This window comes from Helianthus annuus, chromosome 6 (genome assembly GCF_002127325.2).
Source record: "Helianthus annuus cultivar XRQ/B chromosome 6, HanXRQr2.0-SUNRISE, whole genome shotgun sequence".
NCBI classification, from domain to species: Eukaryota; Viridiplantae; Streptophyta; class Magnoliopsida; order Asterales; family Asteraceae; genus Helianthus; species Helianthus annuus.
The window spans coordinates 141,950,390-142,022,478 of record NC_035438.2 but is presented as its reverse complement, the minus strand read 5'-3'; the positions used below and the strand labels follow the sequence as shown (position 1 = coordinate 142,022,478).

General features: G+C 40.0%; 2 protein-coding genes across 4 annotated transcripts; one reads left to right on the top strand and one right to left on the bottom strand.

Annotated features, from left to right (window-relative positions):
* Positions 1 to 21,370: 21,370 nt before the first annotated feature.
* Positions 21,371 to 39,240, top strand: LOC110865926 (NPC intracellular cholesterol transporter 1). Of its 2 annotated transcripts, XM_022115267.2 has the most exons (38): positions 21,371 to 21,508; positions 24,046 to 24,122; positions 24,241 to 24,340; positions 24,460 to 24,567; positions 24,687 to 24,803; positions 25,716 to 25,866; positions 25,947 to 26,194; positions 26,268 to 26,456; positions 26,539 to 26,615; positions 26,706 to 26,823; positions 27,427 to 27,510; positions 27,590 to 27,685; positions 27,782 to 27,883; positions 27,988 to 28,056; positions 28,542 to 28,637; positions 28,721 to 28,828; positions 29,513 to 29,626; positions 31,166 to 31,249; positions 31,358 to 31,486; positions 31,574 to 31,916; positions 32,742 to 32,785; positions 32,873 to 32,956; positions 33,053 to 33,121; positions 34,656 to 34,732; positions 34,874 to 34,943; positions 35,046 to 35,195; positions 35,281 to 35,346; positions 35,953 to 36,097; positions 37,312 to 37,376; positions 37,455 to 37,520; positions 37,907 to 38,000; positions 38,084 to 38,120; positions 38,187 to 38,244; positions 38,318 to 38,428; positions 38,501 to 38,568; positions 38,670 to 38,736; positions 38,822 to 38,890; positions 38,977 to 39,240. In XM_022115267.2, the coding sequence occupies exons 1-38, from the start codon at positions 21,485 to 21,487 to the stop codon at positions 39,058 to 39,060; spliced, it is 3,858 nt and encodes a 1,285-aa protein (XP_021970959.1). In that variant the 5' UTR covers positions 21,371 to 21,484; the 3' UTR covers positions 39,061 to 39,240. The 2 variants fall into 2 exon arrangements, with proteins under 2 accessions (XP_021970959.1, XP_035830629.1); XM_035974736.1 differs by lacking the exon at positions 21,371 to 21,508 and having other exon boundaries at positions 24,050 to 24,146.
* On the bottom strand, positions 39,110 to 43,537 carry LOC110865927 (protein NLP5). Of its 2 annotated transcripts, XM_022115268.2 has the most exons (5): positions 43,404 to 43,500; positions 42,687 to 42,877; positions 41,249 to 42,156; positions 40,317 to 41,160; positions 39,110 to 40,035 (listed from the first exon to the last, which is right to left on the bottom strand). In XM_022115268.2, exons 3-5 carry the CDS (start codon positions 42,077 to 42,079, stop codon positions 39,230 to 39,232), a joined length of 2,481 nt encoding a protein of 826 aa, XP_021970960.1. In that variant the 5' UTR covers positions 42,080 to 42,156; positions 42,687 to 42,877; positions 43,404 to 43,500; the 3' UTR covers positions 39,110 to 39,229. The 2 variants fall into 2 exon arrangements, with proteins under 2 accessions (XP_021970960.1, XP_021970961.1); XM_022115269.2 differs by lacking the exon at positions 42,687 to 42,877 and having other exon boundaries at positions 43,404 to 43,537.
* Positions 43,538 to 72,089: the final 28,552 nt, after the last annotated feature.

Genomic DNA, 72,089 nt, shown 5'->3' with positions numbered 1-72,089 from the left:
ACTTACAAAGTTCGGACTTGTGACTTCACAAAACCCTGACACAAATCTCCGGACTAACAATCAATCATACGAAATATTCAAATCCTAATCACAGACTCCAATGGAACAGTTACGTTTACGATCAAAAACCCTAATCCCAGACATTGCCAGTGTTGTAATCAAACAGACAATCTAACTATTCTAGCATATCAGACATCATAGTGACAGGCAAAGGGTTACGCAACTACTCATAAACCATTGTACAAACAATCAGAATGATTAATACTACAAAACCATTGCTTGGAGAACTAGGGTTTGCATGAATCAAATAATCAATGATTAACAACAAATAACCATTAAACGTTTACCTTAGATTGATTCTAGATGGATTGGAAGATCAAGATTGATGCAAGAGAACTTGTGTAGCCAAGAATGATAGCCAAGAATGATGAGAGAAATGGTTGTAGAGAGAATGATTTGAACTGCCGTATGATTGGAATTGGTGAGAATGATTAGGGTTGAGGGGTTTTGTTTTATTTTCATTATTACCACTAAACACCCCTAAGTATCATCCTTTACATAAAACACACACACCACATATAATTTACAGTTAAGGCACAAAGTTCTCATGTAAGTCAAATAATGCATAAAGTAGTACATAGCTCCATGAAATGCTAAAGATTGTGTGACCAACATAATTGTGTTAAGTGAAAGCATTAACCTGAAGTTACGGGTTGTCACATTATCCCCAACTTGAAAGAAATTTCGTCCCGAAATTTAGCATGCGGTTACTGAGGAAGCTAGTTAAGTTGTATCGTTTACTGGTTTTCCTGGGGTGTCACATCATCCCCCTGTTGATTTGGAATTTCATCCCGAAATTCTGTAGTAGCTTCAGCCTCAGTAGTGGTTGCACGGTTTTCGAATAACTGGGGATACTTGAGTTTCATTTGGTCTTCTCGTTCCCAGGTGAACTCTGGGCCACGACAGGAGTTCCAACGAACTCGTACAAGAGGTATTCTAGTGTGCTTGAGGACCTTAACATTCCGGTCCGTGATTTCTACTGGTTCCTCGACGAATCGCAACTGCTCGTCGATAGTGAGCTCCTTCAAAGGAACTATGAGGGTCTCATCTGACAGACACTTCTTCAGATTCGACACATGGAAAACGTTGTGAACTGCACTGTCACACCCCAACCAATGGCGGAAACATCGGGATGAGACGAAGTGTGAAGATTGCTAGAGACATCATAACGCTATTTGTGACAATATTTAATAAACCGATTTCATTTCATAATTCATTTGTCAACATTACAAAGAAATCAAATAACGTCAAGTTCAAAGGAATTACAATACAACATTATCAAAATTGATACAACGATTAAACCTAAACGTCTATATGTGTATCTAGGCATCAACGCTACTTCATTTCATAGCATCATCATCCTCAACCTGTAACATGTTTAAAATAAAGTTCAATGCAAAAGGAAAGGCGAGTATACAAGCTTAAGCATAAGTATAAGTATAAAAGTTTAAAACGAATCCACATGGTACTTAGTTTATACGAGATCAACCTAACGCGGCATGCAATATTTCTAGCCAACCTCTGTTTACGCAAGAAAGTTTAATTAATTCAACATGACCCAAGTTTAAAGGGGGCGGTGCGTTACTCCTATAGCGCTATACATGTCGAAGGGAGGCTCGTGAGAGCTAATGACTAAAACATATCACATAAGTATGGTCCACGTAAGCATCAAGTATCATATCATAGTATTCATGTATAAGGATTATTTTGTGCATTGCATAAAGAATAAGTTTAAGTGTAGTTTTAATAGTAAAACATGTTACACCCCAAAAAGTGGTAAACATAAAAAGGGGTTGCGAGTATACTCACAAAATTTGCATAAGCTTTCCGATTATCCAATGTGACGAAGTTGATGAGGTTAGAAGGTTGAATGTGTAAGGGTTAAAGTTCAAGTATGTTTAGAGTCGAGATTCGGTATTTAAAACGACATAAAAGTAAGATATGGGAATAACTTGTGAAAATAATCATTTAGTACATATGATGCTTGTTCTTGACACTAGGAAACTCGAAGGAGTTTAGATGTTTTCATGGAACAAGGTTCCATTAGAATCGTGACAAGTTATCATAGTCTAGGATGATGTAATCTAGTACCCCGACATATGAACACTAGTTCATCATCAAAGATTCGATTATGCGAATAATATGTTTAGGTTATATAATATATGTCCAATAGTTCAAGCATGAGGTAGAAGATTAAAATCTTTATTTAGGTACCTCTAAATGTCATAGAAATCATGTAGGAGGTTGGAAGATCAAGTCTTCCATTTAGGCACCTCTATGTGTTCACTACTACACTTGATGTAAAAACAACCAAGGAGGGTCATGAACATACAATAAAGAATAAGAAATATGCACACTAACTAAGAGAAATCATCAAGTGAAGTGTGGATTGTAAGTAGGATAGCCCAAGCTTTCCAAGTAATCACACATACACAAGCTCAAGTCTTGTTCAACACTTGTGGGTTAAAACCCTTCTAAAACAGAAAGTTTAGAGGATTAAAACCTCTGAATTTGTATGTTACAACCTTGTTTTTAAGCACACTTAATCATAGTCTTGATTAGTGGCATAAGGACATAGGAATGTATATGAGATAACTCAAGTTTACTAAGTTTAACAAAGTTTAGATAAAAACAGAAACGAACAGCCCACTTTGGAGCCTATTCGGGGACATTCCAGACCTTGGTTTTCCATAGAAAACATGTGGAAATGTTCCTTAAGTCAATCCAAACAAGTAGGAAGAAGAATCGATGAAAACGGTCAAGAAATGAAGAAGTTATGCTTGTTTGAAGAACATGGTATGAATCTGTCCAAGACTTCGAATTTGCAGCTGATTGAGGGTGTTTGAGAGTGCTTTTGAGGTGTTTGAAAAGTGTATTTAGCTTGGATTAGGCTTGGTACTTATAGGGAAGTGTTTTAGGTGGTTGGTAGTTGTTTATTTAATGTTAAAAGTGGTTTAAATTTCAAAAAAACAAGAAAATAGCGCCTAAAACGAATCTGGTCAAGGTCTGATCCACATTTGCGTGCTGGGCTGGACTTGGACTGATCTGGGCGAGTTCATAAATAAAAAGTGGGCTGGGTTTCTTTCGATGTGAAGACCCAGCCTAGCTGGTTATGCGCGCGTTTGTGGAATGGGGTGACCCGGGTTCGAGTCCCACCGGCCACCTTTATTTTTTGTTTTAATTTTTTAACTTTCAGAAGTTACACAATTAGCCCCTGCAGGTTTAAACTTTCAGTAAATTGCTCTATTAGCCCCTTAACCTTAATTGACTAAGTTATTTTACATTTTTAAAGAACTAACCTTATAGTTTTCTAGACTAACTTGGTTAATATTTTTTTTTATGTAATCACTTTAAAAACTAACGAAACTCACCAGGTTATTATAAAAATTAAACCTTTAAATAGTAAAATTAGTTAATTTAATTAATTTAATTAATTAAATAACCATATTTTATAAACGATTTAAATTAGGATAAAAATTCATTAAACGTTTATTCCTTTCACGAGACTTCCAATCTCATTACTAATTAGTTTTAACAAGCATTAAGTGTCGATAAATAACGAATCAAGAATCCTTGAACAATATTTCGTTCAAAGGACGCATTATTCACAAGTTTCACGTATTTGCAAGATTAGAACAAGGTTTCCAAGAATTACGAATATGCATCGAATGCTTCACGATATTAAACGTATGAGTATGTAGAGAGTACGTAACACAAAGTTAACTAAATACGAGTTTTGTTTCTGAATCAAGTCCCGTATTTTACAATGATGATGATGAAAGAGTGATTACAAGAATGCAAGATTTCCAAAAATGGAAATACAAGCGATGGTTTCAAATATAGAAAGTATGAAAACGCAGGGCGTTACAGTCTCCCCTCCTTTAGGAAATTTCGTCCCGAAATTTATTCAAGAGGACGACTTGAAAGAGTGGAAATTGAGACTTGGAAATTTGAATTATTTTGAAAGGATGAAATTTTGAAGAACGGTAAAACAGGTTTGTAAAAGAGTTTGTTTGGCTAAAAAGGTTTTGAGGCATAAGCATGAGTGACACGTATAGGTGTATATATATATATATATATAGGTTAAGCGAGTTTAAACAAGTTTGAAAATCATAAGTTGGATATGTATTAAAGGTGTGTTACGTTAAGAAGGAGAATCTTTGTATCCAAAACGGTTTGCATTTTGTGAAAGTGGAGTGGTTTGCATAGGAAGTGTAAAGTCACACATTTTCAACATTTGTCCATTGGGAGGAATGAGAGGGTTTGACTAAAGTGGTAATGGTCTACTAAGTATGCTTACACCAGAATAAATAATAGAAGGGATAGTTTAAAGGTAAGCAGATAAGTTAGGATTCAAATGTTTAAACAGACTTGATTGTGAACAAGGTTCGTATAAAAGAGAAGGATAATGGTGAATAATATGAGTATAGAAGTGAACGATTGACTCTCAAAGAATGTAAGTATAAGAATGGCATAAGCGTTGGATAGATGAAAGTAGCGTGTTAAGAATGAAGTCTCGTCGTGGATAATCGGATGTAATGCGTTTGAGAGTTGTGTAAAGTTTGACTTAGGTCCAAAAGGTCTGCAAAACACTTAATTTCTCATGGCACGTTTTACGAAAGTTTGATTACATGGTGAAAGCACTTATGTATAGGAAGTACCAGCGGCGTATCCACCATGTTTTGACCACATTATGTCCGTTTCGTATTCGGTGTCATGTTACGTTCTGTGTCTTACCATACACAGTAGTACACTCTATGGTTCTCATACGCCTATCACTATAATCCCGTGTGCACCCGCGATTATTTTGATTGTCGCATGATCCGCATAGCTTGTACTAGTTGTGCATGAATCAGGGTATACACAATTTAAAAAAATAAGAACATGTACGTATAAGAATATAGTATATAAGCAAGTCCATGCTTAAGTATGTATGAGACCCACGCAAGCGAAACACTCGGATTACGCTCGCGTATGGGTACGGGTACGAATATATGAATCATGAGTATGAACGAAAGTATGAGCATAACTATAAGTTTACGTATGAATATGCACGTAAGTATGAGTATAAACATAAATCGTATGAGTAATGTGAGTATACGTATAAGCATTAAACGTATGAGTATAAGTAAAAGCATAAATCGTATGAGTGTGAGTATGAATACTAATGATTGCGTATATCGTATTAATTGAAAACACGGCAAACTTAAGCATGTAAACGTACTCAAAAGATTGTGTATGTAAATACGAATGATATAACTGAAATGGTCGCGATGCAACGACTAAAACGTGTATGATGATATGCATGTATAGTTGTTTAAGTGAAACGTTGAGTTTATCGAATCAAAATTAGGTTGAGCTTGGTTTGAAAGGTAGAATATAGTTTGCATATGTAAGGGAACATAACGTACTCATTGGTTATGCACATAAAATGCATTGTTATAAATATGAGTGTGGGTATGAATACTAATGATTGCGTATATCGTATTAATTGAAAACACGACAAACTTAAGCATGTAAATGTACTCAAAAGATTGTGTATGTAAATACGAATGATATAACTGAAATGGTCGCGATGCAACGACTAAAACGTGTATGATGATATGCATGTATAGTTGTTTAAGTGAAACGTTGAGTTTATCGAATCAAAATTAGGTTGAGCTTGGTTTGAAAGGTAGAATATAGTTTGCATATGTAAGGGAACATAACGTACTCATTGGTTATGCATAATTCGAGGATGGTAATGAATAGAATGCTACTTTTGTTTAAAAGATTTTATGTAATTCGAGGATGGTCGGTTCCCATGAAGTCTTCTTGCCCAGGTGTTTTGGTAAATTGGTGTAGGAAAAGGGTTTTCGATAAAAAGTAAGTTCGTTTCATCAAACAAGGAATTATGAATTTAGTAGGTTCTTGTGAAAACGAGGATCCTTAGAAACAAATTTAACAAAAGGACTTAGTGATTGTTAAAACTTTTAACAAATGATTTGTTGATGTTGAAAAGAGTATTTGGTAAAACGATCATATAACATCTATGAGATCTTATAAGTAATGGAGAAAGGTTAGTTTGATTTCGATTAAGAGTGGAAGTCTCTAATATGATGATATAATGTGAACGTGTTTTAGTTAGTAAATCGGATGCGGAGTTCATGGGCAAGAGATTCATTAGACCGATTAAATTGATAGGTAGTATTTCGTAAGGTTTGGAAATTCGTGTAGTAAAACGTTTAAGACATGATTAAGAATCTCGTGTATATGATCTATGTGAAATGTATAATGGAATAAAGATTACGTTTGATAAAATAATAAATTTTGAGAATCGCATAAGTAGGGATTTGGTTAATGATAAACAATTTAGGTATAAAATATGATCGAGTTTGCATAATAAGATATTTTGAATGGACGTTTTGGTAACGATCACCTAGGTAAGGGAATCACCCCTAACTCGTTGGTGAGGTTGTTTTAAGAAAAGGGGAGTGGAGTTAATCGTCAAGGTAAGGAAGTAACTCCTATCTCGATGATATGTCTCCACTTGTCGTTACAAGGAATATGAATTTAAATTGTATGAAGTCATGCATATGTATAAATGTATGAAAAGATTTAACATGTTGTGGGTGCGTGTGAGGGGTAAACATCGAAAGTAAATTCGAATTTGAAAGATTGCATTGTATAAAATAAATAGTAAAACACATGTTCGATTAAAATTTGGGATGGTTCCAAAACGGAACGTTGACTAACCAAAGTGGTCGAAAAGTCTTTCGAATTTGAGGAGCATGCTTTGGCCATAGGTGAAATACTCTCGCCGACAAGTCGGTTAACGGTATTTACCCTTCCAGTTACTACATGTCCCAAATCAATTGAAATTTCGAGACTTGGCGGGATTTATGAAAATCAAGGAGTGGAACTAGTCGACAAGGTGCGGGTTTCACCCCTAACTTGGCGATTTAGTATCCTAAGTGTGGTTGGTACTCGTCGGGTCAAAATTTGATTTCAACACTTTGACGAGGGTCCACTAGAATTCAAAATTTGAATTTCTCCATCAAGGTGAGGATTTCACTCCTAACTTGGTGGTGAATTTCGGGTAAGAAAGAAAATTAGAAGGATTGAGAGTCATTCACCAAATTGTGGGTTTCACGCCTATTTTGGTGAAGTCGTCTCGTTTGTGTATTACGAGTGGCTTTGATTTTAGTATAAACGAGTAAAAGACGTATGTTCAAAATAATAATAACAAGTATAAGCATAATGAGCATTTCAAGAAATAATACGTAAAAGGCATTTCAAGGATAGCACACAATGATGGAATAATGGAACAAGTATTAACAAACAAAGCAAGTATTAACACAAGAGTGGCAAATATGTTTAGAAGGCCAAAAGCAAGTAAATAAGGAGTAAATAATGTATCATGCAAGTGGTTCAAGCAAAACATAAGAATAAGGCTCTAGAACTATAGACTAGGTTAAAGCATTCCTACTTTTCCTAATTCCCTATAGTTATGGCTCTGATACCAATCTGTCACACCCCAACCAATGGCGGAAACATCGGGATGAGACGAAGTGTGAAGATTGCTAGAGACATCATAACGCTATTTGTGACAATATTTAATAAACTGATTTCATTTCATAATTCATTTGTTAACATTACAAAGAAATCAAATAACGTCAAGTTCAAAGGAATTACAATACAACGTAATCAAAATTGATACAACGATTAAACCTAAACGTCTATATGTGTATCTAGGCATCAACGCTACTTCATTTCATAGCATCATCATCCTCAACCTGTAACATGTTTAAAATAAAGTTCAATGCAAAAGCAAAGGCGAGTATACAAGCTTAAGCATAAGTATAAGTATAAAAGTTTAAAACGAATCCACATGGTACTTAGTTTATACGAGATCAACCTAACGCGGCATGCAATATTTCTAGCCAACCTCTGTTTACGCAAGAAAGTTTAATTAATTCAACATGACCCAAGTTTAAGGGGGGCGGTGCGTTACTCCTATAGCGCTATACATGTCGAAGGGAGGCTCGTGAGAGCTAATGACTAAAACATATCACATAAGTATGGTCCACGTAAGCATCAAGTATCATATCATAGTATTCATGTATACGGATTGTTTTGTGCATTGCATAAAGAATAAGTTTAAGTGTAGTTTTAATAGTAAAACATGTTACACCCCAAAAAGTGGTAAACATAAAAAGGGGTTGCGAGTATACTTACAAAATTTGCATAAGCTTTCCGATTATCCAATGTGACGAAGTTGATGAGGTTAGAAGGTTGAATGTGTAAGGGTTAAAGTTCAAGTATGTTTAGAGTCGAGATTCGGTATTTAAAACGACATAAAAGTAAGATATGGGAATAACATGTGAAAATAATCATTTAGTACATATGATGCTTGTTCTTGACACTAGGAAACTCGAAGGATTTTAGATGTTTTCATGGAACAAGGTTCCATTAGAATCGTGACAAGTTATCATAGTCTAGGATGATGTAATCTAGTACCCCGACATATGAACACTAGTTCATCATCAAAGATTCGATTATGCGAATAATATGTTTAGGTTATATAATATATGTCCAATAGTTCAAGCATGAGGTAGAAGATTAAAATCTTTATTTAGGTACCTCTAAATGTCATAGAAATCATGTAGGAGGTTGGAAGATCAAGTCTTCCATTTAGGCACCTCTATGTGTTCACTACTACACTTGATGTAAAAACAACCAAGGAGGGTCATGAACATACAATAAAGAATAAGAAATATGCACACTAACTAAGAGAAATCATCAAGTGAAGTGTGGATTGTAAGTAGGATAGCCCAAGCTTTCCAAGTAATCACACATACACAAGCTCAAGTCTTGTTCAACACTTGTGGGTTAAAACCCTTCTAAAACAGAAAGTTTAGAGGATTAAAACCTCTGAATTTGTATGTTACAACCTTGTTTTTAAGCACACTTAATCATAGTCTTGATTAGTGGCATAAGGACATAGGAATGTATATGAGATAACTCAAGTTTACTAAGTTTAACAAAGTTTAGATAAAAACAGAAACGAACAGCCCACTTTGGAGCCTATTCGGGGACATTCCAGACCTTGGTTTTCCATAGAAAACATGTGGAAATGTTCCTTAAGTCAATCCAAACAAGTAGGAAGAAGAATCGATGAAAACGGTCAAGAAATGAAGAAGTTATGCTTGTTTGAAGAACATGGTATGAATCTGTCCAAGACTTCGAATTTGCAGCTGATTGAGGGTGTTTGAGAGTGCTTTTGAGGTGTTTGAAAAGTGTATTTAGCTTGGATTAGGCTTGGTACTTATAGGGAAGTGTTTTAGGTGGTTGGTAGTTGTTTATTTAATGTTAAAAGTGGTTTAAATTTCAAAAAAACAAGAAAATAGCGCCTAAAACGAATCTGGTCAAGGTCTGATCCACATTTGCGTGCTGGGCTGGACTTGGACTGATCTGGGCGAGTTCATAAATAAAAAGTGGGCTGGGTTTCTTTCGATGTGAAGACCCAGCCTAGCTGGTTATGCGCGCGTTTGTGGAATGGGGTGACCCGGGTTCGAGTCCCACCGGCCACCTTTATAGAAAGTATGAAAACGCGGGGCGTTACATGCACCGAGTTCAGCTGGTAGGTTTAGTGTGTAGGCTACTTTGCCTATTCTTTCAGTGATTTCGAACGGTTCAACATACCGCGGATTGAGCTTGCCTCGTTTGCCAAAACGAACCACACCCTTCCAAGGTGAGACTTTAAGTAGCACTCGATCCCCAACTTGGAACTCGAGTGGTTTCCTGCGCTTATTAGCGTAACTTTTCTGACGGTCGCGAGCTGCCGCCATGCGTTGTCGTATCTGTGCAATTCGTTCAGTAGCATCAACTATAAGTTCTGGACCTGTGATTTGACTATCCCCCACCTCTGCCCAACAGAGAGGTGACCGACATTTACGTCCGTACAATGCCTCGAATGGAGCGGCCTGAATGCTGGGGTGGTAACTGTTATTGTATGAAAACTCCACTAAAGGAAGATGCTTTTCCCAGCTGTTGCCAAAATCAATAACACATGCCCGAAGCATGTCTTCTAGGGTTTGAATCGTGCGCTTAGACTGCCCATCCGTCTGAGGGTGATATGCTATGCTCATGTCTAGCCGTGAGCCAAAAGCTTTGTGCATTCCTTGCCATAATTCTGAAGTGAATCGTGCATCACGATCTGAGATAATGGAGGTTGGCACTCCGTGCCTCGAAACAACTTCCTTCAGGTAAATGTCTGTTAATGTAGAGAACTTGTCAGTTTCCTTGATAGCCAGGAAGTGTGCAGACTTTGTGAGTCGATCCACGATCATCCAAATAGTATCGTTCCCACGCTGGGATCTAGGCAGGCCAGTAACGAAATCCATGGAAATTTCCTCCCGTTTCCATTGTGGTATCTTTGGTTGCTGAAGTAGGCCTGATGGTTTCTGATATTCCGCCTTGACTCTCGCACAAGTCAAACATTTGCCGACGTAAGTTGCAATGTGGGCCTTCATACTAGGCCACCAATACGTAGTTCTGATGTCGTGGTACATTTTATCCGAACCTGGATGTACCGAGTAGCGAGACTTGTGTGCTTCATCCATAACAAGTTCTCGTAAACCGCCATATAGTGGGACCCAAATACGCCCCGTTACATAGTAGGCGCCGTTTTCCCTTTGTTATAATCGTTGCCTTGAGCCGCGTAAGGCTTCAGCCCTTACGTTTTCTGGTTTCAATGCTTCCACCTGAGCATCTCGTATCTGTGCAGGAAGACTAGACTAAAGAGTAAGCTGTAATGCTCGCACGTGTCTAGGTACAGTATCCTTTCGACTGAGAGCGTCAGCTACAACATTGGCTTTGCCTGGATGGTATTTGATAGCGCATTCGTAATCATTGAGTAACTCAACCCATCGACGTTGACGCATGTTCAATTCCTTCTGCTTGAAGATATGCTCGAGACTCCTGTGATCGGTGTAGATAGTGCACTTGATACCGTACAGGTAGTGTCGCCATATCTTGAGCGCGAAAACAACAGCTCCCAGCTCTAAATCGTGTGTGGTGTAGTTCCGCTCGTGAACTTTGAGTTGGCGCGAAGCATAAGCAATAACTTTATCCCTTTGCATCAATACACAACCAAGACCCTGAATCGATGCGTCGCAGTAAACCACAAAGTCGTTCGTGCCCTCTGGCAATGAGAGTATAGGTGCGCTGCATAGTCTATCCTTTAAGTGTTGAAAAGCCGTTTCTTGTGTATTACCCCAACGATAAGTAACACCTTTCTGTGTCAGTAGTGTAAGTGGTTGTGCGATCTTGGAGAAGTCTTTAATAAACCTTCTGTAATAACCCGCCAAACCCAAGAATTGGCGTATTTCCGTTGGTGTACGCGGTGCAGGCCAGTTCCTGATCGAGTCTACCTTGGATGGATCAACATGAATCCCATCCTTATTTACCACGTGGCCTAGAAAGTGGACTTCACAAAGCCAGAAGTCGCATTTTGAAAACTTGGCGTACAGTTGTTCTGTTCGAAGGAGTTCCAAGATAAGACGCAGGTGCTGCTTGTGTTCCTCCTGACTCTTAGAGTAGATCAGGATGTCGTCAATGAATACAATCACAAACTTGTCTAAATAAGGCTTGCACACTCTGTTCATTAGATCCATGAAAACTGCAGGCGCGTTCGTTAGCCCGAACGGCATGACTAGAAACTCGTAGTGGCCGTAGCGTATTCTGAATGCTGTCTTAGAGACGTCCTCATCCCGGACTCTCAGCTGATGGTAGCCTGACCTCATGTCAATCTTGGAGTAGTAGCTCGACCCTTGCAACTGGTCGAATAAGTCATCAATACGTGGCAGAGGGTAGCGGTTCTTCACTGTCACCTTGTTGAGCTCGCGGTAATCTATGTACATCCTGAAAGTTCCATCTTTCTTCTTCACAAAAAGTACTGGAGCTCCCCAGGGTGAAGAGCTAGGACGAATAAAGCCCTTATCCAAGAGCTCTTGCAATTGCTTAGACAGTTCTTCCAGTTCAGTTGGAGCTAATCGATATGGTGCACGAGCTATAGGTGCTGCTCCAGGAGCTAGTTCAATATGGAATTCGACCTGGCGATGAGGCGGTAGACCAGGTAAGTCTTCAGGAAACACTTGAGGAAAGTTGCGTACAACTGGAATATCTTCCAACTTCTTTTTTTTTTGCTAATGCATCAGTAACAAGTGCCAAAATGGCAGTGTGCCCCTTTCGTAAACACTTTTAGGCCTTCAGGAAGGAGATGATGCCAACCACAGCACCACTCTTGTCGCCTTGAACCTCGAGAGGTTCTTTGCCAGAACGGGGAATACGAACTATCTTTTCCTTGCATAAGATCTCTGCTTGCTGCTGGGATAACCAATCCATCCCAATAACGATGTCGAAACTACCCAGAACTATAGGGATAAGATCGATAGAGAAAGTTTGACCAGCGAGGATAAGATTACAACCCTGAACTATGTGTGTGGCTTCTAGACTTTTACCGTTAGCTAACTCTACGACATGTTTGGTGTTTAAGGGAGTTGGTGCACGTTTTAACATTTGGCTAACTTTTAGAGACATATAACTTGTATCCGCACCCGAATCAAACAATACAGTAACATAAAAGTCGTCAAGAAGGAACTTACCCATTACCACGTTGGGATCATTCCTTGCTTCTCCCTGCCCCAACACAAATGCACGTCCCCTAGCTTCGTTGCCATTGTTGTTCCCACCGTTGTTGTTTCCGTTGCCTTGGTTATTGTTGTTGTTCTGGTTTTGGTTTAACTAGGGGCAGTGTCTTTTGAAGTGACCTTCAGCGCCACAATGAAAACATCCCTTGTTGCCCTGTTGTTGATTCTGCGGTATTTGTTGTTGCTGCTGGTTCTGAGTCGCAGGCCGCGGGCTCCTACAATCCTTTGCCTCATGACCCATCTTGAGGCACCTCTGACAGTGACCCTTGTTGCACTGGCCACTGTGGTGTCTGTTACAGTTGTTGCACCTGGGGTGATTTCCGCGATAAACTCTCTGCCCGCGACTATCAGAAGACTGCTGACTGGGACTCTGGTAGTGGTCAGTCTTTTGCTGCTGAACCTGAGACTGAACTGTAGCTGAACCCTTGCTGGAATCCCCCTCCCATTTTCTCTTGTTGTCACTGGGAGTAGCAGGAGTAGCAGAAGTGGTAACGGTAGCAGTAGCGCAGATGCGCTTAGGTAGCCTGTTTTGTTCCACTGCCTGATCCGTGAGGCGATGAGCAAGACGCTGGATATCCTGGATATTATTAAGGTTAGCCGATGTCACATGGCTCTGAATTTCAGGTGCTAACCCCTTGAGGTACAACTCAATGCGCTTGACTGGAGGGTCCACCATAGTTGGACACAAGATGGCCAGCTCGTTTGACCGTTTCGTATAAACTTCAATTTCCGACCCTGTCATTTTCAGATGATAGAGCTCCACTTCCAACTTGTGGATGTCATCACGTGTGCAGTATTCTCGTTTGATGAGTTCCTTGAAATCATTCCAAGGGGTGGCGTTAGCAGCTGCCAGCCCTAAAATCTGAACTTGTGCGTTCCACCAAGTCAGTGCAATTCCTTCTAGAGTACCAGTGGCGTACTTCACCCTGCGAGCCTCAGGGCATTCCCACATTTCAAATACCGACTCGAGCTTCTCAAACCAAGGAAGGAGTCCAACTGCTCCTTCAGTGCCACTGAATGTGCTTGGACGACAGTCCATGAAGTTCTTGAAAGTGCAAACAGGTTGCTGAGCGTGTTGACCTATTGTGTAAGAATAGGACAAGGTTAAACACAAGAGTTGGTTTAGGACTGTAGGATCTAAAGATCCCAGTGTGAGTTATGACTGCAGGGTATACCTCCTGCGTGTGCAGCTGCAAGTGCCGCAGCAACTTGTTCGTTGATGAGAGCCGTCAACTGGGCTTGAGTCAAGTTAATACGTCCGGCCATGATCTTCATAGCAAATGTAACATAAGTGAAAGAGGTTCGCGAATAGTGCGATGACAGAAGAGAGTAAGCACACAAGTGTTCTCAAGCAATAACGAATAGTAGGCAATGTAATCTAGGCATACCACGAGCAAAGTTCTATGTAATTCTAGCATGTAGGCAATAAACATAAACCATATTACCTAGGATGTTGAGTCTTGCGCGTGGAGCGAGGCGTCGTTGTGGATCGTTGAGCACTGTACTGGTTATAGTCTGGTTTTAATAAAAAAAACGTTTTCCCCATATTAAACCAAGTTCTCTATAACCAATGGCTCTGATACCAATCTGTCACACCCCCAAAATCCACACACGGAGTACCACCGCTTGGAGGTGTGACATGACCAGGATCAAGCCACCAATCATATTGAACATGTAAATAATAAGTAAGTGTAAATGTAATTCATCACAATACAATTGGTGTTCATTTCAAAACATAGTATAAGTAGCGGAAGCATAGTATGAAAAATCCAACACAAGTGTTAAGTTTAAAGAGTCATAATGTTTTCATCGAAACACCCACAATCCATGTCCACAACGACCGCGCCTCCCATGCAAGCTCCATGAGTACCTATGGTCCTGCAAGGCATGTAACAGAAAGTCAACAACTAGTTAAGCGAGTTCACAGGAAATAAGTTCGTAATAGTAAGTTCTTTTCGTAACGTGTGGCTCTACTAGGCCGATAGTATGTTCTATTAGTGGGGGCTTTCCATATTTGTATATACACTAGACTATTTGTAACCATAAGTGTTCTTCTTAACCCGAGAACAGTAGTACGTACGAGGTTTACGTAGGTTTTACGTAAGTGTCCTTCTTATCCCGAGGACAGTGGTATGCGGAGGTTTACGTAGGTTTTACATAAGTGTCCTTCATAACCCTAGGACAGTAGTATGTATGAGTTTAGGTAGGTTTTACGTAAGTGTCCCTCGAACCCTGAGGACAGTAGTAAGCACAAGTATTACGTAGGTTTTATGTAAGGGTCCTTCGCACCGAGGACGAGGGTAGATAGTCTAGTAACAGTGTAAATCCAAATAATTCATCAATCCTTTTCCTTCAATCCCATTCCCTACCCACCGGGAATCCCATGCCTTGGTAAGAGTGTGAACTCACCTTGGTTTGCTCGGTTTGTTATTGTGCTTCTAGGGTTAGTTAATGGTTAGGTCCGTTACACACGACCTAAGGTACATTGCACATAAACTCAATGTAAGTGTTTACGTTCAAATAAGGTTTACAATTCCTTGGTGTCCAAACAACTGTGTTCCGTGTGATAATTGTTTACAGATTGCACCTACATACAGTAACATACAGTAACATACATACAATGGCATGCAAGGTGTTCTTCATACAACCCTAATAAACTCGGATCATGTATTATTCATAAAACTCAGACCATGCATCACATATAAAACTCGGACTATACAAGCATCATAAAACTCGGACCATACAAGGCATCATGAAACTCGGACCATACAAGGCATCATGAAACTCGGACCATACAAGGCATCACAAAGTCGGACCATGTAAAGCATCAAAAGTCGGACCAAACACCCCCTCTTAAGACTCGGACCAAACACCCCTCTTAAAAACTCGGACCATGTGTCATGTTAAAAAAATTCGGACCAAAACCTCATCACAAAAATTCAGACCAAGTCTCATCACAAAATTCGGACCAAGTCTCATCACAAAATTCGGATCATTTATCATTTACAAAATCGGACCATGTTTACCTTTACAAAATCGGACTATGTGTTTCTTATCAAAAATTCGGACCATTCATCATCACAAAACTCGGACCAAGCATTACCAATAAAAGTCGGACCTTTCAAGCATCATAAAACTTGGTCCATGTATCCAATCAAAAGTCGGACCATACAATACTTACAAAGTTCGGACTTGCAACTTCACAAAACCCTGACACAAATCTCCGGACTAACAATCAATCATACGAAATATTCAAATCCTAATCACAGACTCCAATGGAACAGTTACGTTTACGATCAAAAACCCTAATCCCAGACATTGCCAGTGTTGTAATCAAACAGACAATCTAACTATTCTAGCATATCAGACATCATAGTGACAGGCAAAGGGTTACGCAACTACTCATAAACCATTGTACAAACAATCAGAATGATTAATACTACAAAACCATTGCTTGGAGAACTAGGGTTTGCATGAATCAAATAATCAATGATTAACAACAAATAACCATTAAACGTTTACCTTAGATTGATTCTAGATGGATTGGAAGATCAAGATTGATGCAAGAGAACTTGTGTAGCCAAGAATGATAGCCAAGAATGATGAGAGAAATGGTTGTAGAGAGAATGATTTGAACTGCCGTATGATTGGAATTGGTGAGAATGATTAGGGTTGAGGGGTTTTGTTTTATTTTCATTATTACCACTAAACACCCCTAAGTATCATCCTTTACATAAAACACACACACCACATATAATTTACAGTTAAGGCACAAAGTTCTCATGTAAGTCAAATAATGCATAAAGTAGTACATAGCTCCATGAAATGCTAAAGATTGTGTGACCAACTTAATTGTGTTAAGTTAAAGCATTAACCTGAAGTTACGGGTTGTCACAGGCATTGAGTGTAAAAGAGTTGAAAGAAAGTTGGAAATCCTTCTTTCAATCCTTCCCACCATGTAAATGTTCAGATCTGTGGTAGATCTTAGTTTGTTTATGTGGAAATCGGCTAGATCCAAGTGATTCTTGGTGGATTGAGGCCAAAACATGAAGTTCTTGAAGAACACCATGATGACATCATCCTGGAATGCTTAGATCTTGATGATTTCATGGTTAGGAGTCAAGATTTGAAAGATAGAAAGGTGTAGGAGCATGTATTGATCAAGAAAGTACAAGATTTAGGATGAAAACTTACCGAAATCGGAAGAAATCTGAGAAAAAAGAGGGGAGCACGAGCTGGTCGGTCAGAGGGTTTCCAAAAGTGGAAAGAATGACAATGACAGGCCTATTTATAGGCTTCCTAAAGAGGAAAGAGCTGTCCGATCGGGGTGCAACAGCCTGTTCGATCGGATGGGCTGTTCGATCGGCTAGGAGCCTGATCGATCCACAGCCTGTTTCGAGTGTTCGGTGCGACGATTTCTGATATTTCGATTTCGATTGAAGACGATACGAATATGATAGAGTTTCCTATTCAAATTACTTTTAATCCCAACCACTATATCTACATACAAGCATCTATATTTCACACTATCCTTACGCTACCATTCATCATAATTCGATTTCGATTGCGTTCGATTGAGTTTCGAGTTTCGATTCGATTGATTCGATTAATTACCACACAAACATAAAGTAAGCACGCACAGGTAACACATAAGGCAAACACACACGTAATATAATACCAAATTCGCATAGTTCGAGTTTCGAGTTCGATTGATGATTCGATTGGCTTGATTATTGATTGATTAACTTTATCGCATTGTTACTTCCTACTATTCACAGTCGTGATCGTTTCGCGTCGATTAAACATTCGACTACTTCGATTTCTCTGATTAACAACACTTACTCCACATAATACAAATAAAACATAAAATAGACTAACTATAGTCAAAGAAGTCAAACTTGACTTTGACTTTGATATTCGGAAACACGGGGTGTTACAAAAACAGTTAGATTTTTTGTTAAATGTGGTCATATGAGGGCATTTTTATCATTTCATATTTCAGGGACTAATTTTGCAAATAACTTAAATATCCAACCTTTTTAAAAAATACATTAGAGACAAAGTTTAAAAAATAAAAATGCTATATTTATAATTATATATATAAATATAAAAACTTCTCTCTCTCCTCTGTTTCTCTCCCTCTCTCCCACCTATCAATACCACCATCCACACCACCCCACCGGCTTCCACCGCCACCATTCATCTACACTTGGTATTACATGCAAAGCAAGAACAAAACCAAACTTATCACACGAAAACCCAAACCCGACACCACCGATTTCACACCCCCAAAATAATACCACATGCGGGAACACCGCGGGATGTGTGACATACCAGGATCCAGCCACCAATCACATTTAACTATAATCAATATTTAAATAAAACATTCCATTCATTTCATAATATAATAACAAGTCATTAGTTAAAACCAAAGTAAACGTTCAGTGGAAGCATAATGTAAAACGTTATTCAACTGTTTGAAAACAAGAGTTCAAAGCCAACGAAACATGTATCCAAGAGCTACGACCTATGACCACTTTAGCACTCCCAGATAGCAAGTTCCATCCATAAATCTAACGACCTACAAGCATGCAGACAAGTGTGTCAGACGACGCTGGTGAGTTCAAAGTTTGTTAACACGTTTTAGTTACCAGATATGAGTTTAAAACATTTCAGAGATTGATGTTGTTATTAACTCGATTACCGCAGATGGCTCCAGATTATTTGCCCAAACCCCAATGCTCTATCAAACATTGGTCAGGTGGTTAAGGTAATTAGTTCACGACCGTCCTCCCTGGTATGGTGTGAGGGTGCCAAACCTAATAGCGCTATCAACTAACAACCCCGTTGCCTCCCCGGTAACCAATCGGTATATGATGGGACTTAATGATAGAAATGAGTGTAATAACCAACATCCCAGGTTTAACATTCCAGTCAAACCCAATTACCCGACATTCCTCCCCGGAACGTTACCCGATATCCCTCCCCGGGATGCATGCTTGAAAAAGGCAGTGAACTCATCTTAGATTGCTCGGTATAATAAGTTACCCGTTCCAGTTAATCAACCAACCCTACCGTGGTTACCAATTCGCAATCAGTTTCATAATCATCCAAGTCACGTAATTAACACAGTTTGCATTCATAGTAAGAGTCATCATTTATCACCCAGCAGTTACTCATACAAGTCCACACTCATGTACTTGACACTTAATAGCATTTAACAGATGGATTTGTTATTCACACTAGTTAGTTCACGTTCCTCGTTTCTCACTAAGGTTGTTAACATGAAACAGATGTAATCGTATGACAAACACATTCATCATTATATGCACCATGAATTATTTAAACTCTATGTCTTGTGAACACTGTTCTGTTTGTTTAATCCACGGCGGCGAACTACCATTCTTCGTCAACCAAGGATGTGACAAAGAACCATAATGGCGAAGAACTGTTCTTCGTCAGAAAGGGACTTCGGCGAAGAACCCTGGTGTTTCATCGAAGGCCAGCCATCGAAGAATTACGTTCTTCGTCGCTGCACCTGCACAGACTATGTGGGTTCCCCACAAACCCTAATCAAGACAGTTTCACGTATCATCATACAATTGTCAAACGACTTCTTGTTAACACTAGTTCATCGAATAGATTTAGCAAACCACATAATGAATGTAAACGTACACAGATCATCTAATCTCTATCATACATGTTCTAAATCCTCATATTCAGTATCAAAACATCAAAACTTTTTTTAACGACTAACCCTACTCATACCCTAATTGTTCGAATCTGATCAGTTTGTTATTGCAAGTCATTCATCAAGACCTGTTATCATGCAACCCTATATAATAATCATCATTCATATCGGATTACCACTAAACATTAGATCGTGCATTCATTCTTCTTCACCACAATAACAATCAAGTACAGATAAACAAGGATCACATGGATGTTTAATCAAATCATGATAGTGTTACTAACCGTACAATGGTTTGTGCACAAAGAAAGATCGATTGAAGACTCCAAACCAAAGAGAATGGTTGTCGTCTAACAGAGAGAGAACAGTAGGGTTTCGTGTTTACGATTAAGATTATGAGAGGTTAAATAATCTGAAAAGTATGGGCCTCAAGTGGACCTGGGCCGAAGGTCTTGACGAAAGACCTTCTTGTATGCTCACCTTTACACTATGTGTATTCACTTTATTTTAACGTATGTGACAGGTGCTTAGGATGCTGTGCTTTACCTGCTTTTGTGGAATCGAGTAGGAATGAGAGTCTAGAAACAAAGACAATTTATTTATTTAAATCAGAGTTGTCGGAACATTGTTTTGCCTAGAGATATCTATGTCTGTAATAACTGATTTGCTTGATGGGTTATGGTATGGGACATAATATTAACTATCTGGTAATTTAGTTGTTATGGAATTTCTCTTGGACCATTTGTTTCGCTCAGTGCCGCGCCCCGATGTTTCCGTCATCGGTTGGGGTGTGACATCCTTGAGGTAAAAAACCTGCTCAACGGTGCTCATCCAATTAATAAAGTCGTCAACCAAAACACTCCCATCAAAAGATGTAATTTCCACCTTGAGACCCAAGCTCCGCAGTGGACCATTCCGAGGATGGGCCCAGGCATTCCTTCGTAAAGCCCTGAATGGGTTCCGGTCTATATCTAAATCATCCCCCACCACAGTTTCCGTCTCGGTATCCTCCACCTAACATTGGTTCAAATCCAACTCTCTGATTCTCTCTTGTAACCGTTCGATATCCTAATCACGCGAATCGAGGTCGTTCGCTTCATTATCTACGTCAACGTTTCTCGCAAAGGAGGGCGACCTCTACCACGTCCAACCATTTGATTACTGTAGACGTGATACCACTTGATGCAAAGGGAAGCACACACAAATGGTGATCGAGAACATATAGAACTAATAAAAAGCTTTGAAAGTCGAAAAATTTGATTAAATATTCAATATAAAATAATCATAATCATAAATTCTAACCAAACATAAACCCTATATCCTCACTTATAGGCAGGAGTCATACTCCAAAAGCGAAAAGATTACAATTAATGAGAAAATTGAAATTTAAACAATTAATAAAAGATAATGCTGAAAATCTCTCCTCTTTGCGCCCCCTTTTGTTGTTGCTACATCCCTACGAACCCCTCTCCTTGCCCAGCTCGATCATTGGGTCAATCCTTAGGCTCCTATAGTATATAAATTTTATAAAAAAATTGAGTTTTATTCAAAATAACTTTCGTACTTGCTTTGATACTGGTACATGCATTGGGCGGACGCCTTTAAAAATATTTTATGAATCCACCACTGCATGCATTCATTTTGATAGTTTTCCGGTTTGGTATTTTCCAGCACTTTTGCACTGTCGATACAAGAACCGATACAAATTGATGTAAAACATGTATCAATAATTTTTTTTTGACATATCACCACTTTATCTTTTGATTGCATGAGATATTTTTGTTATAAATATACTTTTATTATTTTATTTTGTAATATACCTAGAAAAGATCTAGTTTTAATAATTATACAATATCATGTCGTGGGAGACAGACGAACCGAAAGCAAGGACAAATTTGTAACTTGACAAAATCCCCATATATCCACATAAATAGCCTCCCATTCTCCAAACAGACAAATTCTACTGACTGGAATTCTTCTGCTACTTGTAACTACTCTCCCACGCTCACCGGACTTATTTACCGCCAGCAGCAGCGTAACTATGAAGCTTTACACATGCTTTCAGGTATCTTTTTCCTTCAACATCAATCAATGTGCTCTGTTTGTTCATCAGTGTAGTAGTGTGGTTTCTGGATTAAATACCTGCATTATTATCATCGGAATCGCTTTGCTTTGCTTTTCGGATGATTAAACCACTTTCTTCTTCAGATTCACAAAACAACCCTAAATATGTATACGTGATCGGTGTTTTGACCGGATTTAGGGGAATTTAGTTTAACTCAAATATTTTTATGCCTAAAATAATAAGCAACGTATCACAATTATTCTTCACACCTTTGTATTCTACTTCTTGATTTAAAATTTTTTAAAACTTAAATATAATAAATCATCATCATCATCAAATATGTAGACACCTTGCATCCGATGAGACCCCAGCTTGATGGTAGTTTTGCATTAAGCCTTGACATAAGGCACGTAAGACTCAGTTTATAAAGACAAAAGATCAAATACAAATAGTTTTATCATACAAAACGTACGAATAGGGTGAAAAAGTAAAAAAAAAAAAAAAAAAAGAAACGCAGTGACATTTTCGTAATTATTTACTCGTAGAGTAATTTTGAAATGTTCTTGTAGAGTAATTTTAATCTTGTAGAAGAGTAATTTTGTAGAGTATCATAATTACTCTACAAATGATTTTGTATGGTATTTTTGATCTTGTAGAGTAATTTTGTAGATTATCATAATTACAATACAAATGATTTTGTAGGGTACATTTGAATTGTATGTTGTTTGATAAACTTGCAGAGTAATTTTGATACGCTGAGTAATTTTGATAATTACCCTACAAGATCATTTTACAAAATTACCCTACAAGATCAAAATTTCTCTACAAGATCATTTGTAGAGTAATTTTGATAATTACCCTACGAGCAAATAGTTACGAAAATGTCACCGCGTTTTTTTGGCGTTTTCATGCCTTTCGTACGTTTTGTATTGTACGATAAGGTACTTTGTACGTGAACTTAACCCTACTTATAAATATATTAAATCCCTTCCAAATATATTTCACTCATCTAATCTCAAACTCGTATGTTTTTAACCTAGTTTAGTTATTACTGATAAAAACAAAATGAATGATGCATGCTTATCCAATTCAAAATGAAGATAAACTCATTTACATATTAATCACCAATTTTCTTTTTTTTTTTTTCTTTTTGGTGTCTGCATTATCTATTTTTATTTTTAAAATGATTTTAAAGCTGTCAGTGAACATGAGAATAGATATTCAAAACATGATAGGGACCTTATTCTATTATTATCTTTCATGTGTGTATGGAGCATGAGTACGCTATTTTTCTTTTGTGGAATTTTCAAGTCAAGTTGCATTTATAACTTTGTTTGGTATTTTATTCAACAAATAAATTTTGAACCAAATTTGGTATACTGATTTTGATCTGGAAATAGTATGTATGACGTGTAGACAAAATAATGAGACTAGATTTGAATAATGATTTACATAGGGGCTGTTTGGCAACATCTAAATGGTTAAGTGCTGAACCAGTAAGAGGTCTGAACCATTAAGAGCCTGTATAATGCTTAACCGTTCAGAGGCAAATGTCTGACCAATTCAGATTAGAGGTCTTAATCATTCAGACTTTGTATAAATCTTAACCATTCAGAGGCAAATGTCTAAACCATTCAGACATCTGCTCGTGAAACAAACAGTCTGAATCATTAAGTGCTGAACTAGTAAGATGTCTGGACCATTAAAAGCCTCATTAAGAGGTAAACAAACAGCCCCTATGGATTTTTTTTTATTATTTAAGTCTGTTTCTGCATAGATTTGGATTTTTTTTCTTCTCAAAAGTAGTAGATTTTAAAAGAGTTTTAAAAGTAAGGTAACCTTTTCTTTTAAGAAAAAAAAAAAGGTTTTCTTTTATTCTTTTTGTTTTCAGTTTATAATTTGAGATACTATTTAGTTTCTTTTTTCTAATAACTTGTAATCACTAATACTTAATTAATTAAATTTCAAAAAAGTAACATTTGTCTTTCAAAAAAAATGTTATTTATTGAAATATGAGTTGTATCCGATATGAAACTTCTTGTAATTTTTAATGCTACAGGTAGATGGTTCAAATCCTGTAAGGTGTAGTTATAAGAGTATTTTTATGAGTAGGTTAGTTTGTCATTCAAAAAAAAAGAATAACAATCTGAAGAAAATAAAATAAAAAAGATAAAAAATAAAAAATAAAAAAATACACCTTTTTTCTCTCTCTACTAAAACAAAGATGCATGGAACAAACTGTTTCATAATTCATTTTAGTAACATAACTTTTAGGACAAATAATAAGTGAATTTGTGATGAAAAAAAAATCCTTTTTATGATTACCCTTTGGGAAATAATACGAAAACCGGGCCTAGTCAGTAGGAGACAGTATGAAAGCAAAGCACATTATATGAAATGGAAAATCTAAAGACTAACCTGATTTTTTATGTCATGTGTCACAATATGAAGTGATTTTCTTGATTTCAAATTAGCTCATTTCATATGAGTTAGTATAATGTTGATTGTTGAGATAATCATGTTTACTATTTTTGCAGGTCTTGTTGTTTATATCTATAGGCAGTGCAGAACAGTCCAATAAGCAAATAGTTTCGACTTCCAATCCCACACCACGGTGAACTTAAGCGCACATGATTCAGTTTGCAATTTGTTAAAAATTTTGTTGTAAACATAACTTAGGTGTCTTCTTCTTTAGCAAGCCAGTTTAAACATTTTACTCGCGTATGTTTTAGGGAAAAACACGGTGAAAACTATTGTGCGATGTATGATATATGTGGAACACGGAGTGATGGGAAAGTAGTGAACTGCCCTTTTGGTTCTCCATCCGTTAAGGTATGGAACTCTAATATTCCTTAACGAAACCAAGATAATAAAAAGATGATATATAATTATCATCACACAAACAAATGAAATCACACAAAATTTCACTAAATGCATTAATTTTTTTACAGCCAAATGATTTATTATCATCTAAGATCCAAAGTTTGTGTCCAACCATTTCTGGAAACATATGTTGCACAGAAGCTCAATTCGATACATTGCGTTCACAAGTCCAACAAGTAAGATGTTTTGCTTCAGTTCCAACTTATAAACAGTGAATCATTCATTATAAGTCAACTCTAAGACTCGATTGCATCTAAGGTTCTGTATATTGTTATGTTGTCTTCTTTTTTTGCAGGCTATACCCTTTCTAGTCGGGTGTCCAGCATGCTTACGTAATTTTTTGAACCTCTTTTGTGAACTTTCATGCTCTCCAAATCAGAGTCAATTCATCAATGTGACTTCTATTTCGCAGGTACAGTCTTTATTGACCGTGTAGTCGTCTACACAGTCTGTAATGCATGTTGCATATTTCATATTTCTTAATCAAATACTGTGCAAATAGGCTGGATAGAGTGTGTGTTGTATATGTTTATGTTTGGATAGTGGTAACGCGTGGGTGATGCGGTTGACTTAGACACATACGTTCAGTGATGTTGAACGTATATGACATGCGTTAAGATATGTAAAACGCATGTGTCATACGTTGATGCTCCCAACGTATGACTCATACCATATATACGGAGACATGCGTTAGTGTGTGACAAGTTTTAGAATGAGTTAAATGTCATTTTATTCCCTGTGGTTTGGGCCATTTTGTCAGTTTAGTCCAAAGGTTTCATTTTTCGCCTGTGGGTCCAAAAAGGTTTCAACGTTGCCATTTTAGTCCACTGGGTTAACTTAATCTATTTTTTCTGTTAACGAGAAGGACAATTCGGTCATTTTATATGTAATTATGTTAACTAGAAGGGCAAATCGGCCATATAAAATGACCGAATTGCCCTTCTCGTTAACAAAAAAATGGATGAAGTTAACCCAGTGGACTAAAATGGCAACGGTGAAACCCTTTTGGACCCACAGGCGAAAAATGAAACCTTTGGACTAAACTGGCAAAATAGCCCAAACCACAGGGACTAAAATGGCATTTAACTCTTTTATAATTGATGGAGATTGAACACACTTGTTCTCTCCCTTAGCTTAAACGATGTAAACTCTTTCGGTATGAATAAACTGTGATGACTAAACGTTATGCTGCCAAAATTTCTACCGAATTAGTTACTTAAACTAAACCTTCTATCTCGAACATATTTAACACCAATCCGTAGGATTCACGATCCATTTTTACGGTTTTTCAATTTTTATTTCATTTTTCACATATCTCTTTCAGATGAAGGATAATTCGACTGTGGGTGGAATTGACTACTATATAACTGACACCTTTGGAGAGGGTTTATTTAATTCCTGTAAGGATGTAAAGTTTGGTACCGCGAATTCTAAGGCTATTGATTTTGTCGGAAATGGTGCTAAGAATTTCAAAGGTAATACAGTTATCTTTTTATCGTACACATAGATACATTCAAAACGTGTACGTATTACATGACTGTATGTTCTTTGGCAGAGTGGTTTGCTTTCATCGGTCGAAAAGCAGGCCTTCAGTTACCAGGTTCACCCTATGCAATAAACTTTCGGTCAGACGCTGATGTGTCAGTAAAAATGAAGCCTATGAACGTCACTACTTATTCATGTGGTGACACATCACTAGGCTGCTCTTGTGGTGATTGTCCTTCCTCTGCTGTTTGTTCCAGTTCTGCCCCTCAACTGCTTCACGAAAAGGGTTCTTGCTCAGTGAGGATTGGCACACTTAAGGTTAAGCGTAAAACATAAACTATTGTCTGGTCTATAAATGTTTTTGTTCAACTGAAAATTGAAATCATTGCAGGCAAGATGCATTGAAGTTTCGGTAGCAATGGTGTATATTTTACTGGCCTCCATGTTTCTTTGGTGGGGTTTGTTGCATAAAAGAAAAGAAATGAACCCGACTTTGAGAACGAAGTCGATGATGAACGTGACTAAGGGTGGTCCGGTACACCAGGTCCACGGGAAAAAAGACGAAAATATCCCCATGCAGGTAGAAATAAATTACAAATTTGCATATTTGTATATTAACTGTACATTAATGAATAAAAATATGTCACATTTTTATCTTTTAGATGTTGGAGGATAACCCTCAAATCACAAGTGGGGTTCAGCTTTCAGTTGTGCAAGGATATATGGCGAAAATTTTCCGGTAAGAGCACATACAGTCAATGCTAAATAGGTACATATGTACATATATAATGTTCAACTTTAAAATCTTGATTGTGATATTAATTCTCAGGTCATATGGAACATGGGTTGCGAGAAATCCAATTCTCATCTTGGGTTCATCAATGGCTGTTGTTCTTTTTCTTAGTGTAGGCTTAGTCAGTTTTAACGTAGAGACACGGCCTGAAAAGGTATGTACAAAGTTTTTAGAGTAAAATGCCATTTTTGTCCCTGAGGTTTGGCTAGTTTTGCAACTTTCGTCCAAAGATTTTTTTTCGCATCTGGATCCAAAAGGTTTGAAATCTTGCCATTTCCATTCGGCTCGTTAACTCCATCCATTTTTTTCGTTAATTCAGGGGTATTTCCGTCATTTTTGTTAATTTAAAAGGGATATTCGGTCTTTTTCACAAAAAAAAGACCGTATAACCCTGAAAAAGCCTGAATTGCCCTTTAGGTTAACAAAAAAGACGGAAATACCCCTGACTTAACGGAGAAAATGGATGTAGTTAACGAGCCGGATGAAAATGGCAAGATTTCTAACCTTTTGGATCCAGATGCGGAAAAACAAACCTTTGGACGAAAGTCGCAAATTTGGCCAAACCTCAGGGACGAAAATGGTATTTTACTTAAGTTTTTATTACTGTCTGTTTATATATTCAATTTTGAAAACTATTTTCCACCTGAACCAGCGAATGCTATGACATTGATTTGCCCTCCATGATTCATCTTGCTTTTATTATTAATATAATATAATTTTCGTTTGTATAAGTATATTTGAATTTGCGTTATTGCAGCTTTGGGTAGGTCACGGGAGTAGAGCAGCAGAAGAGAAACAATACTTCGACAGCCACCTGGCACCGTTCTACAGAATCGAGCAGGTGAGGCGATATCTACATACATGATCTGAAAAATATTATTTTTTTTTTTTTAAAATGTTGTATGCTTAACATTTTACAGCTTCTATTGGCAACCAAACCTCAAGGTGCACATATGAAACCGCCAAGTATTGTCACAGATGAGAATATTAAGTTGCTTTTTGAAATACAGGAGAAGGTACTACACTACTAATTAAACTTACTTTCCAGCTGTCAAGTTGATATATGCCTTCGGTTGCGTAATCTACGTGTTGCCTTTTTAAAAATAATATAGGTAGATGGAATTCGAGCAAATTTTTCTGGATCATTGGTTTCTTTGACAGACATATGCATGAAACCTCTGGGTGAGGCTTGTGCCACACAAAGTATTCTTCAGGTAATATATATAGTAATCAATACTAGAATCATTAGTACCTGATTTTATGTTTTATCATATGTTCTTTACTGTCTGACGCTTTATTTTGGATATTTATGTTGTAGTATTTCAAAATGGACCCTAAAAACTTTGATGACTTTGGGGGTGTTGACCATGCTGAATACTGCTTTCAGGTATCTTCCTCGAGATATCTCCTGTTCATGGTTCACTTCATCATATCATATGAATGGTTGAAAATATGTTTCTTGGTCAAATTTTTTAATCATTGACCAGATCGACCTCTTCGATTTGGAAACTTTGAGGAATTAAAATTAGAGTAAAGTACACGGACGGTCCCTTTGGTTTACCAAAATTTTGGATTTGGTCCCCAGCTAGGGACTAAATGCGTTACAAAGTGCAAACGTCAGGGAACATCTGTGTACTTTTGGAAAACTAGGGACCAAATCTAAAATTTTGGTAAACCAAAAGGACCGTCCGTGTATTTTACTCTTAAAATTATATGGAGTTTGATAAATTATGTCTCACATTTGGTTTGATTTTGGTTGAGCTACTATGACCATATAAACTTTTATTTATGTATTTTTTTTTTATTTTGTATGGGTATCCATCATGAAAATTTAATCATTCTGAAATCGGTTATTTGGATGATTTACAACAGCATTACACTTCTGACGAGAACTGTATGAGCGCATTCAAAGGCCCACTAGAACCAAGCACAGCATTAGGAGGTTTCTCCGGTAACAATTACTCTGAGGTAATTCTTTCATCTGTTTTGTTTTTAGTATCATAAATATACATATGTTTTATAGTGACCCTATAATGATGATTTAAAGACAGGCATCTGCATTTATTATAACTTATCCTGTTAACAACGCCATCGATAAGGAAGGTAACAAAACTAAAAGAGCCGTCACTTGGGAAAAGGCCTTCATTCAGTTAGTCGAGGTTTGCCTTTTTCATTTTCTTTTTTTCTTTCTCTGCAATTACAAAACTATGTGTTTGAAATTAGGCCTGTAAACGAACCGAACGTTCATGAACTTGTTCGGCGGGAAGTTCGTTTATGTTTGTTTATTTAATAAACGAACGAACACGAACAAAAAAACATGAACACACCTTGTGTTTGTTCATTTATGTTCATGAACGTTCATTTGTGTTCGTTCATTTATGTTCATGAACGTTCGTTTAAATTTTAGTATATACATAAATAGTTAGATTTATATAAATATTAGGTTTTCTAACTACTTATATTAATATGACTAATTAGTATATTTATGAACTCTAATATAGATGTGTTTTCGGATGAATTGTAATATATTAGACTTGTTTGTTTAATCATGTTAATTTATGTTTGTTTATATTTATTCAAATATGTTCAGCTATTTTTTTTTGTTTATGTTCGTTTGTGTTCGTGAACTGTTCATTTAGGCTTTAAACGAACGAACATGAACGAACACGAACATGCTCGATTTCTTAATGAACGAACACGAACAAAAAAATGTGTTCGATTATACGTTCGTGTTTGTGTTCGTGTTCGGTTAAAGTTGAATGAACGAACATGAACATGCCTATGTTCGTGTTTGTTCGGTTCGTTTACAGGCCTATTTGAAATCTCACTAATCTTGGTAACAGAATGAGCTCCTTCCAATGGTGAAATCCAAGAATTTGACATTATCATATTCATCTGAAAGCTCCATTGAAGAAGAAATGAAAAGGGAAAGTAGTGCAGATGCTATAACAATTTTGGTGAGATAATGGTTTATTTGTGTGTTAGTTTGATATAAAGATTGAATTTTGGTAATTGTATATACTATATATATATATATAGGGGAAGGTTCAAATGAAAACCACTAGTTATTGTGAAAACTAGAAAACTAACTAAAACCCACTAAAAATGAGGGAGGGAAGACTTTTAATGAAGGAGGGGTAAAATTGGAACAAAAAATATATAACTTTTCAAACATTTCTCATTTCTCCATACGTTATCATTTTAAAACAAAAATGGCATCATAAGATCACAAATTTTCTTATTTTTCATTCAAGTATATTCGAGCATATTTTTTATGACATAAAAAAAGATTTATGGTGTCGTCTTGTTTTCAATACTATTATTATAGTAGTGCACATGTGCAATATAACATGTACTACAATGTGCATTACATGCTTAAAATTAGTTTTTTGATTCTAGTTTAGCTTTTAGGGTTAGTTTTTTTGGAGGTTTAGGATTAGGATTAGGTTTTTGGGTGTGTGGGGGAGGGGGGTTTAGGTTTTTGGGGGGTGGGGTGGGGGGGTTAGGTTTTTTTCGGGTTTATGTTTAGGGCTTAGTTTTAGGTTTTCGGGAGGGTGGGGGTGGGGGGGTTTAGGTTTTTTTTTTTGGGGGGGGGGGTTAGGCTTTTGGTGGGAGGGTGAATTTAGGTTTTGGGGGGGGGGGGGTGGGGGGTTTAGGTTTTTGGGGGGTGTCGGTGGGGGGTGGGTTAAGTGGTTTAGGCTTTCCGTATTAGTGCACATGTGCAGTACAACCAAATTTTTTTTTTTTTTATTTTTTTTGAAATTTTTTTTCCATATATAAAAAGTAGCGATTTTTCTAAAAGAAATTGTAAAAAAAAAATTTGTATGTTTTTTAGGTTTTTTTTAGGCTTTTTTAGTTAGTTTTCGAGTTTTCACAATAAAAGTGGTTTTCATTTGAACCATCCCCTATATATATATTATATACTAACTTCTTTATGCTTTAATGGTAGTACATTATGATTTGTTGATATTTTTTCATTCTGTTCTTTTTTTAAGTTTTAACCCCTATGCTTTTCATCTTTTACATATTTGTCACAAAGAATATTTCATTTTCAACCCCAATACTTTCCACCTTCAACTTTGGTCCCCTATACTTTTCACCTTTTATAAATTTTTCATTTTACGTTTCGGTCTAAATTTTGCATTTTAACATGCTGCAACGTGCGTGTGTGGTTCAACGTTTTTACGTCTAGTTTTTTCCCTGTTTAACGGCCCTGTCGCAACGCTCGGGGTCCTAAGTCAACTTAGTAATTCTTTTCTGTGTTTTACGATTTGGAATAATTTTTGTGCATTAACATGCCGCCACAGGCGTGCGTGGTTCAACATTTTTACGTCTGCTTTTTCATTCGGTGAATGGTCATGGGACTTAAATACTAGGTTATATTAAATACTTCTTAACATGGGCCCTTAGGGCATATGCTAGACTAAACACAAACACCTTTAATTTTCTTATATATATTAAATGCTTCTTAAATGTCTTGTGTTACTATTTTTCAGATAAGCTATCTTGTGATGTTTGCTTATATATCATTGGCATTGGGTGACACTCCTCGCTTCGCTTCCTTTTATATCTCTTCCAAGGTATATTCATAATGTCGAAAAACCATTCATCATTAATATTAAGAAAATCACTTTTTATATTTTAACGATTAGAGTTTTAACTTTTAACTAATGATTATTCTATCCCAGGTATTGCTTGGGCTTTCTGGAGTAATACTTGTGATGCTCTCCGTTATTGCATCAGTCGGTTTTTTCAGTGCAATTGGCGTAAAATCTACACTAATCATCATGGAAGTCATCCCTTTTCTTGTTTTGGCTGTAAGTTTTATCCCTTTTCTCCATATAAACGATACATACTACAGTTGACCACTAGCCTGAAGTCAAACTTGAAAAAATTGGAAACAGGTGGGGGTAGACAATATGTGCATTCTCGTACATGCAGTTAAAAGGCAGCAGGTTGAATTACCATTGGAAGGCCGAATAAGTAACGCACTTGCGGAAGTGGGACCGTCTATAACTCTAGCGAGTTTATCAGAGGTTTTGGCGTTTGCGGTTGGAAGTTTCATTCCTATGCCAGCATGTCGGGTATTTTCTATGTTTGCAGCACTGGCTATTCTGTTGGACTTCCTTCTGCAAGTTACCGCGTTTGTAGCGTTAATCGTTTTAGATTTTCTGAGAGCTGAAGACCAGAGGGTTGATTGTTTTCCTTGTATTACAACTTCGGGTTCACTTACCGATACCGATCAAGGTTTGTTAAACAACTATCTTATTATATATATACTTAAGACGCTATTTTGTCAACATCAATCAACTTTGGCCCCTCAATTTTGGCATCAATCAACTTTGGTCCTTCAACTTTGGTAATGACATTTTTATCCCCTCAACTTTGGTAATGACATATTTGACCTCTCAACTTTAAATAACGATATATGTTTAGCCCCTCAACGTTTGTTAACATCAACCAACTTTGGCCCCTCAACTTTGGTAATGACATATTTGGCCCCTCAACTTTGGTAATAACATATATAGCCCCTCAACTTTAATAATGACATGTTTAGCCCCTCAACTTTTGTCAACATCAACCAACTTTGGCCCCTCAACTATGGTAATGATATACTTATTCCCTCAACTTTAACAATGACATGTTTAGCCCCTCAACCTTGGTAAGTTTTTTTAAAATTTCATTATTTACCCTTACACTTTATAATAGTTACCATATGGGCCCTCAACTTTCAGATTTTTTCCTTTTACTTATTTTCTGTGGTTTCTTTTTAGTTTTTATTTCTCAACGTAATGTTTTTCTAAATTTTCCATATGTACCGTCCTAAGTAGGTTATTTCAATTGCATTTCAAACCCGCAGTAGATATTCGCTTTTATGGTTATAACGAGTGTCGATACCAGTTTCAAACTGAACCGATAACTTTTTTGTGACTTTTGAATACAGCCGCGACATGTTTTTATCTTCATGTAGACTGGCCCGTCGCAATTTGCTTATTTTTATCTATGTTTCGAACAACCCGCTAGTTATATTTTATCATGTTATTTAGGTATCTGAATTCAATGTTCTTACAGGTAATGATCAGAGAAGATACGGATTACTTACACGATACATGAAGGTATATATAAATTTTCATCATTGATAAAATGTGATAAAAGGTCATTCTTTTTGTGGTCTTAATATTTGAATGTATGCTACTTTACAGGAGGTTCATGCACCCGTTCTAAGCGTATGGTGGGTCAAATTACTAGTCATTTCAGTGTTTGCTGCTTTATCATTGGCCAGCATTGTAGGTTATTTCGTTCGAGCATTCTTGATTGGTATTCTAAAGAGTTTTCATCTCTCACCTTTCTGATATCGTATTTTCGTGTTTATTATTTACAAGGCACTATGCACAAGGATTCAACCTGGTTTGGAACAAAAAATCGTTCTGCCTCGTGACTCATATCTTCAGGTATCAGTTCTTGATATATATATATATATATATATATATATATATATATATATATAGGAATAGGTTCAGATGAGAACTCCTCCAAGTTGTGAGAACCGCGAGAATTCCTACTTCCCGTGTGAGTTTTTCAACCAAATTTTGCACAAATGTAGATTTAACATCCAACTAAGACATCTGTGAAAAAAATCGAAAAAAATTGACGAGCCAGCATTCATTCGACATGTAAGTTTGATATACGCCGGTGTAAATGGCTGCTGACGTCATCCGCCTCAGAATGTTACGGTGGTGTAAGTTTTTTTTACACCGATGTAGGAAGTTGTATACGTCATATTATTTTTATTTTGGAAAAGCTCCATAAAAAAGTTTGGTCGAAATTTTTTTCAAAAAACCTTTGGATCAAATGGGTCTCAACTTCTCACAACTCAAGCTAGTTCTCATTAATACCCTTCCCTACACACACACACACACACACATATATAGGATTAAGTTATTGTACAAATGGGTCTTAACATACAAAATACCCTTAACGTAAGAAGTGAAGGAGGGATTTTTCTTTATTTTCCACTACTACTTAAGAATGATGTTTAATTGCAAAATGTAAAAAAAATCGTGATTTTACAGTAGTAATGAAGAAGGGGATTTTTTTTTTTTTTGGATTCTGGGACTAAAATACGTGTTTAATAAGATGGGAAAAAAATTTCAAAAAATAAAAAATAAAAAAATTTCCCTCCTTCACTTCTTACGTTAAGGGTATTTTGTATGTTGAGACCCATTTGTACAATAACTTAATCCTATATATATATATATAGAGTTAAGTTCTTGTGAAAATAAAATTATCGTACGAAACGTACGAAGTGAAAGAAAGTCAAAAAAGTGGCGGTGGCATTTTGGTAATTATCAGCAACTTCAAAATTACTCTAGTAGAGTAATTTTGAACTTCTGTAGGGTAATTTTGTAAAAGCTCAAGTAGAGTAATTTTGGTCGTGTAGGGTAATTATCAAAATTGTAGGGTAATTATCAAAATTACACTAACCCCCCCCCCCCACCCCCCAAAAACCTAAAAAAACCTAACCCCCCCCCCCCCCCCCCAACCCAAACTAAAAGCTAAAAACTAAACCATAAAGCTAAACCCCATAACTAAATGCTAACAAAATTACTCTACAAGACATTTCCCAAAATTACTCTACTAGACTACATTTCTCAAAATTACTCTACAGATGCTCAAAATTACCCTATTGATGCTCAAAATTACCCACCCTACAGATGCTCAAAATTACCCTACTAGAGTAATTTTGAAGTTTTTGATAATTACCAGATTGCCACCGCCACTTTTTGCTTTTCCCCAGTACAGTACTTTTGGAATTGCTGATAATTACCATATTGCCACCGCCACTTTTTGACTTTTCTTTCAATTCGTACAGTTCGTACGTTTATTTTATTTTTATTTGATCTTTTACCTATATATATATATATATAACTAGAAAAAATTAAGCAATTAATCATACAAAGTCTTGAACTGTCATTTCTCCTGCAGGGTTATTTCAATAATGTCTCAGAATACCTGAGAATTGGCCCACCTCTATATTTTGTTGTGAAAAACTATAATTACAGGTATTCTTCATTTTGTTCATTTATCTTTATCTTTTCTCTGTTAATTTGCATACATTAGCGAGTTATTAAATGTCATGGTCAACGATATAAATGTTCAACCGTGCAACTCTTTTTCATTGTAAGCTTTTCCTTTCTTTTCAGTTCAGAATCAGGTCTGACAAATAAGTTGTGCTCAATAAACCACTGTGATTCGAACTCCCTTTTGAACGAGGTATGTTTGTATCTCTCTGATTAAATTAAAATAAAACGGAATATCAGCTATGCATAATGCACGTTATTAATTACTGAGAGCAATTGAATTATATATGCGCAGATATCAAAAGCGTCTCTGGTACCGACATCAAGCTACATCGCTAAACCTGCTGCTTCATGGCTTGACGATTTTCTTGTTTGGGTATCTCCGGAAGCTTTTGGCTGCTGCAGGAAGTTCACTAATCAAACTTATTGTCCTCCTGATGACCAGGTCAAAGTTTAACCGTCGATAACGTGTTGACATACTATATTACTTTGTAAGTGTGTGTACTGAAAGTAAATGATGCTTTTCTCAGCCTCCTTGTTGTTCTTCAAGTGACGGTTCTTGTACTGTAAATGGAGTTTGCAAAGACTGTACCACGGTAAGTACTACTACCACATATCTACTACCACGTTTGTATTATTATATTATATATCGAGTAAAATGCCATTTTCGTCCCTGAGGTTTGGCCAGTTTTGTGAATTTCGTCCAAAGGTTTGTTTTTCTGCATCTAGATCCAAAAGATTTGAAATCTTGTCATTTTCATCCACCTCGTTAACTCCATCCCTTTTTCTTTGTTAAATGAGGGGTATTTCCGTCTTTTAGACATTTTTGAAATAAAAAACACTATAAGAAATAAAAAATAAATATCAACCTCTGTTGACTTTCTCCCAGCCCAAACCCTTTAATCATCACAAAAATGTCTAAAAAGATGAAAATACCCCTGAATTAACGTTATAAAAAGGATGGAGTTAACGAGTTGGATGAAAATGGCAAGATTTCAAACCTTTTGGATCCAAATACGGAAAACAAACCTTTGGACGAAAGTCGCAAAAGTAGCCAAACCTCAGGGACGAAAATGACATTTTACTCTTATATTTTTCTATACTGCTAAAAAGATCTTTCCGATAACTCGTATAGAATCTTCGCTTATTTCTTAGATGTAACAACTTAGCCATGGTGATTAACTATTATTTGTACATTTTAGTGTTTCCGTCACTCAGATTTACAAAACGATCGTCCAACTACCGCACAATTCAAGGAGAAGCTTCCATGGTTCCTTGATGCTCTACCTTCTGCTGACTGTGCAAAAGGTGGTCGTGGGGCCTACACAGATAGCGTGGAACTTACCGGTTCGTGCAACTCCATGTAGTTAATAGTATCATAGCACTGTTGTTTATAAATGCCTATTTGCCGGTTGGGTTAACGCGTCAAGTTAGAAATTACAAGAGCGGGCTGGACCACATTCACTTTTTGTCATTTTTGAAAAAATCTTTAAATTATAAATGCTTTAAATATAATTACCAAAACTAAATTACGACAGTATCGAGCCGGGGGTCTCACTGGAAGCAGCCTCTCTATTCCTATGAGATAGAGTTAAGGTTGTCTACATTTTACCCTCCTCAGACCCTACCTTAGCTTTGCTATTGGTGGGATTTACTGAGTATGATGATGATGATGAAATTACGACAGTAAGAAACTACTAATCGAAATATACGAATAAGACGATTCAGGTGATTGTATGCATTATTTAATTTAATATAACAAAATAGGGTGTCTTAGGAATATTACCTAAGAGTAAGACACAACCTCTAATTTTATAGTTTTTTTGGTCATATTTACAACAATGCCATCCATGGTTTTTTTTTTTTTTTCATTTTGTGTATTCAACCATTCAACTTTTAGCATTTCTACTTATACCCCCTCAACTTTCTAAAAACTTTGTAAGATGCCAATTTGACTCCCTCGAGTTCTACGTGCTTATTTTATGTACGTGGGTCAAATATAAAACGTTTTTGTGCTTATTTTTATGTACCTTTTTGGTTGGTCTACATTTTGTTCGGAAACGAGTTGGGTCAAATATAACACGGTTTCACTAGGCGGTATAAATTTGAGTTACTTTACATTTCATCTCCGCCGCAACACGTGGTACCATTCTTTAACGTAAAAAAAACACTATTTTCTTACGTGCTTATTTTTAAGTACGTTTCGTTATAAATCCAAGTTGGTTTACGTTTTGACGTAAATTTTCTCGGTAATGAGTCAGGTCAAATATAATCGTTTTCGTGCGTTTTTTCATGTGCGTTTTCAGTTGGTCTACGTTTTGACGTAAATTTTGTTCGAAAATGAGTCGGGTCAAATATTTGACGGTATAAGTTCGAGTTACTTTAAGCTTCACACCCGCCGCATCGCACGGCGGCCGGCGGGTCAAAATACTAGTTACAAATACAAATTTGGGTGATCTTTTGGCCCTTCTACTCATATGAGACGTTTCTTTTTTAACTACTTTGTCTTGTTTGACCCTTGGCCCGTTAGAGATAAAACATAATAGTCTATATGTTGGCAGGCTTTGAGGATGGTATTATTCCAGCATCCTCCTTCCGTACATATCACACACCCTTGAACAAGCAGGTAGCAAAAAACATATTCAAATATAAAGAGTGTATTTATATCATCCGATTAAATGATCAAAAACTATTTTTAATTCAGGTTGATTTTGTCGACTCAATGAGGGCTGCACGAGAATTTAGCTCTCGGGTCTCCAATTCCTTAAAGGTAATACATTTAAGCATGGTGGATGTTTTTACCTATTTACTTACAAATTGGTCGATTTGCGTTGTTTTTATCTCAAATGGGTCAAACCAGAAAACCTAGCTAAAACGGGTAACGGATTGCACATCGCCCGGTGTCTATGTTAAAAGTATATACCATTTCAAATCATTTTTTATTCAAAAATTTAGACATTTATTGTAATAAACATCGTAATTCTAACTAACACAATTATTTTTGTAAAAAAATTGGTTGTGGGTCAACCCAGCCCGACTTGCCTGTTTTGACCCATACTAAAAAAAAAGCACATTTCAACCTGACCCGCGCATCTTGCCATATCAAGTTTTTTGTACAGTGTTACCTGTTCTAACAATTACTACCTCCTTTTGCAGATTGAGGTTTTTCCTTATTCGGTATTTTACATGTTCTTTGAGCAATATCTTGACATATGGAAGACAGCATTGGTCAGTCTTGCAATAGCTACTGGTAAGTGATTTTTTTTATCTTCTATACGCTAAACCGTTTGGCTAAATTTCCAAACCCGTAACTTACTTTCCTATATTTTACAGGCGCCGTATTTGTTGTCTGCCTGGTTATTACATGCAGGTAAGTTTCGTAACTTAGTTTCTGATTAATTTTACTTGAAGTTGCAATAACAAGTTTTCATTGCAGCATATGGAGCTCGGGAATAATCTTTCTTGTGCTGGTGATGATCCTTGTGGATCTCCTGGTATATTTCGTTCCTGTTGAGCCTTGAAAATTTTTAATTTTGTTTACGTGATTTGTAAATTTATCGTATGCAGGGAGTCATGGCTGTTCTGAACATCCAACTGAACGCTGTATCCGTTGTTAACCTTGTGATGTCAGTTGGTATTTCTGTTGAGTTTTGTGTACATATAACACATGCTTTTTTGGTAAGTAGTCTTTTATTGATGTTATCATGGGTAAAAACGTCATTTCTCACTATCGTTTTACTTTTCTGACAGGTTAGTAGCGGTGATAGAGATCAGCGGATGAAGGAGTCTTTGGCTACGATGGGTGCTTCTGTTTTCAGGTTTCCAATAAAAAAAAAAAAAAATTATTCATTTCATTTATGTAATCTATCATTGCATGCTTTTAGTCAATAACATTTTATTACTGCGTCTATGTCTGCAGCGGAATAACAATCACAAAACTGGTAGGAGTAATCGTCCTTTGCTTTTCAAGGACCGAAATATTTGTGGTATTATTATTATTATTCTACTCTTGAATGTTACGATGACGGGAGATAGTTTGTTTAGTACTAAAAAGCAGTTTATGGCATGCAGGTTTATTACTTCCAAATGTACTTGGCCTTGGTTCTTCTCGGTTTCTTGCATGGTTTGATATTCTTACCGGTAAGTTCGAATGCATGACATGAATATGTTCATGACAGCTATTTAAACACAACCCGTAAACCGCAAACTAATCTGTTTGCATGCAGGTAATGCTAAGCATGTTAGGGCCGCCTTCAAGACGAGTACTTGTCGAGAGAAAAGATGATAACAAGTCTTGTGCTTCACCGTAGTTAGAACTTGTGCTACACGGAATTAAAATAGTGAAAGTTTCTCCCCAAGTGAGTGCAAAGATTGTTAATATATAGTGGTACCTCAAGTTATAGATTACAGCTAGATGAATGTAGATGTAACTTAACTTGTAACCCGACGTTTTTCTAATTATCAACCACTTATAGCTTGTTACAAGATCACATTACTACTACCTACACTGCCACCCGTATGATGAGGTTCAAAAAGAGCCAGTTGAATTGTCCCGCCCTTACACGATCGATAAACGTCAATGCATTCCTCTAGATCGGCATCACAAGTTAAAAGAACCCATTCTGAATCATCATCAAAGTACTTGAGATGAAAACAGTTGATATCGTTTATGCTAAACCGCTTTGCAATTTCTTCTAGTATTTGATTAAACCCCGTGTCTTTTTGCAAACGAAAACGCACCTTTTCTTCGCCATATGTCACTTTAACTCTTTGGATATTGTTATCTCGAGCATTCCCGCCTTTTGGGGGTAGCGTTGAAGCAGCCGTGAGCTCAGTGAGCGACTTATGGCTATGCGATGTTTGAAAACCTTTTTGTTCGTGTTCTTCATCTTGAACAAAAGGTGAAACATGAGGCTCGGCATCACTCCGATCTCTTTTCAAAACGTTATTACCCGTGGACGGTTGGGTCCCGCTTGAACACGATTGTCCAGAACTCGAAGTTTGGCTACATGATGATGAAAGCGACTTGGTGACACCATCGACGCCCTTTGCATCGATATTATGGATCTTTGAAGGTGAAAACGAGCTTGTGTTTGGATCCGAAGACGCAAGCTTCGGGAAGTTTGAATAAAAAGAGTCGATTTGGAATGATCCGGGAGCCCCTTGAACCGAATCCATCACAAGCTGGATCTTTCGTAATGAATGACCAACTTTCTTGATCTTCCGTGAAGGCCAACGTTGGATCCCATGTTGTCGACATATCCTTTTCAAAGTTGTTGGACAAACTGCAATAACAAAAACAGTATAACATAAGACCATAAGCATAGGTGCCAAAATGGACAAGTTGGGCGTACGGGCCGGGTAACAGGTCAAAATGGATAACTATTTTTACAATAGTAACTAAATCTTTAAATAAAACGACTTTTGAACGGTTGGTGCATTGAAAAATAGATTATGAGCGACTTTTGACCCGTTACCCTTTTAGCTTAATTAGTCTATTTGACCGGTACCATATGTAAACGGATTCAAATTTCTATTATAAACCCGCAAAAAGCTGAATGCTTACCACCAAGATTCTTAGCAGCGTCTTTCAAGCTGCCAGCAAAATACTGTCTAAGCATTTCCAGAGTGATGGTCTTCTCGGTTTTGGTACCGCCCCGCCGTCTCTCTGGTCGCTTAATACCATCGTTGACCAAACTACCCTCACCGGAGCCTGACTCATTATGTTGTTCTCTAAGCAAATCCACGGGTTTTTCCGCCAAGATTTGTTCAACTTTCACTACTTCTACACTATCGGTCACAACCGAACCTTCTTCCAATAACTCGTTATCAGTAAGAATCCTTAAATTCTGGCACGTGTTTTCTATAATACCCGACAACGAGTTGAGCAAACTCATTTGCTTTTCTTGATCTTTACAATCAACAGGTAAAAAGAACTCCAACACATAATCAACATTGCCTGTTAAAGTGCTTCTAAATCGAATTGCAACAACCCCGCATAAACCAAAAACCCGAGCATGGTGTGAAAGCGGGTACTCGGTTTTTGTCATCGATGTTACATCTGAAACATAACACGGTTGGTTCGTGGTGAAGGCTCTACCCACAACACCTTGGCCTTTTAACAAATGGTGCTCGGAACATGCTTCTTGAAAATCTTTAAAACGGGGATCGTGCACGTAACATGCGGGATCCATCGTGGATATACAATGGATCAAGTTTGTCTCTGAATGCCGAGACCCGTCTTTTCCTTGTTGTATGCAGGGGACCCAAGTTTGAGCCAAAGGCAAGTTATGCGATTTGCATGCCGATTTTAGGATCTCGAGAATTTCGGGTAAAGCTGCTTGATACGGATGATCCGACACCTTGAATTTCGGAGAGTTTGATATTTCGAAACTCCTGAGGTCAACCGCCTATCAAAAGCCGAAAACTTCAAACATTTATTAACAGAATTTTCTTAACGAATGAACATGAGCAAGAAACGAATAGTATAAAACATACCTCAAGAGCTTTACAACAATCTTCAATCTCGGACGCATAATTACTCTTTCGAGTCGTCATAACAACCTCAATAACACCAAGACAGCTTCGTCTATCATGATAAAAGATCGGTACCGCAACACTCCCACGGACATCATACTGCTGAGCATGACCAACTCTCGGGTACTCTACCGGTTTAAAAAACTGAACATCGGGAGTCCATTCAGGAACTTTTCCCATAAATACCCTCCCGGGTAACCCAACAATGTCCTTCGAATCACCCTCCGCTGCAAACCGATAGTTTCCCGATATGTTTCTAAATTTAGAAAGCTGCGGGCAGTTCGACCCGAGTGAGAAAAGTTGATCATTTGTGCTCAAAAATTTAGTTCCTTCTCGGTTTTCAGGCAGCCATATTTGAATAAGCGCGTGTTGGTGTAGCGCAGAATGTTTTACATTCTCGATCGCGTAGACTAGCCTTTCTTTCACCCCAACGTTCACACTTGGCGGGATCCACCATCTTCGCCTCGACTGATCAAGAAATCCAACCGAATTACTAACACGGGCTTTTGACAAAATCCCATCTGCAGTTTGACTTTGACTTTGACTAACATATTCTTGAACATCTTCTGGTATATGATCAATGCTGTTGAGCTCCAAGGGTGGCCACAGAAACGAGGGATCAAAAACCGGAATATTATTATTATTACTATTACTGTTTAAGAAATCGGATACTTGTGTTGCTTGTAACCAACATCCTTCCGAAAAGAGTTCGTCATCCATGTAATCGAAACCCAACATGGATTCGGATGGATTCGCGAACATGTTATTAGCCGGAAATACACCATCATCCATAGCTATGATCTTGTACTCGAAATCCCACAAATTTTATCGAAAAACAGGAACTTTATCGCTTATATTTCAAGAACAATCTGTCAAAATTGGGGAAATGAAAAGAAAAAGAAAATTATTTGACTGTAAATCAAGCAAATTACAATTCAAAACTAATGGATTCAATTGTGTTTTGGGATTGAAATTGTTAATATTTCTGATTTGAGTTAATTACTGTTTTCGTCCCTGTGGTTTGTTAAAAATCAGTATTTCAGTCCATTAATTTAAAATTTACGATTTCAGTCCCTGTGGTTTCACTTTCTTAACCATTTCAGTCCACCTCGTAACCATTTCAGTCCCTGTACTAACAAAATAAATGGACTGAAATGGTTACGAAAGTGAAACCACAGGGACTGAAATCGCAATTCTTAAACTAATGGACTGAAATAGTGATTTTTGACAAACCACATGGACGAAAACAGTAATTAACTCTTCTGATTTTATACATAAATATTTGAACAATAATTATATCAATTAAATTCAAAACTAATAAATTCAATCATATTTATTAAATTTATACTAAAATAGTTGAACAATTACATGAACTACAAGAATCATAAAGGTGACACACCTGCCATCACTGGCTCAATCTTGAACTCAAAATTGACCAAGATTTGACCTCAAGTTTGAAACTTTTTGTTGATATAACTCAAAATTGATCAAGATTTGACCTCAAGTTTGAAACTTTTTGTTGATATAACTAAAAATTGACCAAGATTTGACCTCAAGTTTGAAACTTTTTGTTGATATATCAATCAAAACCTGTCAAAAAAGAGAAAAAGAAAGAACAAGAACATTACTTGATGTCAAAATATAAAATAATATAAAAAAAAATTAATAATAATATTCAAACATGTTAAAGACAATATCATCATCATATTCATCAGCTATACTCTTGTACTAAAAATCCCACAAATTGTATATAAAAATTGGAACTTTTTTGCTTTTTGTGGTAGAAGAAGATGAAAGAATCAAATTTGAAAACAAAAGAGTGAACTGAAAAGAAAGAAATGAAAGATTATATGCTTGGAAAATCAAAAGATTCCATCAACATGACTACCAAAGAAGGAACAGAATATGAACAGTTGATGATGATATTAGATTCTTGAATATTCTGTATTAATATCTGACCCGGAATAATTTCCTAAAATGCCCATAAAAATCAATAAATGATGTTTTAGATGCATAGAACACTGTTGGATTGGATGTTTTGGTTTGAGTTAAACTTAATAAACACATAGAAATCATCTGAATAATAATAAAAATAACAATCTTGTCTAATAATCACCTCTTTTGAAAGCCTGTTTCTTTCTTTGTTGTTTGTTCAAGATTCTTCTTACAATCTCAGAAGCCCCACCATTAAACTCTAGGGAGAGAGAGAGAACACACCTTTGGATTTAAGTGAGAGATTCAAATATTAAGATGTACGGACATGACAGCATAACAAAAAGAATAAACAAACTACTAAATACGTGTATAGGTGAAAGATAAAACGAAAATTCACTTGAGTTGAGTTGAGAAAACTCAAGAAAATCTTATGTAATATTTTTATTTTTTTTTTAAAAACAGAGAATGTAACATAAATGTACTTGAATTTTTATAAAAAAAAATATAAAAAACGCCTACTAGTTTTTTTTAAATGTTCAAAATTTGTATTACATTTTTTTGAAAATATATATTATGTAGCATGAAATTTGTAACATTTTTTAAAAATATACTAGCCGGTGCTTTTTTTTATAAAAATGTTCAAATATATGGGGTAAAGTTCTTGTACAAATAATCTTAACATACTAAACATACAAATTGAAGGAAAACTCAAAAAGACAAGGTGGCATTTTTGTAATTATCAATAACTATCAAAGTTACTCTACAAATATACCTAAAAAAACCTAACCACTCCCCCCACCCCCAAAAAAAACCTAAACCCCCCACCCCCCAAAAACCTAAAAAAAACCTACCCCCCCCCACCCCCCAACAACCTAAAAAAACCTACCCCCCCCCACCCCCAAAAACCTAAAAAAAAACCTAACCCCCCCCCCCACCCCCACCCCCAAAAACCTAAAAAAACCTAACCCCCCCCCCCCCACCCAAGCTAAAATGCTAAAAACTAAACCCCCAAAAAACCTAAAAAAAATCTAAAAAAATAAAAAAAAAACACACAAATTATTTTATTTTATTTTTTAACATTTTTTTATTAAAAAATCGCTACTTTTAGTAGCAGCAAAAAAAAAAAATTTTTTTTTTTTTGCTAACGAAATGTAGCGATTTTTTTAATAAAAAATGTTAAAAAAAAATTTGTGTTTTTTTAGGTATTTTTGGTTGTAACTTTGATAGTTGGTGGTAATTACAAAAATGCCACCTTGTCTTTTTGGGTTTTCCTTCAATTTGTATGTTTAGTATGTTAAGATTATTTGTATTTGATCTTTTGCCCAAATATATGTATGTTACATTTCCTATTTTTTTTTAGAAAAAAATAAAAATGTTACATAGCGTTTTTACAAAGGTTTTTTAAGTTTTCTCAACTCAAATGGGTTTTCGTTTTATTCTTTCCCAACGTGTATATCTCTTTAAAATTATTTATATATTGCATTTCTAGTTGTAACATTCTCATACTAATTATAATTAGTGATTTCTATGTTCATGGATTTATTTTTGTTTGTTTGAATAGAAGCTTTTGAACTGCGCTCAGTCAAGTATGTTTAATTGTGAAATTCATTATATATTCACAGTCAATGCATCCAAAATGCGTTGATTATATTTGAAACTTACGGCTCAATATATTTCATGTGAAAAGGACTAACTAAACAAGCTAGCATTTCCCTAACAATAACAATAATTGTACCTAGTAAATCCTATGAATAACAAAGCTATTGATAGGGTTTAGAAATGTATTATGTAAATAAACCTTACCGGTTACCTCGATAACCAGAAATAGAGATGCTGCTTTTGGAGAGAATCCAGGCTCCAACTAGTACCCTAAGACATCACATATGTTTCATTTTTAATATATATAGTTTTTTGTCTATTAACTAAACAACTTAGATCTTAAATTCAAGAAAATTGTCATCTTATCCGTTTTGGAATCTAATCTAAGTGTTAAAGCTAACAAGTGGTTATATATAAATGAAAATAAAAATGATATCATAATTTAGGACAGCATGAAATATTAAAAAATGGGTGATGTAAGCAGTTTACAAATTAAAAAATGGGTTATGTTTGTGGAGACTTATTTAAAGTAGGTGATAAATAAAAAAGAATTGGATGGTGGGTGATGGATGGTGGATGGACATGCAATTTGCAAATGCAAAAGCAAAAAGATTAGGACAAAACTCTAAAAGAATTTATTTTAAATTGTTAAAGATGTTCCATAAATAGCATAAAAATCTTCTAAGTTTATAAACTTCTTTTTGTTATCAGTTGAAAATAGACCATAATTTCTATAAATATGATGGTATGGTCTTTATTTTGATGTTCAAATAGCTTCATTCTTCACTACTGTTTTATTTCAAAATGTATATATTTAGGTTTTTTAGAAATGTATAATGCATTTTTCAAGGTTTATTTTATTTTAATTTTTTTTTAAAAGAAAAATGTTTCTCATGTCAACTTTTTCATTAACTATTTTGTTGAAAATCTTAAATTTCACACATATGACTTGATTGCAAAGTATTGTGGCCAAATAGAAGAAAATAAAACCAACGTTGAAAATTTGTGAAATCAATTAAAGCTTATTGGTGACATTTTAAAGATTATAAAATTCACAGTCGGCTACGTTTTTTCTGCTTTGATTCTTTTAGGTACATCCCACCTTTTAATTATTTTCTAAACATTCTTAATATATTGATCATTACCTTTTCATTTATTAATTAATCTTGACAAACTTGTTTGGCATTATTGTAAATACTTTTCCATATTATATATTATATATATTTTTTTGATGATGTTATTTTGTGTATCTAAATTATAGATTTTCCTTATTAGCATAGATAATTAACAACTACACATATATAAAAGAACCAAAAATTAGGTTTTAGTGGATTTGGTTGCAAAGTTACGGGGCTGTTTGTTTACCTTTTAATAGGCTCTTAATGGTTCAGACATCCTCTTACTGGTTCAACACTTAGGTGGTGTTTGTTTTTTGGAAGAAGAGCTTCCTGGCATCTTCTGTCTGCACCGTGCAGACGCGGGAAGAGGTTTAGCCTCAGAAGAGTGTTTGTTTTTTTTTCGAGAAGTGCTTTTAACCTCTCCCCAACCTCTTTTTGGGGAAGAGATGAGAGGTAAGCTTCTCCAAGCAGAGGTTTACCTCTTCTTGGCACCACCTCCACCTCCACCCCTGCTCCACCCCTGCTCCGCCCCTGCTCCACCACCACCACCACTGCTCCGCCACCACCATCATCATCATCATCACCACCCCTGCTCTGCCACCACCACCACTGCTCCGCCACCACCACCCCTGCTCCGCCACCATCATCATCATCATCACCACCCCTGCTCCGCCACCACCACCACTGCTCCGCCACCACCTCCGAAACCCCCACCTCCGCCTCCACCTCCGAAACCCCCACCTCCACCTCTGAAACCCCACCTCCGCCGAAACCCTAAATCGAAACACCCCAAAACGATCAGAAACGAAACCCCCACCTCCGAAACCCCCACCTCCACCTCCGAAACCCCCACCTCCGCCGAGACAGATCTGTTAGAGAGAGAGTAGAGAGAGAGTAGAGACAGATCTGTTAGAGAGAGAGTAGAGAGAGAGTGGTGGTGATGATGACGGTGGTGAAGTGGTGGCGGTGATGATGATGGCGGTGGTGCAGATTGTAGAGAAAGAGTAGAGAGAGAGTAGAGAGAGATCAGTGTGTTGTGTGTGTGTGTTGGTGAAGAGGTTTTATATAAAAAAAAACAAACCCTCTTCTGCAGACATTTGGTCCACCTCTTCTCCTGCAGATGTCTGCAGATGTGGCCTGCAGCAGAAGAGATTTTCATGCAGAAAAAACAAACAGCACCTTAATGGTTCAGACTGTTTGTTTCGCGAGCAAATGTCTGAATGGTTCAGACATTTGCCTCTAAATGGTTAAGCACTATACTAAGTCTGAATGGTTAAGACCTATAATCTGAATTGGTCAGACATTTGCCTCTTAACGGTTAAGCATTATACTGGCTCTTAATGGTTCAGACCTCTTACTAATTCAGCAGTTAATGGTTCAGACCTTTTTCTACTGGTTCAGCACTTAACCATTCATGTTTAAATTAGAAATCGCTATTGGATTCAGAAAGAATTACAACAATTATTGTTAAGTCTCAACTCTAAGTGTGTTTTCTCTTTGACAATTCTCCAATTTTTGTAAAGCTCTTATGCTTGATAGAGATTTTCTTATGTGTGTGATGTTCATCTGGCTAAGCTTAGATCTTAGCGTCTTAAGAATGGTGCAATCTTTGAGGAATATCTTTGCACAAAGGGATTATATATAGTGATGGTTTTTTGCCCGATATTAATCATCTCAGTCTCATTGTTGATTGTAAAACCATGTTCTATGTTTGGTCCAATACCCATTAGGTATTTACGAGTCGTCTATGGGTGTGTGCATATACATAAACTATAGATAAGTAAAGTAGTAGATTATTCTAATAATACCTAAGGACAAAGGACAATAAAAAAAGATGTTTACTGGTATGTTTCAGATAGATAGATCGGGTATCACCTAATATCATGCCTAGAAAATTTTCTTAAAACTAATCGCCATACTCGTCCCATTACCCGTCTCAAATGTTTCAAGTTTCATTTACCATCTCTAGTTACACTTTGCTTGTAAACTCAAAAGTTTTTGAAAAATAACACACATAGCTAAAGCCTTAAAAAGAGAGAGTTGACGCTAATATCCAACTAGTTAGTTGTTGATGAAAGAAACAATATATATGCATTCTAAAGTGGGGTGTAAGTTGTGAGTGTGGTCCAAGCAAAAGGAACTCATAGCTAGCTGGTATGAAGTGTAAGTTGTGAGTGTGGTCCAAAAGAAACTCATAAGCATCTATATGAGATGCTCTTTACTCAATGGGTGATTTGCCTGAAAGGAAGGATACATCATTCTATCCATTGATCGTTGTGATAATATGAGTATGAGACTATGAGTAACCATATAATATTATTGACTATTGAGCATTGATTAGGGTTCAGGATTTTAAAATTCATAACTAATTTTTCCAAGTGATGGCTAGGCTTTACATGATCAAATGCTTTAGTAAAAATGTAGGCAAGTTGATCATTAGTTGGAATGTAATCAAGTATAAATCTTACCTTTCTCACCAACATCTCCAGAAAATGATACATATGTTTGGTTTCAAAGTGTTGAATTGGATTCCTTGTTATGGACATAGCACTTGTGTTGTCCTTATAATTAGAATTTCGGTACGTTATCTGTACTGTACCAGTACTCCTTATAAAATTCTGATCTATATATGATACTGTAACCGAATTTCTGGAAAAGTGGGTATCAAATCCCATACCAAATCTATATGTACGGTACTGGTACTCGGTACCAAATTCTCATCCCTAACCGATTGGCTGGACCTTCATGTTCAAAGCCTTAGAAGCTAAGAGCCATTTGAGACGCCTTCGTGTCTACATCAACGGGCATATACACAATTTAAAGTTTATTAAAAAAACGAGGGTAAAATGGTGTCATTTGTTAGACTGTTTTAATGAATTGGTATATTTTATAATTTAACTAATTTGTAAGAGCATATATGATAATGTTTAGTCTTTCATGTCACCCTTGTGCATGAGTTACCTATCTCATAGCCAAAATGCACTTAAACGCCACCCCCTCTATCTCCCCTCCTCCATTATAATTCCATTTGAGGTACTCCACATCAATTATCATCTCCTCCATGTGAGCTCAAAAAAACTCATGTGTCGGAGATACTCTAACTTAAACAACACGTAACGTCCTTAAATAAAATATTGCATGTCCCCATCAAATACATCTAATAGAATTCGTAATGATGACGCTTATGACCCCATCAAATACATCTAATAGAATTCGTTATGATGACGCGTAAGATACGAAAGAGATATGGACATGTGAGATGAACGTGGATCTAGGTTAACAGTCTTTTAGGAATACAATGTTACCTCGAAACCACAATTTTCACCTACAACTTCTCATACTTTAATTAGACATGAGAAAGTTTACCACAAGGTTTAATATGGTGTTGTTCTTTTCTTTTGTAAACACGTTCATCTTCTTCAAAAATATTTTTAACCACCAAATCATATGTGATGTTTGATTGCATCTATCTAAATCCCCTTGTATAGTACTTCTTGAAAACACTGTCCTATCTAGGGTTGAGCATTTAGTACTGGGTACCGATACCGAACTTTTTCGGTACCGATACCCACTTTTGTTATTTTTGGTATCGGTACCGGCTTGGTACGATACCGGTAAAATACCGATTTTTATCTTCAAATACCGGTATTGTACCGTACCGAATATTTCGGTACAAATACCCGATTTTGGTGAATTTAATATCGGTATTTTTGGTACCAGTACCGGTTTGATACGGTGCCGGTACCACGCTCATCAATACATCACAGTCAGTGTAACATAGAAAGTCCACTTTGACTATTTTAAGCTCATTGATTTATCTACTACGTCATCAAAAATAAAATATCATTTTTTAACCCGTCATGCATACTAAAAATGGGTTTAGCCGGTACATCTTATTTTTCCCATAATTGTAGGTTGAAAAAATTTACATGGTTGATACTTCTGATTTCTATCAAATTAATATTGGGTACTAATAGTTTTTCTTGTAAAATCAGGCATTAATGTTCTAATTTGTTATAATATTGAGCACTAAGGTCAAATAAAGGGGTATGGTCCCAGATCTCGCGTCAGCATGACCGCGAGTGACCATTACCCTTATCAAAACCCCCACTAGCTAAAGACTTATCTGTGTCCGTGCGGGCACGCGTGAACACAGAGGTCGAATCCAATCTGCCCAATGATGGAAGAGGACTTACCTGGAGTATGAGAATGATATAACAATGCGGCGTGACACAGCATCTAGTGTATGAAAACGGTGTACGCATAGCGATGCGGCCTAGCACCGCATCCTGTGAACACTTCTATCAATACAAGGGATCTGGATAACAGCAACAGTCACCACAAGTGGCGATGCGGCCCGGCACCGCATCCCACAGTCTTTGCCAGAAGGACAACGCGGGAACAACGGCAGTTACCGCAGGTAGCGATGCGGCGCGGCACCGCATCTTGCCCACAAGGCAAGTGGGACTGACAGTACAGAGCAAGTGGCACCAATGACAGTCGCCTGTCAGGCCATACGTAAGCAACAGACTGACACTGCAGTAGGACGTGGCTTCACCTCCACAACCGACAAGCCTGACACACCTGCATAAGGGCTGCACGTCGTCAGTCCGTCCTTTCAACTCCTCCTTCACTCCTCGGCTATAAATACCAACCCCAAACCAGGTTTGAGGTATCTCTTCACAACTCTCTCACTACTACTACTATCACACTTTGCTTCCCAAGCAAATTACTGATTCTCACGTCGGAGAGTGGTAACAAGGAGCACCCCCACCCCATCCTCCTTGTTACGAGTCACGGCTTGTTTCCTTGTGCAGGAGATCAACCGGCGGACGATCCGGCCAGCAATCTTTGAAAGGAAGGGATTAACCCTTCTTGATGAGACCAATGTGTTAACCTTGCCCGGTTAACCATTGTTTCATCATTGGCGCCCACCGCTACTCTTAGCACTTTTTTAAACCATCCCTCTCCCTGTCAAAAGATCATGTCTGATCGTCTAAACAACACTACCGGGGATAACCTAAACCCCGCAAACCCAGGGCCTGTGGGGACCGCTCCTCCAGTCCCAAATCCTAGCCACATTGGCACATCAACGCAAGGGGGCGCATCCCTTACGTTTGGACACGATCTTTCACAGTACGCATCTGTGATCCCTCCGGACATGAACGTTCATGCCTGGTACGACCAGCAAACAGCTCTACTGGCCGCAACATACAACAGAGCCTACGCAGAAGCGCAGGTACCAATCGGTCCTACCTCGGCACCACATACCCCTGCGGGTCGTATTTTACAATACGATGGCAGGGCCCCCACACACCCAGCCTCCTGGAGTAGGCGTGAAGACCGCAGATTCTCTTACTGTGAGGTCCGCACAATTGATGAGGATGGTTCCTCATATGGGTCTCGTGCCAGAGGCCCAATACATAGCCGCCTAAGCCCTTAAGGCGAAAACAGGCGGCAATGCACAGCCCACCGTGGCTCTGGCATTCAAAGCCGGTTGGGACCGCAGTCCCATCACGAAGGGTATGGCCGTACCGACCCGGACGACTATACATATTGCGGTGAGTCTCATGCTACCAGCAGCAGACCAGGAGGACGCAATTATGTTCCTCCAAATCAACCCCGCAACACATACCTTCGCGGTGCAAAGCGCCCACAGAGCCAACCCTATAGGCCAAAATCTGTGGCCGAAAACTACAAGTTTGTCCCGGAGATTGCCCACGCCGATGTCACCACCACTAAATTCCCATTAAACGTTGGGAAATACAATGGTTCATCCGACCCGGACGATCACATGAACATCTTCATCGGCGCAGGGTGCAACGGCAGGTGGGACGAGCCCACCTGGTGTCATTTTTCCCCCCAGACCCTCACGGGTTTGGCCAGGGCTTGGTTCGATTCTTTGCCAGTAGGATCACTGGCCTCATTCGAGGACTTACATGCAAAGTTCCTCGCACATTTTTGCCAACAGCGACGTCACGCGCGTGACTCGATGGATGTCATGAACATCTGGCGCGGAGACAACGAATCTCTGGAATCGTTTGTCGTCCGCTACAACAAAAAATGCCTGGAGATAGGTGGCGTGGCAGACCAGATGGCACGTAACCATTTCATTGTAGCCATTAAAGACGAACAAATGGTTATGACTATCTCCGGCAAAGAAGGCTTGCCAAAGAAATGGGAAGACGTCATGGCTGCGGTCAAGACGTACGCCCAGACTCAGCCGTCCCTCAAACCGCATATTGTAAAGGCACAGCCTCAAGCGGAAGGCCAGTCCTCCCGCCAAGAGCCTAAGCGCAATAACAAGCGCAACCGGGACTCATGGAATCGCAGCAGCGATCCCAAGCCATATGTCCCGCGTAACAACCAGCCCGACGCAAGGGCAACAATTAACGCCCAGCGTGAAAACCGGGCATCAAAGAAAAAGTCTCGGGACCGCAACTGGACCGAGATCACACAGTCGCTAAGCAACGTCCTCCTCACGGACGCGCAATTTCTGCGCCCGGCCCAGCCGATGAAGTCCAAGAAAAAACAGGATCTCACACTTTATTGTGAGTACCACAAGGACTCGGGCCACATAACAAACAACTGCATCAGTCTCCGACTGGAGATTGAGCGGGCTCTAAAGGAGGGAAAGCTGCAACATCTGTTGCCCGGCGCGCAAAAGCCAACCAAGCGCATCACTCCCCACAACGAGGGCACCTCCACGGGTAAGAGGACCATGTACGTGGCCTCAACCCACATGATCAACGGAGGCAAAGAAAGGCCGCGCAAGGCGGCTAGAAGACCGGACAATGACTGGAAAGATGAGCAAGTCGTCTTTCCAAAAGTCCGAGCCGGTCCGCGCGACAGGCGCGCCGTCGTTATTACAGGCCACCTGGCTCACTACTGCACCGAGCGATTATTCATCGACCCGGGCAGTACCTCTGACATCATATACGAGCAGTGATTCAACCAGTTTGATCAGGACAAGGTTTGGTTGCAAGCAGTGGACTACCCTTTGGCCGGGTTTGCAGGGGAAACTGTTTTCCCCCTAGGCCAAATTACTTTTCCTGTGCGCCTCACCAACGGAAGTCACGCAAGAACGGAGGAGGTGAACTTCATGGTTTTACCTCACACCTCCAAATATAACGTACTTCTCGGGAGAGAATCCCAAGGAGACTTCAACATGATTACGTGGGTACCCCACTCTGCGGTCGGTTTCCCAATCGAAACGGGGGGTCGCGATAATCTATGCACGCAGAGAAGTCATGTTGTCGGACGAACTGCGTCCGACTAAGATGGCAAGGCCTACCCCCAACACCCAACCAGAAAAATGGGTTCTCAACGCGAGACACCTAGAGCAAACAGTCACGTTGGGCCACGCCTTATCACCCAACACCAGGGCGCCCCTGAAGCAGCTCCTCTTCAGGAACCAGGATATTCTCGCGTGGACGCCTGCAGACATGACAGGAATCCCACGCGAAATTGCGCAAAATTTCTTGAATACCTTGCCAAGTATCAAACCAGTGATCTAAGGCCAACCCCACCTTGGATCCGCAAAGAACGAGGCGATGCATGAGCAGGTCACAAAACTGCTCTCCGCAGGCATCCTGCGTGAAGTCCAATACCAGACTTGGTTGTCCAACCCAGTCATAGTATAAAAACCATCCGGGGGCTGGCGCATGTGCGTCGATTATAAAGATCTCAACAAAGCTTGCCCCAAGGATTGTTACGCACTTCCAGAGATCGATGAGAAAGTCAATAACCTTGCACCATTTCGATGGAAGTGTTTCCTCGATTGTTACAAAGGCTACCACCAGGTACAAATGGCAATCAAGGACGAAGATAAAACGACATTCCGTATACCCACCGGAAATTACTGCTACACAAAAATGTCGTTCGGGTTGCGCAATGCAGGCGCAACCTATCAAAAATTGATGAACGACAATTTTCGCGGCCAAATCAGCAAAAGTGTCGAAATCTATATGGACGACCTGGTCGTCATGAGCATGGAGGAGGATACCATGCTCACAAATATTGAAAGAACATTCCAAACTATGCGAAGCGTCAATATGAAGCTCAATCCAGGGAAATGCTCGTTTGGAATGAAGGAAGGCAAGTTCCTTGGATTCATCATAACAAAAGATGGATTCAGGGTAAACCCAGAAAAAGTTCAGGCGATCGAGCGCATGCCATCGCCTTCCACGATGAAAGAAATGCAACGACTAGCCGGCAGGCTAGCCGCACTGAATAGGTTCTTAGCCAATCATGCAGCTAAGTCATATCCTTTCATCAAGACCCTGCGGAACTGTTTAAAAAAGGAACAATTCCAATGGACCGCAGAGGCCGAAGACGTTTTCCGGGAGATAAAGGAGTGTTTGATACAACTCCCAACTCTAACCGCACCACGCAAGAAATAACCACTTATCTTGTACCTATCTGCTGCAGACAACGCGGTAGGCGTGGTACTCATAGTGGATCGAGAGGGAGTTCAAACACCCATCTACTACATCAGCAAAATGCTCAACGACCCAGAGACAAGATACTCCATCATGGAGAAGTTGGTGCTCGCACTAGTACATGCGTCAAGACGGTTGCGACGTTACTTCGCAAACCACGTCATCACGGTGCTAACCAACTATAGGATCGGCCCGATCCTATCCAAACTAGACATCTCTGGGAGATTAGCAAAATGGGCAATTGAACTGGGCGCACACACGCTGAACTATAAGCCGCGCCCCGCAATCAAAGGCCAAGTTCTGGCAGATTTCGTTGCCGAATGACCGGCAAATCGCATCCAAGAATGCGAAGAAGAACAAAACCCTGCACCACCACCATCCTCTTCAGAAACCTGGGAACTATTTACAGATGGTGCATCCAACGAGGAAGGTGCAGGCGCGGGTCTGCGACGCGTCAGCCCCGATGGCCAAGAGCTTACCTATGCAATCCGCCTCGATTTCAAAAGCACAAATAACGAGGCAGAATATGAGGCTCTATTGGCAGGGCTACGTCTGGCAGTCAAGCTCGGCGTACAACATCTGGAAGCACACGTCGACTCCTTGTTAGTTGCAGGGCAGGTACGCGGTGGCTATGCCGCAAAAGGGGATATCATGATCCTCTACCTCGAGCAAGTCTTGCAACTGAAATCAAAATTCACTTCCTTTAATATCCGCCATATCAACAGAAGTGAAAACAAATCCGCGGATGCACTGTCAAAACTCGCATCCACCAGCTTCCAACACCTGGCAAAGGAGATACGCATTGAGATTCTGCAAAATCCCTCAGTACCCCTGGGCCAAGTCAATGTCATCCAGTACGGTACAACATCCTGGATGACACCAATCATTGCATACTTGCAATCTGGTGTTACTCCCGAAAGCAAGTTAGAAGCACGTAAGTTGCAATACAAAGCGTGCCATTATCAAATGGGAGACGGTATCCTATACCGTAAATCATACCTAGGCCCACTCCTACGCTGCGTCGATCCCCAAGATGCTACATACCTTATCAGAGAGATACATAAGGGAATATGTGGCATACATGCGGGTCCACGCATGGTAGTGGCCAAAATTATGAATGCTGGGTATTACTGGCCCGGTATGCACTTGGATGCAGTCAACGTCTTGCGCAAGTGTTTCAATTGTCAGCGACATGCTCCAAAGACCTTGCGCCCCAAGAACAACTTGATCCCTGTCACCACCGCATGGCCCTTCCAGAAATGGGCAATTGACATGGTAGGACCATTCCCAGACGCACCAGGTGCGGTGAAATTTATCGTAGTGGCTGTCGATTACTTCACAAAATGGGTAGAGGCAAAACCACTCGCCTCAACCACCGCTATGATAACAAGGAAATTCATCTGGGAACACATCATCTGTCGTTTCGGTCTACCGATGTGCATCGTTACCGACAACGGCACCAACTTCGCTGCCGATGACTTTCAAAAATGGCTAGAAGAACTACACATTGAATACATATTCTCCTCAGTTGCATATCCGTAAGGGAATGGCCAAGTTGAGAGTATCAATAAAAGTCTAGTCGAAGGCATCAAAGCACGGTTGGGAACAGCCGGACGTGGCTGGGTCGATGAACTCCCAAGTATCTTATGGGCCCACAGGACAAGCCCAAAAACAAGTCACGGCGAGACACCCTTCAGCCTGGTCTATGGCTCGGAAGCGGTGATCCTCGCGGAAGTAGGTCTTCCCTCACCTCGGATGTTGGCTATCAACAAAATAGCCAACAATGAGGCACGCAGGCTTGACTTGGACCTCCTAGAAGAAAGGCGTGAAAACGCTGCCATCAACGAGGCCAAGTACAAAACCAAGCTTGAAAAATACTACAATTCACGCGTGCGCGTTTGTACTTTTAACCCGGGAGACTACGTCCTTCGCGATAACGAAGCATCTAACGCTGAACGCCCAGGAAAACTTACCCCCAAGTGGGAAGGACCCTACCTCATCCAAGAGGTCTTGGGCAAAGGCGCCTATAAACTACAAACGTTAGAGGGCGAAACTATCGCACGCACATGGAATGCACAACAGCTTCGACGCTGTTACATGTAAGCCATGTTTTTACATTTTCCATGTAACCTATCGGGCTGCAGGCCACTCGCAAATAAATAAATGAGCGATTCAATGCAATATTGTTTTTACTACTATTACAAATGCGTGTTCCACTTTGCGGTATCTGCAAAAACAGATTGGCAAAATCTTCATTCGCGATACCCACACAAAGTGGTGACCACACACAAATATTGTAATAAGCCAGCAAAGGCAAAACATTAAGTGTCCATCCGGCCGGATACACACATACGGTTTTTACAAAACTTACACAATTCCTAAACCCTAACGGGACAAACACAGGAATTGACTAATACTCATACGACAAAGGTATAGAGTATACTCAACCGCGCTTCACAGCCGGTAGAGTTCTTCATACTTGCATATCACCTAGATACGCAAAGGGCAAATTCAGACTTAGTGTTATTCACAATAACATTAACTTATACGAGTTCAAACATGCAAGTAATAAAAACGCTTGTACAAATTGAACAAAAATGGTTAAACTTTGTATTCAAAAAATTTCTACACCCACGCGGTGTACAAGAGATTTACATAAAGTCTTTAACATTTACATTAAGGAAACAAAAAAGGGCACGCAGGCCAACCTAGTCCTTCTTTGTACCGCTGGTACCCATGCCACCTTTGCCGTCACCAGCAGTCTCTTCCTCGTCCGACTCTTCAGCATCAGCGTACGACATCCGTAAACGTTCTACATAGTCTTCCGCATCCAAACATTCGTCAAGCTTCTCAAGGGCGAAAATAGACATGTTATGGTATGCGGCAAGAGCGGCAGCAAGAAGCCCTTCCGTATCAACGCCATGGAACCCGGACCTTTCATCAGTATATCCGCCTCGGGATAAAACGTTGATATGACTGATGCATCGGTTATAACCAGCTTTAAAACCAGCATCCCGCGCGCGCTACCTAATCTGGTCTACACCAGTTGCGTTCTCAGGGGCATCAAGGATAGCCTTAACAATCTGCAAAGCACAAGCAATAAGGTTATCATAGGCAAACATAAACAAAAGCAAAGACATCGGATACTTACATGCCCGATACCGTGATCACGCATCCAATCGCGATCGTCCTTGAGCTGATTAAATGAAAAAACAAGGCTATCTCTAGCCTCAGCAACCTCCCTTGCCCGCGCTTCAGCTTCGGCCGCGCGGGCAGTGACCTCAGCAACAATAGTCACCTGGTTCTACACTTCAGCCTTTCAACAAACAAAAAGAACAAGCATATAAGCATACTTTTGAGAGACAAATTCAAGAACAAAAACAACTCATACCTAGAGGCCCTCAACGGTCTTGTTTAAGTTGGCACGGTCAGCATTTGCCTCCTCAAGCGCCCTGGCAGCGCGGGATTCCGCTCCCTTTGCATCTTCAAGAGCCTTGGCAATGCGGGACTCAGCCTCCTTAGCCTCTTTAGCAACCGCCTCAGCTGCGACCTTCTCCTTGCCCAAAGCAGCATTCGCTGCCTTAACATTAGTCAACTCCTAACGAACACGAAATAGCGTTTCATTCTGTTTGGCCCAAGTTTCTTTCCATGTCTTACGCTCATTAGAAAGGGTTTCTTTCCAACTCTTGCGCTCATCAGAGAGCAATTTGGCTAGAGTACGAACCTGTTTAAGGCCAGCAGTTGCAGCCCACTCCTTAGTCTGCTTATGTTGCTCAAAGGCAGCCTTATCCCTTTTGAGCTGCTTCGCATCCTCACGAGCAGCCTTCACCAACTCTTCTGCCTCAGCCCGCAAGCGAGCAGTTTCCTCCTCCCTGCGTCCCAGCACCTTTTAATCTTCCATAATGGCATTCACCACTATGGAACTCCCCATAAGCATGGAGGAGAGTTGGTTGATACGGAGCTCACGGGGCAAGGCGCGGGCACGGTTAACTTCAAATGGAGTGCCCAAGCCACCCAAAATCTCTTTAAGAGCAGAAGGATCACTTGAAATGTCATCCCTCTGCATAACACTCCGGGGGGTCGGTGGTAGCTCGTACTCCGATCTTCCGTGTAGGTGCAAAAGCAAAACTCCAATTCAGACTCTCCAGGCTGAATAGGAGGTCCTTTATAACCCGCACCCCCAGAAGCGGAACTAGAAACCTTCTCGGCAGCAGGAGACTTGTGCTTTTCAGCATCAGACTGTTGCTTCTCCCCATCAGACTTTTGCTTATCTGCATCCGAAAACTTTAGGTTCAGATCATCGGTATCGTTTGGGGAGATAAGATTATCAGAGTAATCAACCGTGTCAAAGATATGAGCCACGGTCTTCCTCCCAGTTTCCTCTGCCCGCACAGAGGGCTCACTCGCCACCTTGACGAAAGGGCTTGAAAATTCCTTGTTAACCCCCGCATCCGTAGCCGTTTCATGCGGGGGAGAGTGGGGAGCATCAAAGATAGAGAACCCTTCATCTTGCGGTTCTACGAACAAAGCAACAATAACCATCAAATAAGTTATAACGGCAAATACTTACAAAGGTTATAGGTCACTTACCAGCCGCAATCACAGGCCTTGCCTGAGAAACAGCAGTTGTCCGCTTGGTCTGTATCCACGAACGCTTTTTCTCACCAGCATCAGCAGCCTTCTCTGGTTTTCTCTTCCTCTCATCAGCAGGCTTGGAACCCGCAGAGGTCTCACCTGCAGCCGCACCACCACCTGGAACACCCAAACCCTCAAGGGTGTCAGATACTACCACGTAATCGGTATACCTGCGGGAACAAGAATGAGGGATACCTGCCACCTGCGACACCAAAGGAGGGGCAACAGAACCCTTAGGTTTTTTCTTCTGGCGACCCCGCACAAGTTTTTCTGCATGCTTCTTCTCCGCATGCTTCTTGGGGACAGTCTTCACTTCAAACTTCCCCAGAGCCCCAAGATTACCTAAGTTTAAACAATCAAGCAATCAAATCACAATGGTGAACTTTACAAAGCAGTTACGAAGGTTATGGATTATACCTTTGCCTTGCGACAGGGGTGCATTCAGTGCATCACGCTTAGGAACGCGAAAGTTGCCAACAATGTCCAGATTAAAACCTTCACCTTCCGCGCACGGAAGTAACTCAACCTTGACCTTGAAGTCCGGATCAAATATCCTCCATAGGGCAGCATCCTCTGATAATACATTTACAATTTAGTAACATACAAAGGAATAAGAAAAACCACACAAAACAGAAGGTGCTTACCACCACTCTTTTCCCACACAACGGGCCTTGTCCTCCTATCAGGCCTGGTCAACATCATCCGCAGCACCCACAGCTCAGAGTTGTCCAGTTTTTTGAGTTCAATAGGTCTCAGCCTGGGAAACCAATCCACCGTCTTTGTTGTGGGAAGAGCAATATCCTCCGCAGGAATGGCCTCATTCACATTCCGCAGGGTCATGTTAGCAACGACCGCGATAGCCTTAACGTAGAAAAATTTCTTCTTCCACTGCGTGATACCCTTGGGAGGGGTCATCAGCTTAGTGCTCCCATGCCGTTGATTGAAGGAAAAAATCCGGTGTTCACCGTCAGCTGGTAGAACCGCCGGAAATTTTCAACGGAAATCTCCAAACCAAGAGCACGAAAGGTGTACTCGAAATTTATGATCCGAAACATCCCGAACGGACTCAGTTGGGAGATATGAATATGATAGTACTCCAACACCTCGGCAACAAACACCGTCAATGGCAGTCGGAGGTTGCCATCATAGAAGAAGTCAGCCCACAGGGTGATGAATCCCGTCGGAGCATCGGCACCAGTGTCACCCTCTTGTGGGTATGTAGCCCCAAACTCTCTGGGCATTTGAATACTGGTCATCATGGTCTCAAATTGACCCTTTGACCACTTTAATACCGGTAGGCCACCGCCGGGTGCACCACCATCATCTTCATCTTCTTCGGCAGCCGTCGGCGACGAATGTTCAGGGTTTTCACCCTCCATATTGTGAGGATTAGATGGTTCAGCCATAACACTATTGGAAACAGAGAATAGAAAACGAGTTCTCAAAGAACTTGGAAACCTCACCGGAAACTTCAAGCAATTGATCGGCTTGTGTGTGTGTGCTTTGGAATATGTTCATGTTAATCGGATGTTATGCCATAGTTCGGGTATTAGAATTGATAGGCTACGAGGTAGTTATGTTTCAAGGTTTAATCCGATTGAATGTTACTAGGTTGTGTTCATGTATGGTTCGGTTAGGGTTCTTGAGAAAACATTTGATTTATGCTTGTTTAATCGATTAAAGGTTTTGACAGAACCTTTGTTTGTGTTAATTGATGAATTGTAAATATGGAAACCGGGTAACTGTTGATTGATTGTGTAAAAGTTGGAAACTGATAAATTGTTGTAACCGAATAGCATGATTTCCGGAAAGTTTAAACAATCGCACAAGACCCCTTGATCGTACAAGAGGCCCACTCGCACAAGGCATCCTGGTAGCACAAGATGTCCACTCGCACAAGTAGATCAGTCACACAAGCTGATCTGGTCGCACAAGAGACCCTGATCGCACAAGGGGTCTCCAGTCGCACAAGGTGCCTCAATCGCACAAGAAGTATGGCATCGCACAAGCTGTTTGTTGTCTGTTAGTTGGGCCGGGTTTAGTTGGGTCGCACAACATGTTGGGCCGATTTCTTTTGGGCTTATTTTAAATCGTACAAGTTGAAGTTGTTACATAACTGTTAAAATGCTGCCATGTTCTATACATGCTCGAAATGTGTTAACTTGTGTAAAACCTATACGTGCATTACTTGAAGTCAAAACCTGACTTGTGTGGTAACCCTGTTAGGACGTGGTTGACCACCCTTAGTTCGAGAACCTTTTTGTGTATCTGCCGAGCAAACCAAGGTGAGTTCACACAGCCAAGGCATGGGATTCCCGGGTTGGGAATTGGGCTGGAATATTTGAAATGGATAATTACTCGTACTTACGCAATCACTAGACTATAGACCATCGTCCTCAGGCTAGTCAGGACACTTACGTAAAACCTACGTAAACTAGTATCTTCCATTGTCTCCCGGGTCGGGAGGACACTTACGTAAAACCTACGTAAACTAATACCTACTACTGTCTTCCGGGTCGGAAGGACACTTACGTAAATCCTACGTAAACCCCACACGTACCACTGTCCTCGGGGAAGGGCACTCACGTAAATCCTACGTGACCTTGTACGTATTCCTGTTCTCGGTTTAAGAAGAACACATGGTTGCAAATAGTCTAGTAAATACAACATGGGAAGCCCCCATTAGTAAGGATACACGTGGGAATCCCCCACTAGTAATATATATGACCATGGGAAACCCCCACCATTAGTACATACATGCATGGGAAGCCCCCCCCCCCCAACTAGATGAACTTACGCATTACTGTTATGAACTTACTTTCTGTGAACTCGCTCAACTAGTTGTTGATTCTCTGCTGCATGCCTTGCAGGACCTTAGGTACTTATGGAGCTTGCACAAGGAGGAGCGGGTCATTGTGGACAAGGATTCGTGAATGCTTGATAAACACTTATGACATTTCATACATTAAAACTTATGTTGGGTTTTTACGTTAATGCTTCCGCTACACTTAACTATGTTGGTTTTGATTAACACCTTTCGTATTGATGGATAACTGTTACTACTTATTTATATGTTCAATATGATTGGTGGCTTGATCCTGGTCATGTCACGCCTCCAAGCGGTGGTACTCCGCAGGTGGATTTTGGGGGTGTGACAGATTGGTATTAGAGCCATTGGTTATAGAGAACTTGGTTTTAATATGGGAAAACGTTTTTATTAAAACCAGACTATAACCAGAACAGTGCTCTCAACGATCCACAACGACGCTTCGCTCCACGTGCAAGACTCGACATCCTAGGTAATAAGGTTTATGTTTATTACCTGCATGCTAGAACTATATAGAACTTTGCTCATATTACACTTAGATACACATGACACTATTGCCTGAGAACACTTACGTGCTTACACTTTTCTGTCATCGCACTACTCGCGAACCATTCTCACTTACGCTACTTTTACTATGAAGATCATGTCTGGACGAATTAACATGACTCAAGCCCAGTTGACGGCTCTCATTAACGAACAAGTTGCTGCGGCACTTGCAGCCGCACAAGCAGGAGGTATATCCTGTAGTCATAGCACACACTAGGGTCTTTAGATCCTACACTCCTAAACCAACTCTCGTGTTTAAACTTTGTCCTATTTGTACACAATAGGTCAACCCGCACAGCAACCTGTCTACACTTTCAAGAACTTCATGGACTGTCGTCCAAGCACTTTCAGTGGCACAGAAGGAGCAGTGGGACTACTCCATTGGTTTGAAAAGCTCGAGTCGGTATTTGAGATGTGTGAATGCCCTGAGGCTCGCAGGGTCAAGTACGCCACTGGTACGTTGGAAGGGATTGCACTAACTTGGTGGAACGCCCAAGTTCAGATCTTAGGGTTGGCAGCTGCTAACGCCACACCCTGGAACGATTTCAAGGAACTCATCAAGCGAGAATACTGCACGCGTGACGACATTCACAAGCTGGAAGATGAGTTTTATCATCTGAAAATGACGGGGTCAGAGATTGAAGCTTATACGAAACGGTCAAACGAGCTGGCCATCCTGTGTCCCACTATGGTAGACCCTCCGATCAAGCGTATCGAACTGTACCTCAAGGGTCTAGCCTCAGAAATTCAGAGCCATGTTACATTGGCTAACCTCGACAACATCCAAGACATCCAGCGTCTTGCCCATCGCCTCACGGATCAGGCGGTGGAACAGAACAAGTTGCCCAAACGCATCAGTGCTACCACTTCAGCCGCTACTCCCACTACCCCCAGTGACAACAAAAGAAAGTGGGATGGGGATTCTAGCAAAGGTTCAGCAACAGTTCAACCTCAAGCTCAACAGCAGAAGACTGACCACAACCAGAGTCCCAGTCAGCAATCCTCTGGTGGTCGTAGACAGAGAAGATATCAGGGGTTTCACCCCAAGTGTCACAACTGCAACAGGCATCACAGCGGCCAGTGCAACAAGGGTCGTTGTCAAAGGTGTCTCAAGATGGGTCACGAGGCCAAAGACTGTAGGAGCCCACGGCCTGCAAATCAGGACCAGCAACCGCAACAACCAGCTCCACAGAACCCACAGCAGCAGCAGCCACAGCGTGGAAACCGGGGATGTTTCCAGTGTGGAGCAGAAGGTCATTACAAACGTGATTTCCCTCAACTGAACCAGAACCAGAATCACAACAACAACCATCACTAGGGCAATGGTAACAACGGTGGGAACAACAACAACAATGGCAACGAGGCAAGGGGTCGAGCTTTCGTGCTGGGGCGAGGAGACGCAATGAACGATCCCAATGTGGTTATGGGTAAGTTTCTCCTCGACGATATTTATGTTACTGTTTTATTTGATTCGGGTGCGGATACAAGTTATATATCTGTGAAAGCCAGTAAATTGTTAAAACGTGCACCAACACCCCTAAACACCAAGCATGTAGTAGAACTAGCTAATGGTAAGAGTCTAGAGGCCACGCAAGTAGTCAGGGGTTGTAGTATTGTCTTAGCCGGTCAGGCTTTCTCCATCGACCTCATTCCCATAGTCTTGGGTAGTTTCAATATCGTTATTGGAGGCAGAAATCATATGCAGCGAGAAGATCATTCGTATTCCCCGTACTGGTCAAGAACCTCTCGAAGTCCAGGGCGACAAGAGTGGTGCGGTAGTTGGCATCATCTCTTTCTTGAAGGCTCAGAAATGTTTGCGAAAGGGTCACACTGCCATTTTGGCACTAGTTACTGATACATCAGCAAAGGAAAAGAAATTGGAAGACATTCCAGTTGTACGCGACTTCCCTCAGGTGTTTCCTGAAGATTTGCCTGGTTTACCTCCTCATCGTCAGGTCGAATTCCAAATCGAGCTCGCTCCAGGAGCAGCACCCATAGCTCGCGCACCATATCGCCTAGCTCCATCAGAATTGGAGGAACTGTCAAAGCAGCTACAAGAGCTCTTGGAAAAGGGCTTTATTCGTCCAAGCTCTTCGCCTTGGGGAGCTCCAGTGTTATTCGTGAGAAAGAAGGACGGTACCTTCAGGATGTGCATAGACTACCGGGAACTGAACAAGTTAACGGTGAAGAACCGTTATCCTCTTCCACGCATAGACGACTTATTCGACAAGTTGCAAGGGTCGTGTTACTACTCCAAGATAGACTTGAGGTCAGGTTACCATCAGCTGAGAGTCCGGGATGAGGACGTCTCCAAAACCGCATTCAGAACTCGCTACGGCCACTACGAGTTTCTTGTCATGCCGTTCGGGTTAACGAACGCACCTGCCGTATTTATGGATCTTATGAACAGGGTGTGCAAACCCTATCTTGACAAGTTTGTCATTGTCTTCATCGACAACATTCTGATCTACTCCAAGAGTCAGGAGGAACACGAGCAGCACCTGCGACTTATTTTAGAACTCCTTCGAAAGGAGCAGCTGTACGCCAAGTTTTCGAAATGTGACTTCTGGCTTCTTGAAGTCCACTTTCTAGGCCACGTAGTGAACAAGGATGGGATCCATGTCGATCCATTCAAGGTAGACTCGATTAGAAACTGGCCTGCACCGCGTACACCAACGGAAATACGCCAATTCTTGGGTTTGGCGGGATATTACAGACGATTTATCAAGGATTTCTCAAAGATTGCTCAGCCGCTTACACTACTGACACAGAAAGGTGTCACGTACCGTTGGGGAGATTCCCAGGAAACCGCTTTCCAGTACCTAAAGGATAGGCTTTGCAGCGCACCTATTCTCTCATTGCCTGAGGGCACGGACGATTTTGTGGTCTATTGTGATGCATCCATCCAGGGTCTTGGATGCGTGTTAATGCAGCGCGACAAGGTCATTGCTTACGCTTCGCGCCAACTTAAGGTTCATGAACGAAACTACACGACGCACGATTTAGAGCTGGGAGCTGTTGTTTTTGCACTCAAGATATGGCGACACTACCTGTACGGTACCAAGTGCACAATTTACACCGATCACAGGAGTCTCGAGCATATCTTCAGATAGAAGGAATTGAACATGCGTCAACGACGATGGGTCGAACTACTTAACGATTACGAATGCGCTATCAAATACCATCCAGGCAAAGCCAATGTTGTGGCTGACGCCCTCAGTCGAAAGGACACTCTACCTAGACACGTACGAGCCTTGCTGCTCACTATTCAGTCTAGTCTTCCTACACAGATACGAACTGCTCAGATGGAAGCACTAAAACCCGAAAATGTCAAGGGTGAAGCCTTACGCGGCTCAAGGCAACGAATGGAACAAAAGGAAGACGGCGCCTACTATGTAACAGGGCGTATTTGGGTCCCACTTTATGGCGGTTTACGAGATCTTGTGATGGACGAAGCACACAAGTCTCGCTACTCGGTACATCCAGGGTCGGATAAAATGTACCACGACATCAGAACTACTTATTGGTGGCCTAGCATGAAGGCCCACATCGCTACTTATGTTGGCAAGTGTTTGACGTGTGCAAAAGTCAAAGTGGAGTATCAGAAACCAGCGGGTCTACTTCAGCAACCCAAGATACCGCAATGGAAATGGGAAGAAATTTCCATGGACTTTGTTACAGGCCTACCCAGATCCCAGCGTGGGAATGATACTATATGGGTGATCGTGGATCGACTCACCAAGTCTGCACACTTCCTGGCTATAAAGGAAACGGATAAGTTCTCCACTCTCGCAGACGTTTATCTTAAGGAAGTTGTTTCGAGGCACGAAGTGCCCACCTCCATCATTTCGGATCGGGATGCACGATTCACGTCAGAGCTATGGCAAGCGATGCACAAATCTTTCGGCTCACGGTTAAACATGAGCACAGCATATCATCCTCAGACGGATGGGCAGTCTGAGTGAACGATTCAGACTCTTGAAGACATGCTTCGGGCATGTGTTATTGATTTCGGCAACGGCTGGGAAAAGCATCTCCCTTTGGTGGAGTTTTCGTATAATAACAGTTATCACACCAGCATACAAGCCGCTCCATTCGAGGCATTGTACGGGCGTAAATGCCGGTCACCTCTCTGTTGGGTAGAGGTGGGGGATAGTCAGATCACGGGTCCAGAGATTGTAGTGGACGCCACGGAAAAGATTGCGCAGATACGACAACGCATGGCGGCAGCACGCGGCCGTCAGAAAGCCTACGCGGACAAGCGTAGGAAGCCTTTGGAATTTCAGGTCGGGGACCGGGTTTTACTTAAAGTCTCACCCTGGAAGGGTGTGGTACGATTTGGCAAACGGGGCAAACTAAATCCGCGGTACGTCGGACCATTCGAGATCATTGAGAAAATAGGCAAAGTGGCCTACAAGCTAAACCTACCAGCTGAACTCGGTGCAGTTCACAATGTTTTCCACGTGTCGAATCTGAAGAAGTGCCTGTCAGATGAGACCCTCATAATTCCCTTGAAAGAGCTCACTATCGACGAACAGTTGCAGTTCGTCGAGGAGCCAGTTGAAATCACGGACCGGGATGTTAAGGTCCTCAAAAACAAGAGAAACCCTCTTGTTCGAGTTCGTTGGAACTCCCGTCGTGGCCCAGAGTACACCTGGGAACGCGAAGACCAGATGACAGAAAAGTACCCCCAGTTATTCGGAACCAATGCAACCACTACTGAGACTGAAGCTACTACTGCGGAATTTCGGGACGAAATTCCAGATCAACGGGGGGAGGATGTGACACCCCAGGAAAACCAGTGAACGATATAACTTACCTAGCTTCCTCAGTGAGTGCGTACCAAATTTCGGGACGAAATTTCTTTTTAGTTGGGGATAATGTGACAACTCGTATTTTAAACCCACTTTGTGTAACGTATGTGAACGTTTTATGATTATATGAGCTTTGATTTATTGATTGATATTATGTGCAATGTGTATTATATATATGTATACAAACAAGCTCAACGCACAACGCACAACACAATCGCACAAGCCCGAGGTTGGGCCGTATTGCTTGTAATCGGACTATAGGGCAGCCCATGTTAGGGTTCGGCCCACCCACCTCACACGCATAACACTTAGAGTGTTGTAACCATCTCTTATTCTTATCAAAACACTAACACACACAAGTTACAAACCCTAGCCCTTCTCTCTTTCTCTCTCGAGCTCGCGGCAACCGGACTTGCTTCCTCGAAGACTCTCTTGTTCGTTATTCGGATCACTTACTTCCAACCGGTTAGTGTTTGATGTTAATTGCTTTGATAGATGATGCTTTGATTATACATGATTACATGATTAATCGGATGTCTTGCAATATGTTGTTTGGATTTTTGTTAAGTTGATAGTAAACCGAATGCTTGTTAATCGGCTTGTGTGTGTGTGCTTTGGAATATGTTCATGTTAATCGGATGTTATGCCATAGTTCGGGTATTAGAATTGATAGGCTACGAGGTAGTTATGTTTCAAGGTTTAATCCGATTGAATGTTACTAGGTTGTGTTCATGTATGGTTCGGTTAGGGTTCTTGAGAAAACATTTGATTTATGCTTGTTTGATCGATTAAAGGTTTTGATAGAACCTTTGTTTGTGTTAATTGATGAATTGTAAATATGGAAACCGGGTAACTGTTGATTGATTGTGTAAAAGTTGGAAACTGATAAATTGTTGTAACCGAATAGCATGATTTCCGGAAAGTTTAAACAATCGCACAAGACCCCTTGATCGTACAAGAGGCCCACTCGCACAAGGCATCCTGGTAGCACAAGATGTCCACTCGCACAAGTAGATCAGTCACACAAGCTGATCTGGTCGCACAAGAGACCCTGATCGCACAAGGGGTCTCCAGTCGCACAAGGTGCCTCAATCGCACAAGAAGTATGGCATCACACAAGCTGTTTGTTGTCTGTTAGTTGGGCCGGGTTTGGTTGGGTCGCACAACATGTTGGTCCGATTTCTTTTGGGCTTATTTTAAATCTTACAAGTTGAAGTTGTTACATAACTGTTAAAATGCTGCCATGTTCTATACGTGCTCGAAATAACTTGTGTAAAACCTATACGTGCATTACTTGAAGTCAAAACCTGACTTGTGTGGTAACCCTGTTAGGACGTGGTTGACCACCCTTAGTTCGAGAACCTTTTTGTGTATCTGCCGAGCAAACCAAGGTGAGTTCACACAGCCAAGGCATGGGATTCCCGGGTTGGGAATTGGGTTGGAATATTTGAAATGGATAATTACTCGTACTTACGCAATCACTAGACTATAGACCATCGTCCTCAGGCTAGTCAGGACACTTACGTAAAACCTACGTAAACTAGTATCTTCCATTGTCTCCCGGGTCGGGAGGACACTTACGTAAAACCTACGTAAACTAATACCTACTACTGTCTTCCGGGTCGGAAGGACACTTACGTAAATCCTACGTAAACCCCACACGTACCACTGTCCTCGGGGAAGGGCACTCACGTAAATCCTACGTGACCTTGTACGTATTCCTGTTCTCGGTTTAAGAAGAACACATGGTTGCAAATAGTCTAGTAAATACAACATGGGAAGCCCCCATTAGTAAGGATACACGTGGGAATCCCCCACTAGTAATATATATGACCATGGGAAACCCCCACCATTAGTACATACATGCATGGGAAGCCCCCCCCCCCCACTAGATGAACTTACGCATTACTGTTTTGAACTTACTTTCTGTGAACTCGCTCAACTAGTTGTTGATTCTCTGCTGCATGCCTTGCAGGACCTTAGGTACTTATGGAGCTTGCACAAGGAGGAGCGGGTCGTTGTGGACAAGGATTCGTGAATGCTTGATAAACACTTATGACATTTCATACATTAAAAGTTATGTTGGGTTTTTACGTTAATGCTTCCGCTACACTTAATTATGTTGGTTTTGATTAACACCTTTCGTATTGATGGATAACTGTTACTACTTATTTATATGTTCAATATGATTGGTGACTTGATCCTGGTCATGTCACGCCTCCAAGCGGTGGTACTCCGCGGGTGGATTTTGGGGGTGTGACAATTCCCACGAGCACACGTGGAATATGCAGAGATGACACACACGAGCCCGCACAGGTGTGTCAGATACTCAGAACCAGTGTTGTTCTTTGGACTGCGAAAACCGCATCTCAGGAACAGGTAAATCGCATCACCTTGAAGTTCTTCAAGCTTCAAATCCCTCGTGTCCGGTTCACAACCACAGAGGGTACGCAAACAGTTTCTCCGTAGGGAAAAAGGATGGGAATGTACGCGACCGCACATCAGCAACCCTGACTCCTGATCCTTCAAGAGCTACATCAAAGAGAAACCTTCCTTCAAAGTGAGTCTTTTGAAAGAAATCGCAGACACTCATGAGTCACTGCGGTCATATATCCAGCTACGCGAATGGTAGCTACGGAAGAGCCACGACTAAGTCATCACACGGATGAACGAACCTACTTCAAGGAAAACTGATTCCCATTGAAGCGTGAAGGAAAGTGGCTACAGAACGAGTGTGAACGAGATATCCAATCATCTCGAGAGCCCTCGTTGAGCAACAAGCGAATGAATAGTGGTAACAAGTCTGCTTATGACTATGTTTGCCCGCTTGTGAGATGGATAGAATAAACAATGGTGGGCATAGCCATGCCTATGACCATGTTTATTTGACCATTATCCAGATTCAAATTGTTCGACCAAACATGGCCAACAATGACGCAATTATCCCACATTGTTCGACCAAACATGGCCAACAATGCAAAGGAACGAGGTAACCGCAAAGGACGTGCGGTTACTTGAGAGCTAATTGGAAGAACATGAACACCCCACAAAGTAGGGATCATCATTACATGTCCAATTGCTGAACATAGAGTTTGAGCAAAGCCACTCAGAGCATTGCATCAGCTACCGCAGAGGTTACAACTAGAGTTGCGGCTGCGGATATCTTCCGTCACTGTTACAAAGGTTGGTTCGAAGCCTACTCTCTTCTTCATTCACCACCTCAAAGGTTGGTTCGAAGTTTATAGACATCTTCAGCCACGATTCAGCGGTTGGTTCGACACACCAACAGGTGGCACCCAACCCTGATGACATCAGAAACAGGTAGCCTATGCTACCAGATCAAAACCCTAGGCTGAGAATTTCGCATCAGACGAAACTGGCTCACTGGTACGGAAGAGGCGTCACACGACTCTACCAGATCCCCGGCTTGATTTTCTAGAAGCAGGAGCCATCTACATGGCCTAGAATCTTCTACAACATACGCACTACCTTCTAGACACCATAGTTCAGTACTCCTCCCACATGCAACTTGCATACGAAAACAGCACTAGACTGGGGGGACTTGAAAGGGTATGGTCCCAGATCTCGCGTCAGCATGACCGCGAGTGACCATTACCCTTATCAAAACCCCCACTAGCTAAAGACTTATCTGTGTCCGTGCGGGCACGCGCGGACACAGAGGTCGAATCCAATCTGCCTAATGATGGAAGAGGACTTACCTGGAGTATGAGAACGGTATAACAATGCGGCGTGGCACCGCATCTAGTGTATGAAAACGGTGTACGCATAGCGATGCGGCCTAGCACCGCATCCTGTGAACACTTCTATCAATACATGGGATCTTGATAACAGCAACAGTCACCACAAGTGGCGATGCGGCCCGGCACCGCATCCCACAGTCTTTGCCAGAAGGACAACGCGGGAATAACGGCAGTTACCGCAGGTAGCGATGCGGCACGGCACCGTATCCTGCCCACAAGGCAAGTGGGACTGACATTACAGAGCAAGTGGCACCAATGACAGTCACCTGTCAGGCCATACGTAAGCAACAGACTGACACTGCAGTAGGACGTGGCTTCACCTCCACAACCGACAAGCCTGACACACCTGCATAAGGGCTGCACGTCGTCGTCAGTCCGTCCCTTCAACTCCTCCTTCACTACTACTATCACACTTTGCTTCCCAAGCAAATTACTGATTCTCACGCCGGAGAGTGGTAACAAGGAGCACCCCCCCACCCCATCCTCCTTGTTACGAGTCACGGATTGTTTCCTTGTGCAGGAGATCACCGGCGGACGATCCGGCCAGCAATCCTCGAGAGGAAGGGATTAACCCTTCTTGACGAGACCAATGTGTTAACCCTGCCTGGTTAACCATTGTTTCATCACCAAATCTTATTAACTTTTTTGTTACGTCTTACTAAAATGCCTTTTAATAATTAAAATTTTTAGTCATTTTGTAAAACTTAGAAACTGAAGGGACTATATGTGTTAAATAATCAAACTTGTAAAATCAACCAAACAGAAAGCCCGCCTTTTAGGGGGTCTTCTTCGGCAAAGTCGCCAATTTCCGGTCATATCGGATCCCTAAAAATTGTTCGTTAACTCGTTTTTTTCGTTAATGTTTATCTCCATCATAATCAAAACTAACAACTCGTTTGTGTCACATATAAGCTGCAAATTATGCTTATCCGCTAACTCGTTTAACTCCAAAATCCCATCATCCTCTCGATCCGTTATATCTTCAATTCGAGGATAAATATACGCCTCTTAACCCAATGCGACCTCATTCCCACACAATTTCACAGCCAATTTTGTCTCTATATTTGGCCAGAGCCGCGTCGATATACCAGACTCCAATTACGCAATTCTTGTACATAACATCGTA

Coding starts and splice junctions, on each gene's coding strand:
- LOC110865926 (XM_022115267.2), top strand. CDS start 21,485: ATGAAGCTTTACACATGCTTTCAG. Junction 31,917..32,741: donor ACTTACCGATACCGATCAAG/GTTTGTTAAACA, acceptor ATGTTCTTACAG/GTAATGATCAGAGAAGATAC. Junction 38,429..38,500: donor ATATAACACATGCTTTTTTG/GTAAGTAGTCTT, acceptor CTTTTCTGACAG/GTTAGTAGCGGTGATAGAGA.
- LOC110865927 (XM_022115269.2), bottom strand. CDS start 42,079: ATGGATGATGGTGTATTTCCGGCTAATAACATGTTCGCGAATCCATCC. Junction 41,161..41,248: donor ATTGTTGTAAAGCTCTTGAG/GTATGTTTTATA, acceptor GGCTTTTGATAG/GCGGTTGACCTCAGGAGTTT. Junction 40,036..40,316: donor CGCTGCTAAGAATCTTGGTG/GTAAGCATTCAG, acceptor TTGTTATTGCAG/TTTGTCCAACAACTTTGAAA.